Consider the following 72,089-nt stretch of genomic DNA (forward strand, 5'->3'; position numbering starts at 1 on the left):
ATAAGTGGCCCACACAATGATAACCCTAATTCGATTTCGTTATCTTCCCCGGCAAGCACAGTGGCACACAGCTCCTTTGATTTGTGAGATGAGAATCTACTACGATCGAATGGACAGAAGCATCCATAATTTAGACAATCGTCCTCTCGTGATTTATAATTTGTGAGAATGAATGATTTACTTCGCACTTGGATATTGTGATTGAAGCTCCATTATAGATAGCATGAATGGGGGTCAAAGGCCGTCGGAGTATAATTCCCCTAACTTACTTGCAAATTGAGGCAGGAAGTGGAGAGGGTTGGTATTTTTATTGAATTACTCCCACGTTCTTACACTTGATGAAGATGAGATGACGGGGAAGGAAGTGTGTGTGTGTTTCTGTGAAATCAGGGAGGGAGGAGAGGCGGGGTTGTGGCAGGAAAGGGGAGGGGAAGGGGAAGGAGAAGAAAGAAGGGTATGGGGGGAGGAGAAAGAGTGAGGGAAAAGTGGGAGAAGGAGGGAAAGGGTAGTGGGTAGTGGGTAGTGGTGGTGATAGATGAAAAAAGAAGATGGAGTGGATTTTACTTTTTTAATTTTTTTGTATATTTGGAGTTATTTTTAATATATTGTATGAATGTGGTATTTTTGAATTTTTTTTGTATTACTGTAGTATTGCATATAAAAAACTTGTTAAAAAATGGAGAATCCAAACAGAGTCGATTCCAACATTTCAACTCAAAAGGAGTGGTAAAAAGGGGGAAAAAGAAGGCAAACATCTAAATAAAACTTTCATGAATGTTATGATTTAAAGAAGACAAAATCGAGAAAAGGGAGAACTAACCATTCTTTTGGAAAAGAAAGTGGAGATAGTTCTTCATGTAATCTGAAATTAGAACAAATGCAATGATGAGAGTCAAGAAGGAAAAGAAGGGAAGGAAAAGAGAAGGAGATGGGAAGAAGGAGAGTTGCCCTACGTATTCTCCAACAATAGCAAAGATTGGGTATGTCAGGAAGAAAGCTAGATAGAGATCCAATGGTTGAGAATTGGAGGAACTTTAATATCTACAATCTAATGGTTTTAATTTAGCCAGCAAAAAAGATCATTGTCCTTTTAAGTAATTGACGGGTATTTTACATACGTACTAGTTAAAAAACCGAATTACACCCGTTCACTGCAAGTATACAGATCAACTAGTAGTTTAGGGTATATATCGGGTCGATCCCACAGGGAAGAGTGAACAATTACCGGTATTACTAAAGCTTCTCTATTATTTAGACTATCAATGAATTATAAGAAATTTAACCTACTGAAATTATACAAAATAACAAATAAATGCTCCTTAGGTTGTGGTATCCCTAACTACTCATGCAAGTGCTATATTTGGATCATTGAATACTACATCTAGGCTAGTTATGGTGTAATTTCCTTATGCATTTGAATCCTACTTTCGTAGTGAATCAATTATACTAATAACCAATCCATACCTATTCTCATGGTTATGAAATTAGCTACAAGTTCATTTCTTCAATGAAATTACATGAAATTAATCACCAAAACCCCATAGGTGCACCTCTACTCTCGTGAGTGTACTCCCCATGTTTAGCACTTATTGAACTAATGTTAAATCTCAATTTTCATTGTAGAAATAACACCTTAGATAATCACAATTAATGGTACCAGATTAATCATGATTTAAAGAACTAAAATGCTAAATAACTTGCTCAAATACTAGCAATCAAATAGCCAAATAATAAATACTAACAATCATAGGAAGTTCAACCAAACCCAAGGCATAAACTTTAGAGACACATAAATAACACAAAATCCAGAACTTGCATATTAACTAAATTTGGAATCAAGTACAAAAGATAAAGAGTTGGAAAGGAATGTAACCCATGTCACTTGAGCTCATCACCGTGCCTTCTTCATCTCCATCTTAATCCTAGTCTAGCAATATACAAGAATAGATGAACTACACTAGCTAAACTATCCTACACTAAGGAAATGAAAGAACTACATTTCTGCACTTCAAGTTCTCTCTCGTCTGTCCTTGTATCCCAGACCACCCAAAATGTCTCTGCATATAAACTGCTCAAGAGCTCCATTTTTCCAAGTCAAATTCCACATTTTGATTCCCAAATCTCAACTTTGTTAGGATAGTCAATAACAAATGTTTTTGACTTGAAAATAAGCCACCTTGTCTGCCATTTTGTCTTCTAAAGCATGTGCACCGAATTCCCTTGCATCTTATAGCTGGAAAGTGGTATGAACACAAGGGAAATGGCTGAGTCAAATTGCAGAATTTCGGCCAGAAAACGCTCCTACACAAAACGCGGTTACAAGTCACGTTTTGTGTACTCGCGTATTCACTTTGGCCTTACTTAATCTGCGATTTTCTCTATCATAAAGGCCGAACTGGCTTTTGTGTAAAACACAAAAGTTGTAGCCCTTTGAGTTATATTTCCAATGCTTCAAGAATCATCCAAATCTGAGCTTTGTAGCCTGAGATATAATCGAAATACTAAACACTGGTCGGAACTCTGTTTTCCACTTTGGACAGCTGAGTTGAATTTCGGTATTTCAACTTTTGGACTATGAAAACGGCTGAATTGGACTTTTATGTCTTCATACCAAATGTAGATCTCTTTCTTAGCTTTAAATTGGTGTAAAGATCACCTTAATCCGATCAGTGTAGCTCCAGATATAGTCAAAATACCAAAACGTGTCAGAGTTGTCAAACCTGACTTTTCTTGATTCAAATTGCATTTTTCCTTTTACACTTCATGTTTTATTTTCATCACTTTAATCCATCTTCAATCATCCAAATATCTTCCCAATGCACTTCATTTGATGATTGAATCATTAAACCTACAAAATATGAAGTTTTTACCATAAAAATCCATAAAATGCAATGTTTAGCCATTTTAACATAAAATGTAGTTTTTTACCAAAATCTTAGTTAATTATTTATAAAACTAAATAAAACACACCAAAACTAATTAATAAAACACACTAAAAATACGTAAAATAAACCCTTGTCAAATACCCCCACACTTGAATCATTGCTTGTCCTCAAGCAATAAAAAATACAAACCAACAATGATTCAAAAGTTGAAAATAAACATATGTAGCATTTCAACTTCATTTCCTCAAAACAAAGTAAATAACCATTATGCAATTATTCAATTAAGTTCAAGTACTCATAATATCAAGTAAAAGAGAGCCAATTATACCGTTATTATAACAAGTTTAATTCAATTTCTCATTCTTACTTAATTTCATACGCAAGTAACTCATATGGTCAATAATATACTTCCTAAACTCATGATCTTTTTTTATTCAAATTTAAAAAGGGATTTATTTATATAATATAGCTAAATATTACTTAAGTTGTGAAAGTATCTTTTTACGCGAGAATCGACATTTTTATATGAAGATCACCGGTTACTCAATGCTTCACATACTCAAGTTGTTTTGCATACTCTTAATTCAAATACCGTTTTACGCGAAAGTCGACATTTGTAGATGAAGACTCCCGGTTACTAAGTATGAGAATCATTGGAGTAGAATAAACCTTATTCAATTTTTTTTTTCTTTTTTCATTTTTTCTTTTCATTATTTTTCATTTTTCTCTCTTTTTTTTTTTTTTTAGTAAAAATAATAAACATTCCCTCAATTGATTAATCATGAGAGGAGTGTTGCAATTACTGACCATATTTATCACTTAACTTATAAAATCAAATGAAACGAAGAAATTTCATCAAATATGCAAAAAAATTTAAGCATAATTTTCTCCACTTTAAAAGATATACTTTCCTACAAATGCAAAAATTATAATCACATAATAGTCATTTCCAAGTTAAATGATAAAAGAAGTTTCCAAATCACATATATTTATCTCAAATGTAGAAGAAATTTGAACTACTAATGGTATGAAACTTGTTACCCCTTGGATAAAATTGAAAAAATTTGAAACTTTTTTTTTTTTGGGGCAAGTTTGCAATTTTGGACAAGATTTTAGAAAATTTTTGAATTCTAACACAAGTCCAATATTTGCAACTAATAAGTCAATCACATACAATGTATATAATCTCAATTCTCCCCCCACACTTAACATACACATTGTCCTCAATGTGTAAAAAGGAAAATCAAGATAAAGAAAAGTAATACTCCCCTATTGTTGCGATTGAATATGAAGCTTCAAAATCCATTGTCCGTGTATCTCCAACGCTTCATGAGTTCCATTGGATAACCATTAGTGATGTAATCCTAAAAATGAAAAATGAGAAACAAAAGTGATAACAAAGGTTTAATAAACAAAATAGTGATCCGTAACTTCAATCCTTTGTTTTCGTGATGTATCTATAAAAAAAATACATAATCAACTCAAGGTACAAGAAAATATATGAGGAAAAGAAGAAAAAAGAGAATCAAGGAAACTGCATTTTTTTGTTTAAAAAAAAATGCTCAGAAAATGTGGCTGAACAAAACGCGCCACTAAGCTGCGTTTTTGAAGTCGCGTTTCCTTCACCAATCTTGCAGGATTGAAAATGCGGTTCTTTGAGAAAACGCGACTTGGATGCGCGTTTTCTAAGCCGCGTTTTTTAGTTTGATCCAGGCTTGAAAACGCGACTGCCATCAAAACGCGACTTTAAGTCGCGTTTCAAGGCGCGTTTTCTGTTCTGCGGGTGCAGAATTGAAAACACGATTCTGTGAACACGCGACTCAGAGGCGCGTTTTCTTGAGAAACGCGTTTTTCTGCTGCGATTTTTAGCAGAAATTCAACTTTTAAAAATTTACAACTAATACCCCAATCTCTCAAAATGCATCATAAATCATTTGTTTGCTAAAATACTCAATGCATGCACATGTAAAATGATCAAAATATGCATTTTAACCCCTTCTAACAAATCAAAAACAACAATTACTCAAATTGATGGGTTGAGTTCCTTGATCAAATTTCGCCTTTTTCACCTCATTTGGTCACTTTTGCTTCCATTTCCAATACCTACAAATGAAAAATAACAAAATAACTCAAACACATACTTTAAACATAAAATCACCCCAAAATAATATAAACTTAAACAAACATTGGGTTGCCTCCCAATAAGCGCTTCTTTAAAGTCAATAGCTTGACTATTTCACCTTATTATTCAAGGAGGCTTAGTTAACGAATGATCCACCATTTTAGGCCGTGGTAGATAATTAAAAGGTGGCTTTATCGCGAAAGCCACATAATCTAATGATGTGAGAAATGAAAGTGACTTACATATTTCAAGTGTTTCATAAATATTACCTTGAATATGCACCACTTGAGAATTTACCAACGGGAATGCCATGTGAGTATCTTGGGTAGCAATACCCTTAGAACCTATACTTTCAATGCACTCCTCAAGAGGGATGAAAAATGGGTCATTAAAACTCACCTCTTGAGGTTCAAAATTAGTTCCAAAGATATTATCATGTGGAATGGACATTTGCTCATTGAAACACAATTGAGATTCATCATTTTCATCAAAATGCAATCCATTTTTACATACAACATTCCTACCATTCATGCTAGGATCATTTTGCAATTTATTAGACGAAATAACTTCACACAATGCACTCAATTGCTCATGTATTCTACCAAAGTGAGAAGCTAATTCATCTATTCTTTCCTCAATCCTATCAAAACGGTCGGAAGTTGCATTAGCTAATTTCTCTAAAGCTAACTCCCAAGATGGTTTAAAATCATTAGCTACTCTTTCTATTGCTAACTCCCAAGATGGTTTTGATTCATATTGGACACATTCAGGTTGGTAATCATAAAAATATGAATAATCACTATAAGTATATTGATTATCCCAACCATAAGCAGGAGAATTGCTCCAATTAGCACTATATTGATCACAACAGGGGTTGTAATGCTCTAATTCATCATAATAATCCACATTTTGTGCTTGCATACATGTATTAGTAGCATGATAACTTCCACACAAGTCACAAATCTCATGATAAGAATTAAAAGCATTAACATTCCTCCCTTGCTCAATTTCATGCATAATTGTGTCCATTTGAACTTGTAGCATCATAACATCAAATTTAGCCTTTAAGCACCTTAAACCATCTTCAAAATACATACATTCGGTAAATTCTTGGTTACCTCTGTTGAAGGAGCTTTGCACTTGGTAACCATTCATTTCCAAACTTCCACTTCTCAAGCATTGTCCTCCAAATTGACCTACCCTCCTCATTACCTAAAATTACTTTTAAACAATCTCAAAAGTAAGATTAGTTAAGAAGGATAGATTCCAAGACACAAACTAAAACAGAAAAAAAAATAAAAGTTGACTCAAAAAAATGACATAAAACACATAAGATACAGCAAAAACAACAAAAATAATAAAAATTGTCTAAATTAATAAAGTTGCTCTTCACACCGATATTGCCAAATCTTCCCCGGCAACGGCGCCAAAAACTTGACGGGTATTTTACATACGTACAAGTTAAAAAACCGAATTACACCCGTTCACTGCAAGTATACAGATCAACTAGTAGTTTAGGGTATATATCGGGTCGATCCCACAGGGAAGAGTGAACAATTACCGGTATTACTAAAGCTTCTCTATTATTTAGACTATCAATGAATTATAAGAAATTTAACCTACTGAAATTATACAAAATAACAAATAAATGCTCCTTAGGTTGTGGTATCCCTAACTACTCATGCGAGTGCTATATTTGGATCATTGAATACTACATCTAGGCTAGTTATGGTGTAATTTCCTTATGCATTTGAATCCTACTTTCGTAGTGAATCAATTATACTAATAACCAATCCATACCTATTCTCATGGTTATGAAATTAGCTACAAGTTCATTTCTTCAATGAAATTACATGAAATTAATCACCAAAACCCCATAGGTGCACCTCTACTCTCGTGAGTGTACTCCCCATGTTTAGCACTTATTGAACTAATGTTAAATCTCAATTTTCATTGTAGAAATAACACCTTAGATAATCACAATTAATGGTACCAGATTAATCATGATTTAAAGAACTAAAATGCTAAATAACTTGCTCAAATACTAGCAATCAAATAGCCAAATAATAAATACTAACAATCATAGGAAGTTCAACCAAACCCAAGGCATAAACTTTAGAGACACATAAATAACACAAAATCCAGAACTTGCATATTAACTAAATTTGGAATCAAGTACAAAAGATAAAGAGTTGGAAAGGAATGTAACCCATGTCACTTGAGCTCATCACCGTGCCTTCTTCATCTCCATCTTAATCCTAGTCTAGCAATATACAAGAATAGATGAACTACACTAGCTAAACTATCCTACACTAAGGAAATGAAAGAACTACATTTCTGCACTTCAAGTTCTCTCTCGTCTGTCCTTGTATCCCAGACCACCCAAAATGTCTCTGCATATAAACTGCTCAAGAGCTCCATTTTCCAAGTCAAATTCCACATTTTGATTCCCAAATCTCAACTTTGTTAGGATAGTCAATAACAAATGTTTTTGACTTGAAAATAAGCCACCTTGTCTGCCATTTTGTCTTCTGAAGCATGTGCACCGAATTCCCTTGCATCTTATAGCTGGAAATTGGTATGAACACAAGGGAAATGGCTGAGTCAAATTGCAGAATTTCGGCCAGAAAACGCGCCTACACAAAACGCGGTTACAAGTCACGTTTTGTGTACTCGCATATTCACTTTGGCCTTACTTAATCTGCGATTTTCTCTATCATAAAGGCCGAACTGGCTTTTGTGTAAAACACAAAAGTTGTAGCCCTTTGAGTTAGATTTCCAATGCTTCAAGAATCATCCAAATCTGAGCTTTGTAGCCTGAGATATAATCGAAATACTAAACACTGGTCGGAACTCTGTTTTCCACTTTGGACAGCTGAGTTGAATTTCGGTATTTCAACTTTTGGACTATGAAAACGGCTGAATTGGACTTTTATGTCTTCATACCAAATGTAGATCTCTTTCTTAGCTTTAAATTGGTGTAAAGATCACCTTAATCCGATCAGTGTAGCTCCAGATATAGTCAAAATACCAAAACGTGTCAGAGTTGTCAAACCTGACTTTTCTTGATTCAAATTGCATTTTTCCTTTTACACTTCATGTTTTATTTTCATCACTTTAATCCATCTTCAATCATCCAAATATCTTCCCAATGCACTTCATTTGATGATTGAATCATTAAACCTACAAAATATGAAGTTTTTACCATAAAAATCCATAAAATGCAATGTTTAGCCATTTTAACATAAAATGTAGTTTTTTACCAAAATCTTAGTTAATTATTTATAAAACTAAATAAAACACACCAAAACTAATTAATAAAACACACTAAAAATACGTAAAATAAACCCTTGTCAGTAATAATTTAGGCTTTTGAAATTTTTTTTGAAAAATAAAATGTGACCAAATGAATGTTTGTGAACTGTTAGTTTACCTTGATAGTAAGTTGCGTCAGCGTCTCTCCGAGGAAAAGATGGCTAAAATGGTCTCTAGATTGATTTTAAGAGTTAAAGTAAAAGATTCTGGAGGATTCGGATGAGGAAATGAACAGTGTAAAATTAGTCAAAATTTTCAAATTAATAAATTCACCACAAATTTCCTTCACCTGAAAACAATCGTACTACTTGTATTTCGTAACACTATTGCTATTAATTAAGAAAGATCTAATGGTCAGGAATGGGTAGATTAAACCTAAATAGTTATCTAACGGCTGAAAATTCGGGAAAAAAGTCATAGAAAAAGATACTTGTAGCAATATTGTGTGTCTAATTTACTCGTTGTTCATTACTTTTTAGTTGCTTTTAAATTCTCATTCATTTAAATTAAATTAAATAGAGCAAATGGAAGAAAATGTCACCAAACTATTATCGGTTATGTGTTTTTGTTATTAAACTTTTTTATTTAATTAAAAATGTCACTGAATTCTTCTTTTTTCTATCATTCTATCTAATTTTCAAGTTAAGATAGACGGAATGCTTAGTAGCTAATCTGGACTTCTAATTGTTTAGGGACAAATTGGTCTCCTCACCTCTAACACAATATGAAAAGGAAGGAAAGTAAATTGCAGCTACTCCACTTGAGTTCTCTGTAGACAAAGAAATTTTATTTAATTTATTTAGTCGAGATTTATTAAATTGATCTTGACTAAGTTAAATTAAATTATAGAAGTCCATTATGTTTTGGACCGTCGAATTGGGCCAATATTATTTGGGCTATTAAATCGAATTAAATCCATAATGTCCACTTAAGTTGGAGTGAATTAATTGATTTATTAATTCATAATGGACTATCTGGGTTGGCCCATTATTTAAGCCCAAGTTAAATGGGTTTCTTGGGTAACAAGTGATCCAAAAAGCAGGAAGATTCTAAGGGTTTTCTTCAAGACCTAGCCTACATATTTTGGCTATAAATAGAGGTCTTCCCCCAAGGCAATGACATAGAAAAATCCCTAACATTCGGAGAAACTCTGTCAAATTCCCTCAAGAGCTTTTTTCCTCAAATCCAAGTCCAAGTCAAGTCAAACAAATCCTCCTGCTGTCGGTGTTGAAGACTCGAAGTTCCAAGTGTTTGACGCCATCATTAAATCAATCGTTTTCTACGCCGAAATTGTAGGAAGCACCCTTTCGATTGGAGAACAAGTCTTTTCGGCCCTTCAATTGAAGCTATTCGAAGAAAAGAATCAGGGGATTAATTTCTTTGATTCAAGAATTTTCAGAGATTGTAACCCGCTTATTATTTGATTTGATAAATTTGATATTTGTGCAAGTTTTCTTGTCTTTTATTTCAGGCAACAAAATTTGTGCTTACAAATTTCTGGCACGCCCGGTGGGACTATCTCTGCCTCTCATCTCTTTTCTTCCAACAATTTACCAGTCTCAAAATTCAATGGAGTTCAAGAAGGTGGACTTTTCTCTCGAAGGTTTAGTTGCTGATGTCTCAACCACTCAAGAGACGCAGTATACTGCACCTCTGACAAGGAGTAAGGCCAAGAAGTTAGCAGAGAAGGCCAAGGCGAACGTTGTGACTGAAGAAGCAAACCTCAAGATGCTTCCCAATAAGAAAGGAGCCCATGATGAATCTATTGATAGCCCAAGTGATTCGGCTGCCTCTGTGGTGATGCCCGTCATGATGACTAACACCACTACTGTGGAAGATCAGATCTCGAATCTAGTCAAAATTGTCGAAGGGCTAGTAGTGCATGCTCAAAGTCAAGATGCTAAAATAGTCAAACTAATGGCTATGGTGGAAAATATAGGTGAAAGTAGCCTTAGTATGTCCAAACAGAAATCCAAAGTGTCAGATGAAGGTGACTCATCATCAAGGGAGAAGGGGAAAGAGGATGCGAAGTCACAAGCCACGAAGGAATTTTCAATCTCCCCTGATGGCACTATTCATGTTGATAATCTGAAGGAGTTTATCGAGGGTACAATCAAGGACAAGATTGGTGGAGGTACCAAGTCATATAATGGTTACACCAAACCTTACACCGCTAGAGTGGAAAGTTTGAAAATGCCTGTGGGGTATCAACCTCCAAAATTTCAACAATTTGATGGCAAGGGCAACCCTAAACAACATATAGCACACTTCGTGGAAACTTGTAACAATGCGGGCACTGATGGTGACTTGCTCGTTAAGCAGTTTGTTCGCTCGCTGAAGGGTAATGCCTTTGATTGGTACACGGATCTGGAGTCTGGAACCATTGACAGTTGGGAACAGCTAGAGCATGAATTCCTTAGTCGCTTCTATAGCACAAAGAGAACTGTCAGCATGACTGAACTCTCTAATACACGTCAATGGAAGAGTGAACCTGTCATTGATTTTATCGACCGTTGGAGGAATCTAAGCTTAAATTGCAAAGATCGTATTTCTGAATCTTCTGCGATCGAGATGTGCATTCAAGGTATGCACTGGGGACTTAGATACATCTTACAAGGTGTACAACCAGAAATATTTGATGAATTGTCCACAAAAGCCCATAAGTTGGAGATTAATCTTGATGGACAAGAACCGCCAGTTCCTGACCCTCACAAGGCCAAAGAGAGACAAGAAGCGAGGAAAGGGGGCAAGCCACCATTTAAGAATGAAAAGAAGGAGGCTATGGCTACAAGTGTAACGCCCTTTAAGGTTGTTCCCAAAACTGCCAGGAGAGAAGACAACAAGATCAATGCACATCAAGAACAAGGAAAGAGGAAACCAACTCTCAAGGAGATGCAGGATAAGGAGTACCCTTTTCTTGATTCTGATATCCCTGGTATGTTTGATGATCTGTTAAGTATAAACTTGATCACGCTTCCTGAGATGAAGCGACCCGATGAGGCTAGGAATACTGACGATCCAAATTACTGTAAGTATCACCGATTGGTTGGGCATCCCATTCAAAAATGCTTTGTCTTCAAAGACAAAGTAATGGAGTTGGCAAGACAAGGAAAAATTCTCCTTGAAGAAGACAAGGCGAGTGTGAATCAAACGTCCATTGGTTCCCTGCAGTCCATGGAGGATAAAAGGGTCATGGTGCCTGTATTGCCAATAATTCAATTTGGATCACTTGATCCTATAGAAATCAAACAAGAAGGTGCTCATTCAACTCTTCAGGAACATGTATATAAAGATGAAAAGGCGCTACAGCCTGATGTGGATGATGAAGGGTGGACTCTAGTCACGCGAAGAAGGAGGCGAAAGTCTTATCCATCCAATAAGGCGAGCAAGGTCTTAACAAGAAGTATGGTGACCTGGAAGGAAAAAGAGAAGGACGGGAAGAAAACTAATGACTGTCATAATCTTCAAGGAGGTCGAATCTTCAAGCAAAAGTCGCGAACTCCTATCACTTTAAAAGAATTTTTGCCAAAAGAATTCTTTGATGTTGATGTGGTCGCAAGTCACACAACGCGAGTAGATCATATCGAGAAACAAAAAGATAATGCTCGCGAATCTCTCTGTGAGATGGCCCGTGCGTCCATTGGCAATGAAGAAGGTCGTGTGCTTACCAGCAATGAAGAGGTGAATGTCACAAGTATCACTTTTACTAGTGAAGACTTGTTGCTTGGGTCAACACCGCATAACCGTCCTTTGTTTGTGACTGGTTATGCAAAGGAGCAAAAAGTGAATAGAATGTTGATAGATGGAGGTTCCGCAGTCAATATTCTCCCTTTAAAAACTCTGAAGGAGCTTGGTATCCCGGTTGATGAACTCTCCAATAGCCGACTGATGATTCAAGGCTTCAATCAAGGAGGGCAAAGAGCTCTTGGGTCACTAAATTTGGAAATAGTCATTGATGACATGACGTCCAGAGCACTGTTGTATGTGATAGATGCTAAAACAACATACAATGTATTGTTGGGAAGGCCCTGGATTCATGAAAATGGAGTTGTACCTTCAACTCTTCATCAATGCTTCAAGTACTGTCAAAACGGGGTGGCAAGAAGTGTGAAAGCTGATGATAATCCTTTCACTGAGGCGGAAGCATATATCGCAGATGCCAAATTTTACATCAAAAGGCACATTGCGAAGGATAAAACTGAACAACCTCTATCTGGGGATAAAATCCAGAACCCCGAATCTCCAAATGCAAAAGGGGAGAAAGTGATGACTTCGAAATCAAAAGAGGAAGTTCATGAAGAAACTGATGTTTCATTGCCAAACAATGAATCAGTTGTCTTTCGCTGCCCTCCCAAATCAAGAGTGGAACATGGACAGTCACCTGCAATTCAGCATGAAACTCTAAAAGATTTGACTCTTCCGATAGCTCATCTTGATACAAAAAGGGCGTCATCTTCTCAACTTAAAATGTCTAACTTTTTAAGCAAAAAATCTGAAGTTGAACAAGACGCCATACCAAAGTCAAGAACTAAAGAAGGTTTTGATCCTATCGCTTATAAGCTTCTCGCTAAGGCTGGATACGATCTCAAAGAATCTGCGGTGTTAAATGTTTTATCCCGTCAATCTACCAGTGACATGATTCATGGGTTGAATCCTACCCAAAAGATGTTGAAGGAAAAGGGATACGCCGTTGAAAATCCCAAATTTGGCCTTGGCTACTCCTCTCCTACACCAATCCGCATCAAGATCAATAGAGTTAGTAGCCAATATATTGCTGTAGAGGATGAGTCTTCTCAAATAGTTGGTAAATCTCAAGCTTTTCATGAAAAGGAGAATAAAATTCCACGGGTATCAGTTTTTAAGAGATTAGGACCACAAAAAAGACAAAAATCTCAAAACTCTCATAAGAGTAAAGGAAAAATGGCAAAGTCATTGCAAAATCTTGAAGAACCTTCTGATTGTTCTCATAAATTTGGTAGCATCATTCCTTCGAGAATGAGAAGATGCACAGACCTTGTAATAAAGTGTGGGACTGAATTGAGGGTCAGGGAGCATACCGTGGTGTACACAAGACCAAAAGAGGATGATGAAGAGAGTGTTGCTTCATGCAATCATATAACCATAATTGACGGTGACTCGCCTGAAGAAGAAGATGATGCTGAAGACGCTCCACCTGAATTGGAGGAAGGTGTTAAGGCTACGGTGGATGATCTAAAGGAGATCAATCTTGGTACTTCAGAGGACCCGCGTCCAATATACATAAGTGCTTCATTGAGTCCTGACGAAGAGAAGGCATATATTGAACTCTTGCGGGAATATCAAGATGTTTTTGCATGGACTTATAAAGAAATGCCGGGTTTAGATCCAAAAGTGGCCGTCCACCATTTGGCTGTTAAAAAGGGAGTTCGACCTGTGAAACAAGCACAACGGCGATTTAGACCTGATTTGATTCCGTTGATCGAAATGGAAGTCAATAAACTCATTGAAGCCGGGTTTATTCGTGAAGTTAAATATCCCACATGGATTTCGAGTATCGTGCCTGTGCGAAAGAAAAATGGACAAATCCGCATCTGCGTCGATTTCAGGGATGTTAACAATGCTTGTCCCAAAGATGACTTTCCTTTACCGATCACTGAACTCATGATTGATGCAACTACTGGGCATGAAGTTCTGTCATTTATGGATGGCTCTTCTGGATATAATCAAATTCGATTGGCACCGGAGGATGAGGAGCTCACTGCATTTCGTACTCCTAAGGGTATTTATTGTTATAAAGTGATGCCCTTTGGTCTCAAAAATGCTGGTGCCACATATCAAAGAGCAATGCAAAGTATCTTTGACGACATGCTTCATAAGAATATCGAGTGCTATGTGGATGATTTAGTTGTGAAATCAAAGAAAAGGAGTAATCACTTGGAGGATTTGAGACAAGTTTTCAATCGGTTGAGAAGGTATCAACTCAAAATGAACCCTCTCAAGTGTGCATTTGGAGTCATGTCGGGGAAATTTCTTGGTTTTGTGGTTCGCCATCGAGGCATTGAAATTGATCAGGCCAAAATTGATGCTATATTGAGGATGCCTGAACCTCGTGACATTCATGAATTGAAAAGTCTTCAAGGGCGATTAGCTTATCTGAGGAGATTTATCTCAAATTTAGCAGGAAGGTGTCAACCATTTAGTCGCTTGATGAAAAAAGATGTGCCATTTCAATGGGATGAGACATGTAGTAATGCATTCAATAGCATTAAGTCTTATCTTATGAAAGCACCCGTGTTGGCTGCACCTATTCATGGAAAGCCATTACTCCTTTATATTGCTGCCCAAGAACGTTCGGTGGGGGCATTGCTCGCTCAAGAAAATAATGAAGGAAAGGAGGTTGCACTTTATTATTTAAGCAGAATGATGACCCCCAACGAACTGAATTACTCGCCAATTGAAAAGTTGTGTTTAGCCCTTATTTTTGCAATACAGAAGTTAAAGCACTACTTTCAAGCGCATAGTGTGAGGCTCATTTCCAAGGCGAATCCTATAAAATATGTGATGAGCAGGCCAGTGCTGTCTGACCGTCTAGCTAGATGGTATCTTCAGCTACAACAGTTTGAGATTATTTATGTGCCTCAGAAAGCTGTGAAAGGACAAGTTCTGGCAGATTTTCTTGCTGATCACCCTATACCTGCTGAATGGGAACTAAGTGATGACCTACCAGATGAGGATGTACTCCTTATTGAGATTCGTCCACCATGGAAGATGTATTTTGATGGTGCGGCTCATCGTCATGGAGCTGGAGCAGGGATTGTATTCATAACTCCTGATGGAGGGATATTGCTATACTCCTTTACTCTAAGTCAACATTGTTCAAACAATGTCGCTGAGTACCAAGCGCTCATACTCGGACTTGAAATAGCTGTCGACATGGAACAGTTGGACATTCAAATCTATGGTGATTCTCTATTGGTGGTCAACCAACTCTTGGGGAGTTATGAAGTCAAAAAGTCCGAGTTAATTCCGTATCACAAATATGCAACGCGACTTATGAAGCGGCTTGGAGGTGCAAGTATTAAGCATGTTCCTAGAAGAGAAAATAAGCAAGCTGATGCATTAGCTGTGCTAGCCTCTTCACTTGCCATGCCGGATCATGAGATACAAGTTCGTGTATGCCAAAAGTGGGTAGTCCCATCATTAATTGATGATGAAGGTATTGAAGGAGGCGACGCTCTTGTGGTCTCAACCTATGAAATTGACAAAGAAGATTGGAGACAACCCCTCGTTGATTATCTCAAGTATCAAAAATTACCTGAGGAGCAACGTAGGAGAACTGACATCCGTCGCCGTGCCCCTCGTTTTATCTTGTACAAGGACACACTGTACCGAAGATCATTTGAAGGTGTACTGTTGCGCTGTTTGAGCGAAGACGAGGCATATCGGGCGATACACGAGGCACATTCTGGAATATGTGGAGCTCACCAGTCTGGTCCCAAGTTGCATTTTCGGATTAAAAGGATGGGCTACTATTGGCCTACTATGGTCAAAGATTGCATAGAATATGCTCAAAGATGTCAAGCTTGCCAGTTTCATGCAAATTACATTCATCAACCACCTGAGCCGTTACACCCGACCGTTGCTTCTTGGCCTTTCGATGCTTGGGGTCTTGATGTTGTGGGGCCATTACCAAAGTCGTCCGGTCAACATTTATATATATTGGCTGCGACCGACTACTTTTCTAAATGGGCTGAAGCCATACCGCTCAAACAAGTTAGAAAAGAAGATGTGGTGAACTTTATTCGTGTGAATATTATTTACCGTTATGGAGTTCCCCGATACATTATAACTGATAACGGGAAATCCTTCTCCAATAGCTTGATGGATAAGTTGTGTGAGAAGTTTCATCTCAAACAACGCAAGTCATCCATGTATAATGCCCCCGCCAATGGTCTCGCCGAGGCATTCAACAAAACTTTGTGCAACTTGTTGAAGAAAGTGGTGGCCAAATCAAAGAAAGATTGGCACGAAAAGATAGGCGAATCTCTTTGGGCTTACCGCACCACATATCGAACTCCAACGCAAGCCACACCATATGCCTTAGTCTATGGCGTAGAAGCTGTTCTGCCCCTTGAGCAACAAATTCCTTCTTTGAGAATTGCTATCCAAGAAGGGCTCACGGAGGAAGAAAATGTTCGCCTGCGCCTTGAAGAATTGGAAGCCTTGGATGAAAAGAGATTGGAGGCCCAACAAAATTTGGAATGCTATCAAGCCCGTCTCTCTAGAGCTTTCAATAAGAAAGTCCGGCGTCGCTCCTTTCAAGTCGGGGACATGGTACTTGCTGTTCGAAGGCCAATAGTTATGACTCATCGCACTAAAGACAAATTCGTCTCTAAATGGGATGGGCCGTACATCGTCCGAGAAGTCTACACGAATGGCGGGTACAAATTGGTGGACAAAGATGGCGTAAAAGTTGGTCCTATAAATGGAAAATTCGTAAAGCTATACATGCCATAAAAAAAAAAAAGTGAAGTACTCCGCGACGCATGAGTCTAAACTGCCTGTTGCTCCAGACCCGCATGAGCTAAAACTGTGGATAACAACCACCAATAGTGTAGCACGTGGTTAAACTGCTGAAACACTCCACCAAATCTAAGGTGGTAAACAAAAAGATACTCCTGACCCGCAAGAGTTTAAACTGTGAACGGTAGGAACTACGTGTGACTTGATTCCCTTTTGGGATACGTAGGCAGCTTAGAGGACAACTTCTAAATTCAGTTACAACCCTATAAAACTAAAGTATTTGTCCGGATGATTCTTTTGACAAAAAAAAAAAAGAGAACGTTCATCTTTAAGACAATTCGAATTATTTTGTGACATATACTTGAAAGTGTATTATTCAGATTACCAAATTATTTGGATAATTATCTTTTCAAGTATGATCAAAATTATGCAAAGATAGAATTGTTCATACTATGGTTGATAGCCTAAAATGGTGACTATCGAAAGAGCAAGTAAAGACGAGGACGTCTGCAAGAATGTGATGAAAAGAAAAAAGTTTCATTATGAAGTGCTTGTACTCATAGCTGCACGCTTTGAGTAATTAACAAGAGATGAAATTTGAAACAAAATAAAAGATGACAACTATTCCTAGAATTCAAATGACGACAGCTCCTTTCGGTTGTTTTCAAGTAATGCTTGCATCTTGTCCAAAGTTTGACTCTCCTCAGCAAGTAGGGGCGGGAAATTCTCAATCTTTCGAACTTCGCTTTGTAAGTCGACCATCACGCCTTGCACTCGGGTAAGATCATCTTGTTCTTCTCGTAACAGTGAAAGCGTCTCCTTCCTGTGAGTGTCCAAGAACTCAAGTCGCTTCCTCAACTCTACTTCCTCGCGATCGATCTCCTTAAGCTTCAACATGTGTGTTGAGATCTTCTCCGCCTGTTGTCTCTCCTTACTCTGAGCGTCTCTAAGATGTTGGGTGGCCGTAGAAAGCAACTCATCATATGATTCAGTTGGAATTTTATTTGAAAGAGAAGATTTCACTGCAACGTAACGAACTGCATTTGCAAAGAAAGCCTTTAAAAGGCCTTGCAAATTTGAGATATCTGTGGCATTGAAGCTTTGCATTTCCTCCATGATCTCGTTGGCTTTCATTTCAAGAGCTGGCATGCGCTCCAAGGCTGTTTGAGATATCATCACCCTCAAATTATTCCACAACATTTGGATGTAGTCTCGGCGGCATGTTGAGATCACATTTTGGGGGCAAAATTCAGATACTCGAGGTGCCCTTGGCCACGATGGTGGATCAAAAACTTTGAGTTTCCTTTTGGCCGGTGGAGTCATATGCTCCGCCTTCTGTGCCATGATTTGCTGAGTCATATTTTCATCATCTACTGCCTTTTTGGAATTCTCACTAGCACCCTTTTGTTGGGTAGAACTGACTACTTGTTTGGCCAAAAGTTCAAATGCAGTAGGTCCTTCAACTGATACTTGACTTGGTTTTCCATCATCAATGAAAATCAAGTCTTGATCATCCAACTGTAGGAAAAAACGTTGTGAGACAAAGCATGAATATGAAATTAACAAGCAAATTTCGAATGCTAGATTAAAGAAGGCAAGGAGGGTCCTTACAATATTGGCACGGCTTATACCGGGCACGGATATATCTGGAATGTCTTTAAAAAGTTCTTTAGGATCTAAACCAATGTCATCCAAGGGGAGAGTCATTACCTTGGACTTCTTGCGCTTCCAATGCTGGTCCGTACTGGTGGATTGCTCATCATCCTCATTAAAAGGTTCGTTCCTCTTCTTCTCATGTGAATCGCAAGAATCATGATCAACAGCTTCCACAATGTTTGAAGGAAGATGAAATGAAGTACCCTTCGAAAATCCTTCATTAGGAGTAAGGTCCTCAGGGGAAGTAGTCTTGTTGTTTGAATTCGTCAAAATCTCCTTCTCGCTTCTCATAGTCTTTTGCTTCATCTCAAGACTATTGCCAACCTTGGAAGCATTGTTCAGATTTGCAAGTTCCTTCTCTTTCGACTTCTTCTGCTCCCCATTTGATTGGACACTCTTAATCAAAACATTACGCCCTTTGAGGAGATGATCATCATGCACCATAGCCCACCATGTTTGAAAGCCTGAAGATGTGTGTTTGCTAGCATTCAAGGGATAGCTAGAAAAAAGTACCTTTGACTCTGTTTTACTATGAATGGCAGTGCGCCAGAGTATTCTGCTCAAGTCATGACTTGTGGAACGAACATCTGCTCCGAGTTCCTGTGGAGGAACTTGATAAAATCCGAATTGTCGCGCAAATCTGATGGACTGTATGGCTCAACAAGGAAATCCCCTTCAGCATGCGAAACTAAGTAATTTGAGCAGGCGCTTACAAAATAACTTAGTTCGAGATTCGCTAATTTGCCATTGTCAATAAAAAGTTCATTGCGATTCTTCACAAGAGAAGTGATTCCCCAAGTTGCTTTGTCTCCCTGATGAATGAGGTCGCGAGCACTATTTTCATCAAAGTATCGTGCGCCACCCTCTCCAGAATAGTTGGCCATGGTAGGTCCAGGCATGGTATTTGGAGTCGAATAATGGGTAGAGAAATAACTCGCTAACCAAGCATATACGTAGTGCACCGGAAAAGCCGCACGTGCACACCCTGGGGTAGCTGAGTTTGAAATCTTGCCAAGCCCACGGTATGTATTTAGCAGGACAGGAACAGCAAGGCAAGTCTTACGACCGGCAGCCATCATACTAGCCATTTTGAAAGTAGATGGTCTAATATAATGGAGGTCCTCATCTGGTAAAGCAAAGACACAGAGCCAGCAAGATATAAATGCTGCAAGATAAGTCTCTTCCCGCAAGTGAAGTTTAACTCCGATGGTGTCAAATACGCCATTGTCTTGACTTGAAAATTTGCGTGGTTGTCCAATTTCGCCATCCGGATTTTGGGTCGCTTGAGCACGAGATGCCCTCTTTATCCTTCTCTGCTTTGGCTTTGAGTACCTGCTTTTGCCTTTAAACCAGAACTTAATCCATTGGGCAGCAGAAACTCCAGCCTTGTTGGATTCTCCATGTTGAAGATGATGTAAGGCTGCGAACAAATACTCACAACTTTGTGGAATATGCCTTAATTTCTTTCCATTTACTCCAGTCAACTCCTCCGCGCATGGAATTACCTCTTCATAGATACCCCCGATGATTGGAAGTCCTCCTAACTTGTGCAAGTCCCAAAGTGAGAGAAACAATTCCCCGACAGATGTATGCAAGGTATTGGTATCCGAACACCACGCCTCGCAGAATGCCCTAAGTACATGGGGATTCCTGTCATATGTGAAAAGTGAAGCATATAAGGCGTCAAACAAATAATTTTCACGGAGCACTTGTTTGCTTCTGCCGAGGACATCCTCCAACCACTCCCAGTAATTCTCGATGTAACCAAATGCACCATTGAGTCTCAAGGAAGGACCCCAGTGTGCATCTCCGTCTATGATCCGCCTGCCAAGGGTCTGAAAGGGAGTTGTCCTTGGCTCCTTACTGTGAATAAGGGATCTCAAGGAGTGGACTTTCGTGCCGTTATCCTGAGAAAGTTCAAGTGACCAGTCCTTCAATTCTGGGTACTGGTGAGAAGGCCACTTACCAGAGTAAGATCCTTGTATAGGGGGATGCACTAATAATTTCGTTCCTTTATCACCAGAGTCACCATCGCTGTCGGCGATAAGGAGATACTTTTCGTCTGAAGACGTGACTTCCTTGAAAATCACCATCGTATCAAGATCAACCTGCAGCGAAAGCAAGAAAAGGAAAATTTGGTTAAAATAGCAGGAGTGAAAGTAGTAAAAAGGCTTCTTGAATTTTGGGGAGTTTTCATTGAATTAGGTAATCGTGTCTCCTTCATGTACTCCTCAAGCCATAATAGGCTTTCGTGGGAGTTTGCGGTTGCACCTTCTTCAAATTTTGGCTGCGCCATCTCCTTTATGTACCCCTCAAGCCATAATAGGCTTTCGTGGGAGTTTGCGGTTGCACCTTCTTCAAATTTTGGCTGCGCCATCTCCTTCATGTACTCCTCAAGCCATAATAGGCTTTCGTGGGAGTTTGCGGTTGCGCCTTCTTCAAATTTTGGCTGCGCCATCTCCTTTATGTACTCCTCAAGCCATAATATGGCTCTCGTGGGAGTTTGCGGTTGCGCCTTCTTCAAATTTTGGTCGCGCCATCTCCTTCACGTACTCCTCAAGCCATAATATGGCTCTCGTGTGAGTTTGCGGTTGCGCCTTCTTCAAATTGTGTGTCCACCGTGCATGTTGTAACGAGGGATCCTTCCTTCGTGGCAAAAAAAAAAAAAAAAAAGTGGCATTGACAAGAAATAAAAGCCATAAGGTATGTGAATTACCTTAGCTTTTTGAACTCCAAGAGCTATGGTCCTAAAATTGTGGACACAATTGGAACGTCAATTTGCTTCAAACAAGCTATGCCAACGTCAGCTGAAAAAAAAAATTTCAGCCATAACTTTGTTTAAAAAAAAAAAAAAAAAAGAAGCGACGTGTGGCATGCAATGGCGGGACAAGTTCTTATGGTGGGCCATGCTTATCTTTAATATCAAGTACGGCATTATTTAGTCACCATGGTGGGTGATGTCCCTTCTTATCACACGAAGTAAAAAAAAAAAAATGGGAGGGAGAAAAATCATCAACGACAAATCTTGCCTTGCTTCGCAAGAACAAACATTCAAGAAAAAGACGTGGCGCGGGCATGCGTTGCTCTAGTCAGCTACCATCAACAAAATTGCATGCAAACTACTTGAATTGCAATTTGAATAAAGAAGCAGTATGGACCTGGCCGTGAATCAAGAAGGCCATGGTATGCAGCAATGGAAAGAAAACACGTGCACTTTGCATGCAAGAGAGTAATCAGATGCTTAAAGTTTCTTGGCCCCGAATTCAATTGTTAATCTATGCCCATTAAATTTCAAAAGAGCATTCAGATGTCAACGATTCGGGGACACTAATAAACCCGAGTTTGAAAATTTCAATCCTACAAGCATAGCAATCACTGATTATTTCATGAAAGTTTGCCCGTTCAATTTGAGATAACAAACCATCATCCAGTTTCACTGGGAGGCAAATTTTCAGTTTGGTTCATGACTTAATCCAGTGAGTTTTGATTCGATAAAGTGGGTTATCAATCCAGTCAGCAGCGACAAGTGCAAGAAAAAATTAAAATCCCAGCAATGACAAACGTGAGAAAATTGAATCTCTTAGCAAGAAAGTTTCCAGATGAGATTGTCAATTACCTGGTGTGAAGCTGACGGCTTGTAGTTCTTCAAGAAAGCTGGAAAATTTCGGTCTAAACGAAAGCTGGAAAACGGCACGAGCTAGAAGACTTCGCAAATTGTAATTCTCCAAGCAAGCTGAAAAAAAAAACCTCGCAAGTTGTGTTGTGCAGGTTGTGTCTCTTCATATAGAAGAAAGGAAATCAATATCTTATACAAGGTTGCTTGGAAAACTTTGGCAGTATTCAAATTAGGAAGCTATTAAGATTTGGAGGGTGCGCGTTGGCCGAGAAGCTCGTGCCTGCCACAAGTTCGTTTTAAGCGCTTTCTGGTTTTAATGCTTTGCCGGGTACGTGAGAAGCTTGGAAAGTGAGGCAATACATGCTTACTTGAGCAAATTGTCCAAAAGCTTTGTTGCCTAAAGATTCGTGACTAGCCTTTTGGAACATTTGGTATTCTAAGAGTCAACAAGGCTACCATCCGGGCAACAAATTTGTCTTTGGAAACTAACAAGGCGCTGCAATGATACAACTCCAATAGCTTGGATTTGATTTCCAAAAAGGGCTACGCTTAAAATATGAGGAAGTCCGTGCATGTGGTTGTTTATAGTAATTGGGATGTTAAACTTACTACTGATGCTTCATTCAAGATTTGGCAAGTTCTAGCTATTTTAGAAATCATGCGACTTGGAAATATAGGTCCAATAGCTAATTTAGAAGTTACATATTCACTTCAAAGGATTTATATTGGAGTTGGAAGGCTATTGGAATCTGCGAACCTACATTGTCTAATTGGTTTGGGCAATTCCCAAGTTGATGAACACTGATTGCGCGGCAAAGGCAATTGCCTAGCATTGTTTTTAGCAATTACCTTTTCTTAGCAACATTCGGATTGGATGTCTAATGGTTTGCCGTATCATGGAATATGGAAATGATTGAGAGTGGTACATTTCTAATTCTCTAGGAATCAATTGCAAATAAAAGGGAAAGTGGGCTCGTGATTCTTTAAAGCATTGAAGCCACGGCAGTATGATTCTATACATGAATCAATTGAAAGCTACAAGTTTCGGCAATGGTACCTCTTTAAATCAAGCTTAAGAAATCAATTCCAATTTGGAAGCTACAAGTTTCGGCAATGGTACCTCTTTAAATCAAGTTTAAGAAATCAATTCCAATTTGGAAGCTACAGGTTTCGGCAATGGCATTTCTTTAAATCAAGTTTTAGAAATCAATTCCAATTTGCTTGTGAATAGGATTCGACAGCCATCGATTTTGCTTCCTGGTTTGAAACCTCATGTAAGGTACCAATGGCCGGCTGGAATTTGCAAAGGCTGATTATAACAAGATCATGAACTTGGAAAGCTGCCAAATTCGAGTAACTTCCAATTAGCTGAGATGCGAATTGGAAATTATCTAGCAAGTCTGCCGCATCTAATTTTGAGTGCTGAAGTGTGAAGACATTTCCTAATCCTTGCACCACGTCTCGGCTCTCTAAGGTGGAAGTTTCATGATAAGTATTCCACCGAACAAAGTGATAGCCATGCTTTGATTATTAGATGTTGGGCGGTGCAATAGTCATAGAAGTTTCACGAGACTAATTGCAAGCAACAGATTCATTGTAATCACTTGGGTAATGATCCTACGCATTGCATTTTGGCGTAGACCACACGTGGTTCTTATTGCTCGTTACCAAATTGGCAAAGAAATCAGCTTCCTTTTATTAAAAAAAAAAAAAGAAAAAAAAGAAATGAAGTACTTCAAATCTCAATTTCAATCCTTGACAAGCAAGTCTCAATTGAGTCTTGAAGTGGGGGCATTTGTAGATAAAGAAATTTTATTTAATTTATTTAGTCGAGATTTATTAAATTGATCTTGACTAAGTTAAATTAAATTATAGAAGTCCATTATGTTTTGGACCGTCGAATTGGGCCAATATTATTTGGGCTATTAAATCAAATTAAATCCATAATGTCCACTTAAGTTGGAGTGAATTAATTGATTTATTAATTCATAATGGACTATCTGGGTTGGCCCATTATTTAAGCCCAAGTTAAATGGGTTTCTTGGGTAACAAGTGATCCAAAAAGCAGGAAGATTCTAAGGGTTTTCTTGAAGACCTAGCTTACATATTTTGGCTATAAATAGAGGTCTTCCCCCAAGGCAAAGACATAGAAAATCCCTAACATTCGGAGAAACTCTGTCAAATTCCCTCAAGAGCTTTTTTCCTCAAATCCAAGTCCAAGTCAAGTCAAACAAATCCTCCTGCTGTCGGTGTTGAAGACTCGAAGTTCCAAGTGTTTGACGCCATCATCAAATCAATCGTTTTCTACGCCGAAATTGTAGGAAGCACCCTTTCGATTGGAGAACAAGTCTTTTCGGCCCTTCAATTGAAGCTATTCGAAGAAAAGAATCAGGGGATTAATTTCTTTGATTCAAGAATTTTCAGAGATTGTAACCCGCTTATTATTTGATTTGATAAATTTGATATTTGTGCAAGTTTTCTTGTCTTTTATTTCAGGCAACAAAATTTGTGCTTACATTCTCAATCTCACATTCCCGGATAAATCTTCACTGCACAAGCAGAGTTGAGTTTCTCTACTTTTGGTGTGCATCTTTTTCCTTATCATCTACAAGTACATTTTTCTATCTGTATGCATGCATATATTTTAGCCTCAGGCATTAGTAAATATTGTGGGGTTTTCTTGATTTTAGCTAGTATGCTAAAAACAAATCGAGCTTTCGAGATCTGAAACTTGGCCTATGGCCAATTTTGGCATAAAGGTAGTAAAAGCTAATATGAATTTTTCTTGAATTGGATTTTTCAGTTGTCGAATGTTTTGAATTTAAACGTGCATGTTGAGAAGACTCTTCTATTTTGCATTTTTTCTAGTATTTGGCTGTTTTCTTGGTTTTTCTCCTCCTTTCTCCACACGCTCTCTTTTTCCCATCTCTCTCTCTTATTGAAAATTGGAGTCTTTTATGGTTGGAGGGTTGGTTAAAATTGGAGATGAAATTTGAGATAGGTATGGGGGGATTGATTTGGAATGATGAAGATAAAACTGTGGTCATTCCTGTTCTGCTTAATTCATTCGATCGCCATCAAATAATCATCGATTTGTTTGCTTGCTCACTCAACTTCGTTTTCGATCTTGCATCCTAAACCCAACAATTTGGCAATTCGATAGTACTAGAAAAAGGAGAAATTTTTTGCAGAGTTTGTGAACTTAGAAGTCCAAGATTCACCATCATTCTGTTATTGAGGAGTTATAAACTTGTTTAGACAAATTTGCCCCGGGAACCCTACGTGTGCATGTTGCATGATAGACTTTCCATCTACCTTAACTTCAAATTAGACCGAATGATAGAAAAGAAAAGAACTTAAGAGTTCAGTGACATTTTTTGCCAAAAAAAGTTTAATGGCAAAAACACATAACTAATAATAGTTTGGTGACATTTTCTTCCATTTGCTCTATCATTTATTTGTGGAATTTATTAGGTAAAAGTTTGTGCTTTAGTTTCCTTATTTTGTAGTTCCCTAAATACTAACCAACCTTCAGCTATCAGTGATGTCAATATAGTAGCCAAATTAATTATCGTTATCAATATAGGACCATTTGGCGGAAACTAACAAGTTTGTGAGCTGATATAAATAGCTTGTGTGCAAGTATGCAGCACTCCAACAGTTTACTGTCCTAAGTTTTCTGTTAGGAGGAGAAAATGTGGAGACTAAAGATCGCAAAAGGTTATAACAACCCTTATTTGTATAGCACCAATAATTTCGTCGAGATATGGGAATTCAACCCAAACGGTGGAAGTCCTGAAGAAAGAGAAGAATTTGAGAATGCACGTACCTAGTTTTGGAACAACCGCTGCCAAGTCAAGCCCTGTAGTGACCTTCTCTGGCGCATGTAGGTTTCCATCTCATCGCTCAAGAGCGTTCTATTTCCTCCTTGATTTTTAAAAAATTTTTCTAACAAATTTAGTACTCCATAAGTTTTTGTTTTGTCCTTTTAGGGTTTTTACCCTGCAGAGAAAAAGTGAAATTTAAAAAACGAGGAAAAGAAATGACTATTTGAGTCCAAAACCTATCATTCCTTGGATCTCAACCTTACATTAAATCAAGGCGACTCTGGCATTTTGTACTCTACTGAAGTCCTTGTACCAAGAGTTTAAGTATAGAGAAATTATATGTTTCGCCACTATTTCTTTCACCAATATATCACCTTAAATTCAACGTCAAGTGCATACGAGACACATGATATGTCATATTTTCAGTTGGTTTTATTATTTTAATAATTGGAGTTGTTACTGCAGTGATGAATGGTATTGTTTCACGGTGTACTTTAATGGATTCCAACTATTTGAAAGTTATAGGTCATGTCTATCATTATTTTGTATCCTTATCTCAGTATTTTCCATTTGTGGAAACTTTAACGAAATTTTTAAAATTCAGAGCTATACAAAATAAGGATTGAAAGACTTTGGCTACTTAGTTTTCTTATATTTATCATTATTGCAATATTTGAGGTATTTCCTCCCCCTGATTTGTAGATGCTTTGACAAAAATTTTAAATTTCAAGCCATACAAATTAAGGATTGAGAGAATTTATTATGTTTATAATTTCTATAATTACAGTGTCTATGATTCTACTAAAATCCTTTTAGTGTGATGTGTATGATTATCTCAACTCTTATGGAGGTTAGTTTGATATGCTAGAGAGCAAACTATGATTGTGCCTTAAATTCCTAATATCTCTTAACAAAGAAAAGAAGTAAGTATTTTGAGCTTGACTTGAACTACCGCCAACTTCAACATCGAATTTTTATTTGACTTGGCTTTGACATGTGTTAGATGTTATTCAATCTCTCATTTTAAAAACCAGCAGAATGGGTGAGGATTTTCCTCACTAATATAATCTAATACCCTATCATTTTACAATAAATTTGCGATAAACCCAACAATTTTCTTTTCACACATCAGGCTTTAATATCATTTTCTAAAAATTTTTAATAGTTTTTCAAAGAGAAGGGTTTGCCTTTTGATGTTATAATTTGTCATATTAAGTTTAACTAAATTTGGAAGTAACTACAGTGATGTTTCATCTTTACGCTTAATATCTCTATGTGGTTGTAACTAAATTTGGAAGTAATTATAGTGATGTTTCATTTTTGTAATGCGTTTCATTTTAGAAGTGAGGGCCAAAAAAATTTTTTTGCCAAAATATATGAGACAAAATAGGCCATTTTCCATAATTAATATTATATAGTACAATAATTTGGTTCTCTCTTTTCGACTTGACCTTCTGTGCTGCCATAAGACCACGATTAATTAGAATTAGAGAAGCTATCATTATAAAATAGAGTTCAAGCTTTGTTAATTGCTGGTGATTGTTCTCCTTTTATGGCAGTTTTTGCGCGAGAAGAATTTTAAGCAAAGCGTCCCTCAAGTGACTGTAGAGATGGCAAAGAAATTACCCACGAGATGGCAACTATTGCTGTACGCAGGGTTGTTCTCTTCTTCGCTGCCTTGCAGGCTAGTAATGGCCATTGGCCTGTAGAGAATGCTGGCCCTTTGTTCTTTGTTCCGCCTTTGGTGAGCCCTCTTGATCAAAGTCATTCCTAGAATGCTCTAAATCCAAACTAAATAAATTTTCATATTTTTTCTAACATTTTACTTGAACACAAAATGCAGGTGATGTGTTTATATATAACAGGCCATCTTAATTCAATTTTCCCAATAGAGTACTGGAAAGAAATTCTCTGGTATATCTATTGTCATCGGGTACATAGCTTTTTTTTTGGGTGGGGAGGGAGGAGGGAGGGGTTGGGAAGGGAAGGGCGGAGGTGTTGGGGAACAATGGACTAATTTTCGGTTCTAGTAATTACCAAAAATGCAAGAATGAAGATGGTGGCTGGGGATTGCATATTGAGGGTCACAACACAATGTTCTGCACAGCTCTGAGTTACATATGCATGAGGATTCTTGGTGAAGGACCTGATGGTGGCAGTCTAAACAATGCTTGCTCTAGAGCCAGGAAATTGATCCTTGACCTTGGCAGTGTGACCCTAATACCTTCCTGGGGAAAGACTTGGCTTTCTGTATGAGCTAGATGATCAATAATCTTACTGAATCACCAATAAGTATTTTCTAGTACATTTTCATGAAAAAAATGCTTGTTTTGAAACTAAAAAGCTTTGTGTACACCGTTTTATTGGTCGTAGATTCTTGGATTATTTGATTGGTATGGGACCAACCTGGCGCCTCCAGAATTTTGGATTCTTTGTGACAACCCCACCTTCCCTTAGGGTGTACCCCAAAGGTTAGCGGATTACCTACCCAACTCTCGTCAGAATTAACTAATCCAAAATTCATAGAAAGTACTAACACACGAATTGTATACAATAGTGTCACTTACGATTCAAACTTAAAGTACAAACCAAAATATTCAATCTTATACTAATACCGAGGAGCTTAAACAAAATGTCTAAAAGCTATAACTAGGTCAACTCTTCCCAAAAATCACGCTCCTAAAACTTCGCCTCCTGTAAGGAAAACAAAGGTGACAGAGTGAGTTTTCGCCCAATGAGGTGCCACAGGTCATGCAGTCGAAAATCACATAGTTAGAACTTTAATCTATCAAATATAAGCATCAAGTAAAGAAATCAGTAAATACCACAACCAATAAAGAGCGGTTCAAGTAAAAGGATACTGATGGCTCTCAAGAGCCAAATTCTCCGATCGTACTAGCTTGATCCAACCTCGTTGACATTCCGTCAACGTTTAAAGATGCAAAAACATTGATCGTAGATCTCCACTTTACACTAGTTTCCATCCACCAAACATACCTCTTACAGGGCCCGAACACCAAATAGAAACAGTGGTGGTAATACTCGAGCATACCAAATATCAGAAGAATCTAGTATTCAGTGAATCAGTGAAAGTTTCCTCATGGTTCATCAATCTACCTCGACCAAGCCCTTGTTAGCTCGATTCAATTAACTACCAATGATGTTTGAATTCAAATTCACAGTAAAGTCATCGAATATCGGGCACCAAACGACATCCAAGTCATGCACAAGTAATAGATTTCAAAGGAACAATAGACCTATCAAACAGTCAAGTAAAATCGAGTGTGAAAAAGTACACACTCGTCCAGTCCAGATTAAACCAAATCATAGTCATACAACTCATAAATTTCAATCACAAGCAGTTCATTTTAAGCAACAAGTCATGCAAGTGGTACACTCACCAGTTCAAGTAAAGCAGCGTCAAAAGTTCATCCCCGGGTTATGCCCTTGATCACCAACAAACCCTAAGAACAATCAAGATAAAAATATTATGGTTCAACCATCCAAAACTTAGGTGAACCAAGAAAAATCCAAGTAACTACTAAGGCAAAGATTTAAATATGGTTTTGGAGTGAAAAGAGGGCATTTGAACCCAAGGGACATAAGTAACCAAGGAGTTCCTCTTTCCAATTCATGGCTGGAAATTTCCAGCAGCAAAACAGTGAAGAAAAACAACCAATCTCGAGTTTAAAGTGGAAGAAATGCAACTAGGAAACATGCTAGAAGAAACCATTACTTTTCCTCTTGTTTTACACATGGTTTTGTCAAAATTTCAGCTTATACACCCCATCCAAGTGAACTCAAGCAATCATATGTAACCTAAGTCCAAACCAACCCAAAATCACCCCTCTAACATCGCTCATATCACAAGAAAGGAGGTAACAAAAATTTCAGCAGCACCTCCCCTTATTTTCCTTAACTTTTCCTTGCAAACTCAACACCTATATTCATAGCAATCCAACCTCAATCACAACCACAAGTTATAGGCTATAAAGGATACTTGTTTAAGACCACAAAACCACCCAAATTAGCCAATTACCTAGCTGAAACACAACTATAATAAAGCTGGAAAAATGGAAACCCTAAGCTGAAATTTACTACTACAAGCTGAAATTTCCTATAATGAAGCGAAAATAACATATAAAAGCTAGAAAATTCACATGGCAAAGCTACTAGATCATAACCAAGCTCAAATCAACATACCAAAGCTGAAATTTCTCACTCAAAGCTGGAATTTTCTAATCACCACACAAACCGTGAAATTTTCCATGAAATCTACCAAAATCAAGCCTTATATCCACTCATATGCAAGTAATAAAAGAAAAGATGGTTTCTTGATATAGTTACCTTGAAACCCTAGGAAGAAATGGAAACCAAGAGTTTCTTTCTCTCAAATCTCTCCACCAAAGTCCTTAATCCTTTCTAGATGTCACCTTTTATGGAGTAGTTTGCAAGGTTAAGATGAAAACTCAAGGATTCAAGCAAGATTGGAAGGTTGAAAATGAAGTTTTTCCTCTCTTTTCTCCCTCAAGAATCTCGGCTAGGAAGAGAAAGAATGAAGGGTTGTTTTGGTCAAATTTTTTTTATTAAAGGTTAAGAATTTGTCTTAGTCAAAGTCAAAGCTTCATGGCTTGGTTGACAAGTGGCACTCCTAGGTTAATCCTCATCCATTGTCTTTGTAACGACCCCACCTCCCCCTAAGGCGTACCAGAGGGTTCGGCGGGCCGCCTGCCCAGCTCTCGCCGGGACTCAGTCGTTCGCTACAGTCCTCAATTAAAAATTGAAATAAATCACTAGAATAAATAGGGCATTGATCCAAACTTAAAGCGGAACTTATATACATTGCCAACCCAAAAGAGAATATAAACATCAAATATACAAGGGTTCTCAATCCTTCATACGTCCAGCCCGTGCCAAGCACTAGGCGAGAACCACTACAAAAGAAACAAAAGAAACAAAACTAGATTGGCTAGTCTATCTCAAACTCACGTCCTCGCTCGCCTTCCCCTGTAAGGAAAACAAAACTAAAGGAATGAGCTAAAAGCCCAGTGAGGTTCCGAACACATAATCAGATAATCAATCCAATACATTAAACATGGAGTATCAATAATTCAAGAAACATTTACAATGGAAAGCGATAGTAACACATTCATTAAAAGGATACGGCTTACAAGGAGCAATTCGTTATTTCGTTCATTCGATCTCTTGACATTTCCCCTTATTCCTCCAATCATTTGAAAATGCATTTTTCGTTTATCAATAAACCCTCGTTCGTTCGTTCGTTCATTCATTCATTCATTCACCCCCGTCCTGGCTGTTGGCCAGTCTCCACCAACCTACAGGGTAATACTCGAGTATACCAAACGTTCACCCAAGTCCCTAATCGCCCGACCGAGTCCGCTTCTGGCTCGAGACGACCGGTAACAAGGGGCAATGGCCAATTCAACCCAAAAGGCTTACATTCATGCGCAAGTAACATTTCAATCATTAAATCCTTGAAAATTACACAGTTATTTAGGTCGAGTGCGATAAAGTACACACTCGCCTAGAAAACTCATTTTGGAAATCATTAAAAACAATTAACACATTAGCAAATGATAACAACAAGTCATAAAGTCAAATAAGGAACACTCACCTAGATATATAAAATAACGTGCAAAATATCCTTCCGGATATTACCCTTAATCACCAATGAAACCTAAGGTTGAACAAAAGAACATTATTATAGTTTATCGAGCAAAACATTTAAGGGAAACAAAGAAACCCGACTAATTAAGAGTAAAACGTGTAAAGATGACTTTCAGGTAAGAAGAGGGTTGTTTGAACCCAAGGATGAAAAATCATGTTTTATAATGGAAAACCGGTCATGGTATTGGCCAAACAAAAGTATACAAGTTCCAATAGAAACCTAGCCCTCGAGCGAAAATTTGGGCAGCATGCCCTTTGTGTTTACCTAATTTTCCAGCCATTTTGGCTTCATTATTTTTCCTCAACCACAACCCAACATCACACATAAGCAATTCAAGTCAAGAGCCGTTCCATAGGCTCACAATATCATAAGAATAAGAATTACAACAATCACAAGTGCAGAAATTCAACTTAGCACAAGACAGATTTGACGTACGTATGCGGAAATAACATATCTGAAGCTACGCTTATCGGATTGAGACAAAACCTATGCCGTTTCGAAACTAAGACACAGAGCTACAACATTCATGAAGGTCACTTAGTCCAGTCCCTAATGTAACTTAGTCAAATTCTCAAATTACTAAACCTGAAACCAATTCATCGGCTGTTTAAACGCAGAACACTGTAATGGACATATCTCAGAGTACACAAGTCCGAATCAGGTATTCTTAGAGGTATTTGAAAGCTAATTCAGAATAATACAACTTTCATGTTTTGGTAAAAAGCTAAATCAGAATGGATCCTAGTCGAAAAACGTGATAAACTGGACTTAACTGATCACACGGACTGCTTGGGAAATACTTAAAACAGTAAGGGTATTTTGGACTTTTCATGTCCTACGTTGCTCCGATTGAGCTGAACTTTTGTAGGAACCTATAAAATACCATTATATACAACTTTCCTTCTTTGACCTAAGGCCAATTCGGCCTCTAACATAGGGCTACAAAACCGGACAGAATAGAAGAATAATTTTCCAGAATTCTGAAATTTTCAGTTTCTAGTGGAATTTTCTCAAATTTCTGGTTCTAATCACCACCAAACAACCTTATATAACCTTAATTACAACATTTACAATCATACAACAAGTTTAGGCAGAGAGCTATGAAACCCTAGCTTGCTTATTCATCCCAAAATTCATAACAACCACTTGCATAATCATGAAATTAAGCCAAAACTTAAGCTAAAAATCATCTTAAACCCAAAATTTAAGCAACAAGGATCATGACCAGATTTGTACCTCTAAAGCAAGACTTGGATGAGTGATAGTTCACTCCCTTTGAAATTTCTTGGTTCCTCAAGCTTCCCAACTCACAACCTCCACTTTAATCGGTTTGGAATTGGAATTCCTCACTTAGTTGTAGCAAATCAAGAAGATGGAATGTTTTTTTTTTTCTTGCTCTCACTTTCTCACACTCTTTGGTTCGGCCAGCAGCAGAAATATGGAGAGGAAAGGTGAAAAAATTGGTTAAGTAAGAAGCCAAAGTGTCTTGGTCAAGATGCTCTTAGGTGGCGACACTTGTCGCCACCACCACCTTTCTTTTTTTCTCTTTCTTTTCCTTCTTTTCTAGCCACTAGTTTTGGTCAGCCTTAGCTGTAATATAAGAAGATATTTTGCTCAAGTATCAATGAACTTGTAGGGTAAGAAAGTGGTGGTCAAGTGGTGCGTTCAATCGGTAGTGCGCGGGACCCGCCGGTTCGCGCCGTTTTTCTTAAAAACTCACGTACTAGGGTTTTTACTTCCCATTCACTAACCTTATATCATTGCTACCAATCACATATTATTTCTCACTTAAAAGTCACTTTTAATCCTCAAATTTAATCCTTACTCTGTACCGAAAATTCATTAGGCGAAAAATCGCGAAAACCCTAATTTTGCTCCAAACTTGAAACCGAAGCGTAAAACCCTATTCTCTAGGTTTACTTACACTTATTGTGAAATAATTGGGTAGTGGGCTTTGACAAATAATAATTTTCAAATAAAAGGGTATTTTTGAGAAAAATACAAGAAATTTGCGAGTCCTCACATTCCAAATGCTAAAATATCTAACCAATCTCTAATTATCCCCTAACACCTTATAAAATAATATCCCTTTGTACAAAACTCCTCTTAATTTTCAAAAATTTAGTGCACACACCTCGCTAGTGGGTCTTACTTCCATAATGCACTATGAACTTTACATGAACTAACTTACAGAAGGAACATGATTAAAAAACTTGTCTCACTTATAAAAATATCTAGGAAATTAAGGCAATAAAATAAAGTAAAGAAAATATATTCAAAAAAATAAAATAAAATAAATTTTTTAGGGTCCTCACACTCTCTCCCCCTTAAAAGAATTTCGTCCTTGAAATTCTCACCTTGATTAACAAATAGTTCAGGGTATTTTTTTTGCATTTCCTCCTTCACTTCCTAGGTTGCCACTTCTACATCGTGATTTCTCCACAAGATCCTCACCAAGGGAATTTGCTTATTTCTTAATTCCTTAACTTTTCGGTCAAGCAGTTGCACAGGTTTTTCCTCATAGGTGAGAGACTCATCTATTTCAATTTCTTTTGGTTGTAAGATGTGAGTCGGATCAGGATGGTACTTCTTTAGCATCGAGATATGGAAGACATCATGAATCCTGGACAAACTCGATAGTAGTTCAGGTCGATATGCCGCATTTCCGACTCATTGAAGAATTTTGAAGGGTCCCACAAATCTTGGTTGAAGTTTCTTTCCTTTACCCGTCATGACACTTCGCAATGGAGTGACCTTAAGAAACATGAGATCTCCAATTTCGAATTCCAAATCCTTTTTTCGATTGTCTGCGTAACTCTTTTACCGACTTTAGGATGTTTGGAGTTTCTGACATATTAATTTGACCTTTTCATGTGCATCCTCTATCCATGGCACTGTCGTCGAGTCTAAAATCTTTCTTTCCCCTATTTCATCCCAGTAAACCGATGATCGGCACTTTCTTCCAAAGAGAGCTTCATATGGTGCCATTTGAATAAATGAATGATAGCTGTTATCATTGGCAAACTCCACCAACGTCATGTGCTGACCCCAACTACCTCCAAAATAAAAAATACACGTCCTTAACATATCTTCGAGGGTTTGAATGGTTTCTTTGGATTATCTATCTGTCTGAGGATGGTATGTGGTACTGAAGTTTAATTTGGTCCCTAAGGTTTCTTGCAACTTTTGCCAAAATCGAGACATGAATCGGGGATCCCTGTCTGAGACTATGCTTATTAGTACTCCATACAACCTCACAATCTCATCCATGTATAGCTAAGCCAACTTTTCCATGGAATATTTCATGTTCACTGGTAAGAAATGAGCCGATTTGGTCAACCAGTCAACGATTACCTAAACGGCATCATGGTCTCACTGCGTTCGTGGCAAACTTGAGACAAAGTCTATCGTAATGTATTCCCACTTCCATTTAGGTATCTCAAGAGGTTGTAACAAGGTTGAGGGTTTTTGATGTTCGACTTTAACTTGTTGATAGGTGAGACAGATTTGAACATACTGAGCAATTTCCTTCTCCATGTTATCCCACCAATATAACCCTCTTAAATCCTGATACATTTTACTACTACCCGGATGGACCGTATACTTAGACCGATGAGTTTCTTCCAAAATTTTTCTTTTCAACATTTCATCCTTCGGCACAACCACTCGGTTCTGATATTTCAAAATCTCCTCATGATTCAAATTGAAATCAGGCAATTCCCTTTATTGCACCTTTTCTGTTCACTTCTATACCGCATAATCTTTTTTCTGAGCTTCATTAATTCGATCTAGTAGGTGGATCTCACCGTAATATTTTCGAAAATCACCTTCTGGCATTCAAGGCGAGGATTCCACTCACTAACCTTTCTAACATATTCCATTTCTTAATCATTAATCCAGCCACTTGAGCCTTTCGACTTAGGGCATCCGCCACTACATTGGCTTTCCCAAGATGATAGTTAATAGTATAGTCATAATCTTTCAAAAATTTCATCCATCGACACTGCCTCATGTTTAGTTTTTTTTGAGAAAATAAATACTTAATACTCTTATAATCCATTTAGATCTCAAAAGTTACCCCATACAAATAATGTCTCCACTTTTTCATGGTAAAGACAACGGCTGGTAATTCCAAATTATGAGTTGGATAATTTTACTCGTGAGGTTTCAACTTCTGAGAGGTAAAGGCAATCACATTTCCATTTTACATCAATACACATCCCAATCCTTCTCTCGAGACATCAGTATATACAGTGAAACTGTCTTTTCCATTAGGTAGAGTTAAAACTGGTGCCATGGTTAATCTTTTTTTCAATTCTTAGAAACTAGTTTCACATCTAGCATCCCAAACAATGCTTCCATACTTTTTTGCCAGATCAGTTAAAGGATCGGCAAGTTTCAAAAAATTCTTAATGAATCGACGATAATATCCTGCCAGACCTAGGAAGCTACGAATCTCAATAGGATTTTTTGGCCGTTTCTAGGTAGCAACAGCTTCTACTTTGGTTGGATCTACTGCAATGCCATCTTTTGAAATCACATGCCCTAGAAAAGATATTTTCTCCAACTAAAACTCACATTTATTAAACTTAGCATATAATTGGTATTCTCTCGAGTTTGCAATACAATTCTCAAATGCTGCTCATGCTCCTCCTAAGTTTTAGAGTAAACGAGGATATCATCAATAAACACAACTATAAATCGATTCAAGTAGGGTTTGAAAATCCGATGCATCAAATCCATGAATGCTACAGGAGCATTGGTTAATGCAAAGGGCATTACTGCAAACTCAAAATGCCCATATTTAGAATTGAATGCAGTTTTTGGTATATCCTCTTTCCAATTCGCAATTGATAATACCCCTATCGGAGGTCTAGCTTAGAAAATGCCACCGTTCCTTGCAAATGGTCAAATAATTCATCAATATGTGGTAGAGGGTACTTATTCTTAATTGTCACACCATTCAAATCCCGGTAGTCTATACACAGCCTTAAACTTCTATTTTTCTTCTTAACAAAGAGTACCGGAGCTCCCCATGGAGATACACTTTCTCGAATAAACCCTCGCTCCAATAAATCTTGCAATTGTAACTTCAATTCTTTAAGTTCAGCGGATACCATCCAATATGGAGTTTTAGAGATAGGTGCTGTCCTGGGTAATAAATCTATCTTAAATTCTATCTCTCTCTTCGGAGGTAAGGTTATTAATTCATCAGGGAACACATTTGGATACTCTTTTACTATTAGTACATCTTCTACCTTCAACTTATCTGTTGGAGTGTTTATTCGAAAAGTTAGGTAACTCTGCGCTCCTTTACTTAACAATTTCCTAGTTCAAATGCCTGAAATAAGTGTAGATGAGGCTAACCTACCTCTCACATGTAGCATTAAGGTTGCCTCTTGCAATCTAGTTGAGCATCATATTGAGTTAACCAATCCATACCTAAGATGACGTCATACCTCTTAATGGCTAAGTTTATTAGATCCCCCAATAATTTCCGTTCTCCAACCCAAATTTCGCAATTCTTATAAACCATACTAGTGATCAAACGTTGGTCACCCGTAGATGTCCTAACTTCCAAATCATATGGTAATCTAGCAGGTTTCACATCAATTTCACATATAAAATTAGGGTTGACAAAGGAATGAGTAGCACCAGAATTTATTAAAATCTTATCTAAACGGTGGAACACAGAGATCGTATTTTCTATAACTTCAAATGAGTCAGGGACTTGATGTTGCTCTATTGCATACATCCAAACCGGCACTTTCAAACTGTTTCCTTCCACCTTTGCTTGTCCAGGGTTTGCCTTATTCGGCTACTAGGTCCTACTCCCTTCTCAAGGTGGAATTGGATAGTTGGCGATTTGATACTCGGCACTTCCACAGCGCAAATAATTTATCTCTTTCTGCCAACAACTTTCCTCCGTATGGTTCAGCTTCCTACAATAATCGTAGAAGACACAGGAAGCTGATATCGAACCTCCTTGTGAGACACCTCTTTGTTGTCCTCTCCCACCTTGACCTTCTCTTGACGGGGCTCCTCTTTGCGTCCCCAGAAGTCTTATTCCGCTATTTCCCCTTCCAAACTTAGGATGTATATTTTTATCAGCTTACCCAAGGTCGCTACTTGGCACATCTCGCTTCTTTGGTTGAAAAGTTCTAACTTGTAGCCTCACACTTTCAATCCATTGGGCGGCTTTCTCTACAGTGTCACTAAACGTATTGATTTGGACTACAGCTAAATCCTTCCGAATCTTGACATTTAGCCCTTGTACGAAGCACCTTATTCGCCTTTGCTCTGTTACTAGTAGCTCAGGGGCAAACTTAGATAGCCGGGTGAATTGACTTTCATACTCAACAATAGTTTGGGTTCCCTAGCGAAGTCTAATAAACTCGTCCTCCTTTTTCTCCTGAATCAAAGGTCGAAAATATTTTGTATTAAACCCCCTCATGGAATTTACAGAAGTCCTCAGGGTTTGGTCTCTTTCCCATTTCATTCATATCACATTCCACCAAGAACGAGTTGCTCCCTCTGTGACGGCCCCACCTTCCCCTAAGGCGTACCAAAGGGTTCGGCGGGTCGCCTGCCCAGCTCTCGCCGGGATTCAGTCGTTCCTTAATCAAATTCGGAATACAACCAAAGGAATAACATACAACAATCCAAAACTTAAGTGAAACTTATATATACATTACTATCTCAAAAGGAAGTACAACCATCAAAGGTACAAAGGTTCTCATTTCACCATACAACCAGCCCGTGCCAAACACTAGGGCGAGAACCATTACAAAAACAGAGAGTTAGACCAAGCTAGTCCATACTAAGCTCTCATCCTTGCGTGCCTTCCCCTGTTAAGGAAAACAAAACTAAAGGGATGAGCTAAGAGCTCAGTGAGGTTCCGAACACATAATCAAATAATCATTTCAATACATGAAACATGGAGTATCAATAATTCAAGAAACATTTACAATGGAAAGCGATAGTAACACATTCATTAAAAGGATACGGCTCACAAGGAGCAATTTGTTTGTTTGTTCGTTCTCCTGACATTTCCCCTTATTCCTCCAAATCGTTTAAAAATGCATTTTTGTAAGTAAAATCCCTCGTTTGTTCTTTCGTTCGTTCATTCACCCCCTTCCCAACCGTTGGCCAGGCTCCACCCATCCGGACGTTGTCGGACTACAAGGTAATACTTGAGTATACCGACGTTCACACCCAGGGTCACCATATCGCCCGACCAAATTCGCTTCTGGCTCGAGTCGATCGGTAACGAAGGGCAGGGTCCAGTTCAGCCAAAAAGGCTTACATTCATGCGCAACTAGTATTTCAACATTTAATCACCAAAAATTTCATGTTTATTTAGGTCGAGTGCGATAAAGTACACACTTACCTAGCAAAAGTTCATTTGAGAAATAATAGAAAACAATTAACATTTAATCAAATATTCACAAATAATCACATAGTCACAACAATCCACATAGTTATAGAAACAAAACGTATATAGAATACTCACCTATGTACGCAAAACAACTTGCAAAATATCCTTCCGGATATTATCCTTAGTCACCGAGAAAACCTAAAGTTAACGAGACAGAATATTACAGCTCATCCAGCACAAACAATTAGGTATTTAAAGTGAAACGAGGACATTTAGACCCGTAGACAAAATAATTAGGATTTCGTAGACCAAATGTAAAACCAAACTCAAAAGGATTATAAAATTTTCCAATGAAAACACTTGAACCAAAGACAAATCGAAATCCAACTAGATAGGCTAAGAAATACTATTTTCGGAAATCGCTTATATGGTTCAAAATCATCTCATATTCAAGTAGATTTTATAAACTAAAGGTCTTAATGAAATTCATGTAAAAAGAAGAACAAAGTACCCAAGAAAACCCTAAACCACTTCTCTTTATTTGGTAAGAGTAAGCAAACATTTGGAGTTTCCAATTGAAGAAGGACCATGTTTTAAGATGGAAAAATGGTCATAGTATTTGCCAAACGAAAATATACAAGTTCAAATAGAAAATTAGTCCTCGAACGAAAATTTGGGCAGCATGCCTTTTGTATTTACCCATTTTCCAGCCATTTATGGCTTCATTGTTTTCCTCAATCAATCCCAACATTACACACAACATAAACAGCCACTCAATATGCTCAAGACAATACAAGGACAAAAATTTAAGCTAACAACAAGTGTGGAAACGAAGTTTATAAAAGACAGTTTTGACGGATTTTTACGGAATGGGCACATCCGAGGCTACGCTTATCGGATTGAGGTACAACTTATACCATTTTGAAGCTAAGACAGGGGGCTACAAGGTTGAAGAAGGCCACTCAGTCCGGTTTGCAATGTATCTAGGTCAAATTTACCACAACAACTCCAGATTTTTCAATTCGAAGTTTACTATGGCAGTCCTGACTCATTCAGTTATATCTCAGAATATACAACTCCAATTCAAGTGATTTGAAAGCCATTTGAAAGCTAAGATACAAGGCTATAAGTCTTAAGAAGACATCAACAGCCAAATAAGTAGTATTCCTGGTCAAAACAACCAATTACAGAAGCTGATTAGTATGTTTGGATAGAAAAAGGGCAGCAGGGGTATTTCGGTCTTTTCATAGGCTACATTGCTCCGATTGAGTTGAAATTTTGCAAGATACTATAAAATATCATTCTCTACAACTTTCATGTTTTGTGTCAAGCCTAATTCGGCCTCTAACATAGGGCACTGAAACCGGACAGAACTGAAGCATAAGAAACCGATATATTGGAAATTTGCTCCATTCAAGGTATAACTCTCATTTTAAGCTTGAAACCAGCACTACAACCTCATATACAAGCTTATATATATCATATATCATCCATACAGCAAGTATAAGAAGAAAATCATTCAAACCCAAAGCTGAAATTTTACACTACAAAGCTGGAATTGACCAAATCTACTACTAAACCATGAGATCTACCCAACAAACCATAACATTCACTTGTAAACCATAAAGTAGTACAACCATGAACTAATACCTTCCTTACCTAGTATTGGAGAAGCACAACAGCCTCTAGTAAGCTTGAACCACCAAAACTCTCCACTCCAAGATGGCAATCCACCTTCCTAAGCAACTTCCATGGATTATTTGGTGAATCTATCGGTTAGTTTGCAAGATTGAGCAAGAAATCAAGATGGAATGAAGTGTTTCTTTCTCTCCTTTTCTCTCCTCACTCTCACGGCTAAATGTGCAGAAAATGAAGAAGAAATGCAGCCCAAGAAAAGATAAGAAAGCAAGAAAAAGGCTTGGTCAAAGTTTAACACATGTCACAATTTGATTGGTGGTCAAAATTTTCTTTTCTCTCTCTTGTTTTTTTGTCCAACTTTTTGGCTGCTTTATCAGATATTTTGGGGCTGATTTAACTCAATTAATAGCAAGGGTATTAAGGTAATAAAATGGTGTTCACATGGTGCACTCACTCGGTAACAAACGATGCACGTCGGTTCTACCCGTTTTTCCTTAACTCGCACGTACTAGGCTTTTTACTTATAATTTACTAACTTATTAATCTCACTTCTAATCTCATATTATTTCTCATCTAAAACTCACTCTTAATTACAAAATTTAGTACACAACCCTCCACACTTAATCACATTACCAAAATACATGAAAACTCTAATTTACCCGAACTATAAAACTAAGGGTAAAACTCTTAATTCTATTCTTTATTCCAACCCTTGAGGATGTAAATAAGTAGTGTAGCTATAATAAGGTAACGTATTTCAAATAAAAGGGAATTTTAAGAAAAAATGTGATGAATTTTACAATTCCATAGAATAAAATTAGGGTTTTGAGTCAAATATGAGGGATTTAAACACAACCTGTTAGTCACAAGTAAACTAGGGTTTTAAAGTACAAGTAGGGTTTCTAGTCTTTAAAATAAAACAATGTTTTAAAATAAAAATAAAATAAAGAAACCGTAATCTTTTCTTTGAGATTAAACAAAAATAGTATCCTAAAATCTAGGGTATCACACCCTCTAACTGGAAAATAGCAAAGGTCACCTGCCTATCCTCAGTATAATGCAATGCTACAAAAATATCAATCATTTTCTCTAGCCACCTTTCAGCCACATCAGGGTCAGATCCTCTAAGAAATTTTGTTGGGGAGAATTTTTGGAATCGTTCAAGGGATCTATCTTCCCCTTCCACATGATTCCTAGGGTTTTCAGGTTGGTTAACAGGGTTTTTGCCCTTGTCGCGCCCCATTTTTTGATAAGAAAAATAAATGGTTTAAAAAATGGATTTTGTTTTGTGGTTGGAAAATGAATTGTGATTTAAAAGAAAAATGGGTCTAAACGGGGTTTTGAGAATGCGACGATTTGACCCAAAATGTAGCTTAAAAAGGGTTTTTGAAATTAAAATCGGAGTCGCCACTTGGTAATGAGTTAAGGTGTACCAAGTCACCTAAAAAATGAATTTTTTAAGAAAAATGAGGAAAAAAATTAGTAAGAAACCCCTTTTAAACGACTCCTAGTCCACGTAAACCAAGGAAAAAGGTTCGGGAGTCACATTTGACAAAGGGGAAGGCAAGGATACAATCCAAGGCACCCCTTTGACCTAGCCAAGGCTAGTTGCGTGATTTAATCAAAGATTTTCTTGTTTTAACCAAAGAATTTATTACATTTGGATGTGCTACATGAAATGCAAAACCCTAGATTCTAGGATGTCTCTTGTAAGGTTTTTGGTTCCAACCACATGAATTGTGGCGGCCAATGAAAGAAAACCTTATAGAGGTCGATTAATGCAAATGATGATTCAAGTGCAAGTGTGCAAGTGTATAAAAAGGTGCATGTGTGAAATTGTACAAAATTCAAGTGTTTTTGTGTGCAAGTGTGTAAAAAAAGAATAATAGATATATAAGGTAAAGGGGAATTCCATTTGTGAGGTGAAAATGAGCACGTGATAGGAAAAATGTAGTGAGAAAGTATGGTTTGAGAAAAGTGAAAAAATGTGGTTAAAAGAGTATGTAGATGATAAAAATGAAAGTATGACCCTAGAGGAATGCAACAAGTCGGGTACGGGGGTTGACTCCTAACTTTTCGACTTCTATTTTCCCTTTGATATTAGAAGGCAAAACTAGCGTGCTAAGGCTATCGAGTAGCCACACTCGCTCGTTTTCCTTATCGGAAGGGGACTCTTCAAGCAAATGTACCCTAACTAGCATGAGATGCAAGTCCTAAAGTGAAGGGGAAGGGGTTTAAGGAACATACCAAATGATAAACTAAGGAAAAATGCGTGATATGTGGTGATCATGCACTTTATGAAAAAGGAAAAAAAACCTATTGGGTCTAGCATTGGACTAGCCCCTCCTATGAATTCCGACTAGCGTTGGACTAGTGGAAACGATAAAAGAAGCCACAACTAGCGTTGGACTAGTGTGGTGACGTACATTCATCCATTTCATTCATCCACACTATAAAAAGCGAGTAGACATGCGAATCACTTATAAACACGTAGCACATAACACTTAGCATGCTTGACTAGATGCAAGGACCTAATAAAGCGATTAAACACGTAACACGTAGGCATGCAACTAAGCTAATGAACCTATTACATTCACTAACTAAAACAAAAGGGGAAAGGGAAAATGGACCAAATTGCTTGCCACAGCCCTATCTATTACAAGCCAAGAGGTGTACACATACCCCATTAAAAGAATAACTTAATGAAAATAAAAAGTAAATGACATAAGTAAAAGGAAATAAAGAAAAGCTAGGAAAGCAAAGTAGACATGCAATTCACTTAGCACGTTGAGTCACATAGAAGAGACACAAAAGATAAAAAAGAAATTATACCTCCCTTGAAATGAAGCTCTAATGGAGTGAAATCAACTTATTTATCCTCCAAAATGAAAGAAATGGTCAAGGTACCAATTTATTAAGAAAAATTAAAGAAATGTGCAAAACAAAGCTCACTTGATCGTAAATCCCCTAAAGTTATGACTTAAGTGCAATTGATAAAGCATGGTAGTTAATTGAAGCAAAGCAAGCAATGAAGTTGTAAAATTAAAAGCTACCAAGGATCAAATTGAGAAAATCATTCAATTAATTGGGTCATAGTAGAACAAGGGGGGACTTGGGGGGTTGGAATGTAATTTTTCTGGAAAATATTCATGCAAGCTACGAAAACTGAAACAGCTTTTCTTACTTCTGCAAAACTCTCGGCAGTTGCTAAGAATTTTCTGCAACAAACTAGCTACCGGCTTCCATTTTTCAAGCAAGGATTTTAGCCTCAAAACACAACTTCGAAAAGAAATAAATTCAACCCAACATCACAACTTTGATCTAAGCAAAGAACCTACTAGAGCTTAGCACCTAAACATGCAAGCAAGAGCTCAGCATTGCGGGCTGCCTTGAGGAAGACAAAGGCGAAGAGAATCATCAAAGGACAAAACATGATCAAACTGTGGAACAAGTTCAGCAAACCAGCGGTGAAAAGGTTCATGAGTTCATGCCAAGTAATATGAAACAAACTTCTGCAACTATTTCCTATTAAGCTTTAATCAACCCAGAATGAAATTGCTGCACTTTGCTTGCAAGCTAACCCAGGTTTTCTGGTTCAAATACACAGCTTCGACTAGGATTAAGCAACTAACAACTTTAGATTAAGCAACCATGATCCAAGCGAACAAGCAACTCAGAAAAATATCATACTCAGTTCTAAAAAAAAACATGCATGCAATCCAAACAAGGGATAAGAAAACGGTTATTGCAGCTACGGTAGCGATTACCTGGGATCCAGACAATGAAACACGAGTCATACCCTCAGAATCTGAAGCTTATTCGAGAAGGCGATGGCAACCCAATCAGGCTGGGAAGAGGACCACTGTGGCTGCTCAATTTCGGCACCGGCAGTATAAGCGAGAATGGGGTCCAATCCGCCCTCAATAGGCTGGCCCATGGAAGAGAGATCCCAAATGATGGCCTGGGAGTCATCGTTAGCAGTGCAGATGTGGCACGAGCTGTGGGGAGTCCAAGCGATGGCGTTGACACTGGCCTGGTGCCGTTGCAGCTCCACGACCGGAAACGTGGGGAAGCGGATGTCCAGGACGACTACCTTAGCGCTGTCCATATCGATAGTAACCATGTACCGGGGGTCCTGTTCGTTCCAACCAAAGCGGACGAGCGGCGTATCAGGCTCGGAGCTCTCGTAGATAATGATGGAGTGCTCCTTGTCGCGGAGGTCGAAAACCCAAACGGAGCCGTCAGCGGAAATGGAGGCAAAGACGCCGACGCCGCCCCAAGCGATGTCATAGACCTCCTTGTCGTGGGCGATGAGCTGGGTGTCGACGGTCTCGCGGTCGATGTCCCAGATGGTGCAGGTGGTGTCGTTGCTAGAGGCGCCGATGCGCTTGGGCTTGGCCTCGTTCCAGTCGAAGGAGGTGAGGGGGTCGAAGAGCTCGCTGTTGCGGTTGTTGTTGAGCTGGAAGATTTCCAGACGGTCGGGATACCGCTCCATGAGACTGGCGAGGGCTAACCGGTATTTTTTTTTCTGCGGACGCTCCAGTTCATGGCGTATATATGCCACGGCGCCTCGTAGTTGCAGATCTCCGACCTTCGCTGCTGTTCGTCAGACCCACCTTGGGGAAATCGCTGTTAGCCCCCCAAACTCTCCCTGCACTCTCAGTTTTTTAGCCGTTCTCTCCTCTCAGTTTTTTTTTTTTTGCCGTCCCAGAAACCCTCCTTTTGATTTTTCAGCCGCCATTCTCTACATCCCCCAAAAATCTCTATTGCGGCTACCTTTTCTTTCTCTTTTTATACCAGACTTTCAACCCTAAAACCCCCAGCCACTTCCTCTGAAATTGCAGCTAAGGAGCTGCCCGAAGCCCCTTTCTGGCAAGCTGCAAAATATGCAGCTTGCATGCGCGACACACACTTTTTTTTTTTTTAAAACAAAATTGATAATAATAAAAATAAATAAATGACAAAAACAATTTAATTGACATTGGATGAAAAATAAACTAAAAACACTAAAGTGCAAATTTTCATTTTTCCATTTTTTTTATTATTTTTCAATTTTTTTATTATTTTTTCTTTTCATTTTTTTAAATAATGAAACTAAATCCAAAACAACTAAAACATATTTTTTTGAACACTTTTCTTTTTCCTTTGAGAAATTCTACTCTAAAATGGCGAAAATAACTAAAACTAAAAGTAAATAAAACTAATTGTGACAAATAAAAATAGAACAAATAAAAAACGAATAGTAAATAAATAAATAATAAAACATCAAAAATTTGGTGTCTACAGCCCTGACGGTACAATATTTGGGCTAAAAGATCTGTCATACATTGTATGGTTGTGACTACTTGTGTGTTGGGATCGGCCCCTAGCTTGCGATTCTATTCGGCTGCTGGTTCGCGATTACCCCCATCATTCAAGAGTTGTCTGGATCCACACCCACGGCCTTATCCACTACGTCTACCCTTCATCAATTTTTAACAAGTTTAGGATCGTAATACATATGTAAAAATTAAAATTTCATAGATACATGAGTAAAAAGTTCAAATATAAATAAGCCAAAAGTCAAGTATGTGACAGCCCCGCCTTACCCTAAGGCGAACCAAAGGGTTCGGCGGACCGCCTGCCCAGCTCTCGCCAGGACTAACGGAACAGATTAGAGCTAACTGTTTCATTCCGGAACTTACAAACGCGCGTAAACAAATCAAAATAATAAAATAACCCAAAATAAAATAAAATGAAATCCGGAGTCGGCCATGAATAGTAACCGACCCGTCAGAACCCAACCAAATACCAAGCAAACATTCACATCTTGAAACTTAGCATTTACATGCCCAAAGTGGCATACAAAAGTATTCAAAAGTGGATACATGTCTAGTTTGCCAAATCAAAAGGAAACAGTCCCCAAAAGTACATTTAGGATTTTAATACATGAGTTATACAAAAGATATGTTCAACTAGCTCAATTTGGCAGCCATTTGTCAAATCCAGACCAAAAGTGTTTATTTTCCTGTAAGGAAAACAAAAGGAACAGAAAGGGGTGAGCTTGCGCTCAATGAGGTACCAAACAGATAGCAATAAAATCATGGCATTTCACGTTTAGCAACTCAAGTACACATGCCAGATGTAAAGCAAAGGAACCAATGATTCAAATCAGAAGGATACGGGTGGCTCTCAGGAGCCAAATTTCCAGCGCAGTACTTGATCCAAACCGGTTGACTCTCCGTCAACGTATATAGAACCAACGCGTCCGTAGACCCCTCTTTACACCGAATTCCGTCCACCAAACACCCCTTTACTGGGCCCGCTCACCGTAACCGAACAGAAATGGTAATACTCGAATATACCGGAATCAAGGGTCTCAATATCCAGAGATCCCAAAACAGACTACCGTGGTTCGTTATCTAATCGTCCAGGCCCTTGCCGGCCCGACTCGAATAACTTAGCCATAGGATTTGAGCTCATAGGTCACAGAAAGGTCGTTGGTTACAAGTTTCCAAACGACGTCCGAACAGATACAGATTCAGATTGACACCAAAATTGGCATATGAACATACAAGAGAACGAGTGTGATAAAGTACACTCTCGTCTCAAACAAATTAAACAGATTGCAAAGCAGAAATCAAGTTAAACAACAATGGAGGGGAGTGGTACACTCACCGGCTCAACTTCAAAAGTTTTTACTTCAGATTGGCCTTAATTGCCAAGAAACCCTAAAATAACCAAAATAAACCAATTGAAGGTTTCACATCCATAATCGAGTAAACAAAATGCACATGAGGCTCGACTACTAGTCGTATGCCTCGCCAAATAATCACTAATGCAAGGGTACAAAACATGATTTTTGGGAACAAAAGATAGCATAAAGACCTAGGTTCAACAACCCAAAAGCCCTTTTTATTTCTACCAAAAGACAAATCCAACTTAAAAGAACCAAACGGCCTAGAAAATCGGGCAGCACTTCCCCTAAATTTCTTACTTTTCCAGCCATTAAGGCCTCATTATTTCCTCGAATCAGTCCCAACATCTCACACAAAATTCACCTCATTTCCAAAAGCCATTCACTAGGCTCAAAGTAAAAGTTAACTAGGAAATGACCGGAATAAAAGTAAGCCTTAAAACATACAAACAAGTACAATGAGACTCGATAACTAATCATAAATCAATGCCAAATATGACCCTAATAGGGTTCCATAAGCATATACAATCATTAGAGAAAACCAGAAAATTCGGAAATGCAATTAGCTTTGGCCCTGAAAAAACAGTTTTTGACTTCTTTTTGCGGTAATGGCACCAAATGCCTTATGATTATCGGATGAAGGTGTAAGACCCACCATTTCGAAGCTAAAAGACAGGGCTACAACATCACAGAAGGTCACTCAACCCATTTTTGAGTGAAAATAGGTCAAAAATGCAAGATACTACATCAAAACGTAAAACAGATTCACCAAAACGCATTCTAGGGGAAATATCATAACTCAGGCTCTACAAGTCCAAATCCAGAAATTCCAAAACCATTTGAAAGCTAAGAAACAGGGATAAATTTCATCAGCAGGCCTCAACAACTTATTCGGAAGCAATCCAGACCAAAACAACCAATTACAGAAGCAAATCCCAATTTCGGGTAAAACCAGAACAGCAATAGTAATTTCGACTTATCTCATTCTACACTACTCCAATTGACCTGAAATTTTGTAGGCACCTATAAAATATCATTCCCTACAACTTTCATGTTTTAAGCTAAGGTCAATTCGGCCTCTATCTATGACCTAAAATTTCAGACAGAATGAAGAACCAAGGAACCCTAATTTTCCAGATTTCTTCCAAAACAGAAATTACTTGCAATCTTCCACTTTTTCCACCTTCTAGAATCATTATATACCATTTCCAATCATCATATATAGCCACACAATCATGTTCATATTAAAACAGAAAAATCCCAAAAAATTACAAAAGTTCATCAATTCAACCAAAAATCACAATATAATCCATAAAGTGGCACCTTATACCACAACTAAGCATCAATTAAGCATCATTAGAGGGAGGAGAGTGGTACTTCATGACTTACCTTTAAAACAAGAGAGAGAGAGCTATGGGTCACCTTAACCTTCCAAATAACTTCACCAATCACCTCAAAATCACTAAGTGGAGAGGTTTTATGGAGTGATTTGAAATTGTATCGGTTTAATTTGAAGATTGGAGCAAGATTATGAGGTAGGAAGTTGGAGGATTTTGTTCTTCTCTTGAGCAAGAGGTTCGGCCACAAGCTTGTAAGAAATGGAAGATATTTGGTCAATTTTTGGTTTTATTTAGTAATTGGTAAAAGGTTGAATAGTAAGTCAAAACAAGATTTAATCATATGGTGACACATGTCACCTTCATTAATTGTATACCTAACTTTTTGTCTCTCTCACACCTATCCACTTGGCAACCTCTAAATATCTCATAACACCCGGTAAATTAAATCCAGTATCCAAAACTCAACCGAACTGGCCGAATTTTTCCGAACTTTTCGCACTAGTGGGTCCCACGTCCGGTATACGCTCTTAATTTCTCAAAAACTATTCGATACTAGAAAAATCATCTAAAAACTCTATTTACTCATAAAAATTATTTTCACAATTTTTCAAATCAATAAAAGGTGGAAAAACGTGCAATTAAAAGAAAAATAAAACTTAGTACTTTAAACAAAATTACGGGCTCTCACAAAGTACATTCAGCACAACCCTTTCATACATATTACACAGTAAAGGTCAGGCACAAGCAAAAACAATCCCAATAACACAAGTAGCAGCATCATATGAGAAGGAAGATGGAATGAGGACATACTGCAACAAGTTTTCAACCAAAATGATAGGGAGCTCATAGATAGCATGCCTCTCAGTGTGTTTAAAAGACAAGATAGATTTTTTTGGTGTTTTGCGAAATCTGGAATCTACACAGTCAAAACAGGTTATGCAAAGGCTGTGCAGGTAAGCAGTAAAGTAAAAAGAAGACAGAAGTAGGAGGAGGAAACAAGCTGGAAAATTAGGAAACATAGCATCTGGAAACAACTTTGGAACCTGAATTTAAAGCACAAACTTAAACACTTCATCTGGAAGTGCTTGCAGGATGAAATAGCTGTTAAAGAGGCTCTCTATAAAAGAACCGGTAAAGGGGACAATATCTGTACAATTTGCGGGGAAGAAATAGAAACAGTAGAACACATGTTTTTCAAATGCCCAAGAGCCCAAATAGTGTGGAAACTAGCATCGGTTAGATGGGAGGAGCTGAGAGATTTACAAAGCAATATGTGGAGATGGTGGGAGGCTGTAGCTTAGACAGGATCCAAGGAAAATGGGAGGGAGCATATCAACTTGACAGCAAACATCCTATGGCAGCTTTGGAAAGCAAGGAACAGGGTGGTGTTTGAACAGCAAAGAGGTGAAGCAAGAGATATAGTTCTGAGAGCACAACAAGAATGGCTCGAATTCGAAGAGGCGATGCAGCAGGAAGGAGCTACCAAACAGAAAGGAATGGCGTCAAGTCAGAAGGAACAGGTAAAAGTACTAGCATTAGAAGGAGTCGTACGAATCAACACAGATGCAGCTATCAATGCAAGGATGATCAGAACAGGAAAAGGAATAGTTGCAAGGCACTGGACAGGCAAGATTATAAGAGCAAAGGGAGTGGTAGAAAGAAAGAAAGGTGAAGCTCTAATGGAGGAAACATTAACCATTAGATTAGCTCTCCAAATGGCACATGAAGTAGGTTGGAGGAAGATAACTGTCCTATCAGATTGCAAGACTGCCACAAATTACATCAGATGCAACAATGTTCAGCATAGGATTCTAGCAACCATCCTAGAAGACATTGAGGATCTAACACTAGATTTTGATTACTGCACAATATCTTGGGTGCCTAGAACATCTAATATAGCGAGTCATAGGCTAGCACTTTTTGCATCAAAGCTAGTTAATGACATAGATTGGGTAAGTGACTTCCCAAATTGGCTGATAGAAGCAAATAGGATAGATGAAAGGGCTATAGCCCCCTTTTGTAATTAATCCTTGTATTATCAAGTGTTAATATATATAAAGATATTGTCGTTTGTTGAAAAAAAAATACCCCTCACATAGGGTCAAAACATGGCTCATACGAGCTCTAACCCAGTTCCCAATAGAGCTAGTAGATGTTTCATTTCTAGGACCATGGCTTACGTCAGCCAAATTTGCATCTACTACCTCTCCAAGTAGAGCCCTACATTCCTGCAAAAATACCCTCAGTTCGGTCTCCTACTTCTCTTAGTACCCTAGTGAGGCGTTCATTCACCACTTGCACCTGCTAGTGCATAGCATCCGTATGTTCTTGATCTTGACCAACGACCTCCTGCAACTCCTAGATCCTATCCCTTTGCATCTCCATAATCCCTCTCATTTTTTTCATCTCAATTTGGTCCCTAAAACTGGCACGCCTAAGTCTTCTCCTCTCATCTAGCGCTGCTAAGACCACATGATCGGAATAAGAGTAGTTCTGGCAACGATTACATCTCCTAGTCCGACTTACGATACTCCAACGTTGGATTGGTCCACCTGGCCTCTCCTCATAATCAATAATTCGAAGATGCCTCCGAGACGGCTCACTTCCACCCTCTCCACTAGTTCCATCCATGACCAACAAGGATAAGCACAGTTTATAACTTAGGTAAGTTTAATCATACTTAATTACACCCTAACACATCACACTAAAGTTTCTTAGAATCAAATTCTTATTTTACCCAGGTCATTTCTAACCTAGACTCTGATATCAACAGTGACAGCCGCACCTTCCCTTAGGGTGTACCCCAAAGGTTAGCGGACTACCTGCCCAACTCTCGCCAGGACTAACTAATCCAAAATTCATAGAAAGTACTAACACGTCCAGTTAACTTCCAATTATCAACCCAGAACTATATACAATGGTGTCACTAATAATTCAAACTTAAAGTACAAACCAAAGTATTTAATTTTATACAAATATATGTAAGGTTTACTAATACGGAGGATCTTAAACAAAATGTCTAAAAGCTATAACTAGGTCAACTCTTCCCAAAAATCACGCTCCTAAAACTTCGCCTCCTGTAAGGAAAACAAAGGTGACAGAGTGAGTTTTCGCCCAATGAGGTGCCACAGGTCATGCAGTCGAAAATCACATAGTTAGAACTTTAATCTATCAAATATAAGCATCAAGTAAAGAAATAAGTAAACACCACAACCAATACAGAGCGGTTCAAGTAAAAGGATACAGATGGCTCTCAATAGCCAAATTCCCTAGTTGCACTAGCTTGATCCAACCTCGTTGACACTCCATCAACGTTTACAGACGCACAAACATTGACCGTAAATCTCCACTTTAAACTGGTTTTCATCCACCAAACATACCCCTTACTGGGTCCGAACGCCAAACAAAATAGTAGTGGTAATACTCGAGCATACCAAATATCAGAAGAATCCAGTATTCAGTGAATCAGTGACAGTTTCCTCATGGTTCATCAATCTACCTCGACCATGCCCTTGCTAGCTCGATTCAATTAACTACCAATGAGGTTTGAGGTCACAGTAAAGTCATCAAATATCAGGCTCCAAACGACATCCAAGTCATGCACAAGTAATAGATTTCAAAGGAACAGTAGACCTATCAAACAGTCAAGTGAAATCGAGTGTGAAAAAGTACACATCCGTCCAATCCAGATTAAACCAAATCACAGTCATACAACTCATAAATTTCAGTCACAAGTAGTTCACTTTAAGCAACAAGTCATGCAAGTGGTACACTCACCAATTCAAGTAAAGCAACGTCAAAAGTCCATCCCCGGGTTATGCCCTTGATCACCATCAAACCCTAAGAACAACCAAGATAAAAATATTATAGTTCAACCATCCAAATCTTAGGTGAACCAAGAAAAATCCAAGTAACTACTAAGGCAAAGATTCAAATATGGTTTTCGAGTGAAAAGAGGGCATTTGAACCCAAGGGACATGAGTAACCAAGGAGTTCCTCTTTCCAATTCATGGCTAGAAATTTCCAGCAGCAAAACAGTGAAGAAAAACAACCAACCTCGAGTTTAAAGTGGAAGAAATGCAACTAGAAAACATGCTAGGAGAAACCATTACTTTTCCTCTTGTTTTACACATGGTTTTGTCAAATTTCAGCTTATACACCATCACCCAAGTGAACTCAAGAAATCATACGTAACTTAATTCCAAACCAACCCAAAATCACCCCTCTAACATCGCTCATATCACAAGAAAGTAGGTAACAAAAATTTCAGCAGCACCTCCCCTTATTTTCCTTAACTTTTCCTTCTAAACTCAACACCTATATTCATAGCAATCCAACCTCAATCATAACCACAAGTTATAGGCTAAAAAGGACACTTGTTTAAGACCACAAAACCACCCAAATTAGCCAATTACCTAGCTGAAACACGACTATAATAAAGCTGGAAAAATGGAAACCCTAAGCTGAAATTTACTACTACAAGCTGAAATTTCCTATAATGAAGCTAAAATAACATATAAAAGCTAGAAAATTCACATGGCAAAGCTACTAGATCATAGCCAAGCTTAAATCAACATACCAAAGCTGAGATTTCTCACTCAAAGCTGGAATTTTCCAATCACCACACAAACCATGAAATTTTCCATGAAATCTACCGAAATCAGGCCTTAAATCCACTCAGATGCAAGTAATAAAAGAAAAGATGGTTTCTTGATATGGTTACCTTGAAACCCTAAAAGAAATGGAAACCAAGAGCTTCTTTCTCCCAAATCTCTCCACCAAAGTTCTTAATCCTTCCTAGATGTCACCTTTTATGGAGTAGTTTGCAAGGTTAAGATGAAAACTCAAGGATTCAAGCAAGATTGGAAGATTGAAGGAGAAGTTTTTCCTCTCTTTTCTCCCTCAAGAATCTCGGTCAAGAAGAGAAAGAATGAAGGGTTGTTTTGGTCAAATTTTGTTTTTATTGAAGGCTAAGAATGGTTTTTGTCCAAGTCAAAGCTCCATGGCTTGGTTGACAAGTGGCACTCCAAGGTTAATCCTCATCTATTGGTCTTCCAAATGCTAAAATATCTAGCCAACCTCTAATATCCCTTAACACCTTATAAAATAATATCTCTTTGCACAAAACTCCTCTTAATCTTCAAAAAATTATCGCACACACCTCAATAGTGGGTCCTACTTCCATAATGCACTACGAACTTAACATATACTAACTTACAGAAGGAAAATAATTTAAAAACTTGACTCACTTAAAAAAATATCTAGGACATTAAGGCAATAAAGTAAAGTAAAGAAAATGTATTCAAAAAATAAAATAAAATAAAATAATTTTTTTCGGATCCTCACATTCTTCCATCTTTTCTTCCTGTGCATCCAGGTAAGCTAATTCTTGATGACTTCTTTCCATGCATTGTGGTTTGATTAAGAGGTGCAGTGGACATGGGAAATGAGGAGTTATGAATTCTGGTATAACAGCTTTTTTTCTTGTACTACTACATTCAGGGACGGAGCCAGAAATTTATTTTTGGGGGGGCTGAAGTGTATTAAAAATTTTTTTTTGTGACGAAATAAATATATTTAATAAGTAAAATTTAGAATCAATAATTATAAAAATAATAAAAACATATAATTATACATACCCAAAAATTTGTTATTGATTAACATTTGAAGTATTGGTAGTTGTTGCACTCGAATAACGAAGAGGAGGCAATTGCATTCTGCGAGTCTTCATCCGTTGAAAACGCTGCAATATTTGCTCATTTTCAATTGTTGCAAAAATATCCTTCTCGATGTATACAACCAGACAGTCATTCATCCACTCGTCTCCCATTTTGTTGCGCAAATCAGTCTTGACAATATTCATTGCAGAAAATACTCTTTCAACAGAAGCAGTCGCAACTGGTAGAACTAATGCCAACTGGATCAGACGATAAACCAATGGAAAAACTGTATTTTTACCAGTTTTAACCATTTGTTGAGCAAGACTTCCCAAATCTCCAACTTCTGAAAATTGAGGATCGCGTTGCACATTATAAATATAATTTCGAAGTTGAGACTCAAGATATAAATAATCGTTACTTGAGAAGTCTTCAGGATATAAATCAGCAAGACGGAGTAGTTTCTGCACATTGAATTGAGAGAAAGAACTTTTTGGATCAAGACATGCTATGCAAATAAGGGGGAAAAAAACATCGATGGCTGCTGTAAGATAATTTTTTCCCCCACAATAAATCTCCATGTAAAATATTTTATCTTGTTCTCCTGCTCCAGCTTAGCCTATTATTTAGCAAGCAGTAATAAATGACGTTGAAGAATTGAAGATTATTCATCTACCACTATGTAAAACAACAAATACCACTACATATGCAACCTGGAAATCTTACACAAAGACAAAGATAGACCCAATCTCAACAACCTCTGAGAAAGAAAGGGAGGAGCGAGGGAAAGTGGGATCGGGAAGAAGGAAGGGGAAGTCAGATTAAATACATAGAAACATGTTGTTAGAGGGAATACTGTTGGCTTAGAAAACATTCTTGTACATGCTGGCCGCCGGAATCCCCTATATATAGGGGGTTTTCCGGCGGCTTGGGGGGGGGGCTTAAGCCCCCACCAGCCCCCCCTTAAATCCGTGGCTGACTACATTACTACTTAATAAAACATGAGATCAAGAAATACAAAGTGAACATTAAACTCAAATTAGCACGGTTGGTAGAAGATTCAGATGTTCAAATAGTCAGCCCTCGACCCATGTTACAAGCAGCTCTACGAATCTAAATCTAGAATCGTGTCAATTGTCAGATTCACTTTAACACTAGTTACACTGAACAAATCGATAAACCTGATGACTTGATGATATCTTACATTTGGCATCCTAAAATTTCAATTATTATCTGTAACTTCTGTTCCTGAAACCACTTGTACTATAGTTTGGTTCAGTAATCATTCATATTCTACTTCTATTCTGTCTTGTGTGCAGCAAAAGTGTAGTGTTATTGCCGACTGATTTACATGCCAATGTCATATTTATATGGAAAAAGATTCGTAGGGCCAATCACACCCTTAATTTGGCAGTTGAGAGAAGAGTTGTATGCTGAACCGTATGATCAAATTAATTGGAGGAAAGTAAGACATATTTGTGCCAAAGTATAACTATAAGAGCAATAGTAAATTCTTTTCTTCTATTCCCTTTTTTTGAAATACTGTCAATGCTTCCATTTTAGCATACAAGTGATCTCTTAAATCTGTTTGTGCTAGAGGACCTCTATTACCCTCATCCCTGATCCAAGATTTGATATGGGACAGTCTCTACATTTTTGCAGAGCCTCTTCTGACTCGTTGGCCTTTTAATAAGCTGAGAGAGAGGGCTTTGCAAACTACCATGAAACATATACATTACGAAGATGAGAATAGTCGGTACATCACGATTGGATGTGTTGAGAAGGTGAGGAAGCAAATACTATAAAGAAATAGCTCCCAGATTATTATAACGCTGTCTCACCTTTCAGTTCCAGGTTAATGATTGCCTCGATATGCTTACACATGATTAAATTTCCTAGGTTTTATGCATGCTTGCATGTTGGGTTGAGGACCCCAATGGGGATTACTTCAAAAAACATCTTGCTAGGATTCCTGACTACATGTGGGTGGCACAAGACGGAATGAATATGCAGGTTGGCAACAAACTTGAATTATCCATTGGTTATTGTATATGTATTCTGTTGGTGCTTTTGCGTGCCCTGTGACGGGTTTTGCACTGCATCGATGTTATAATGACTTTGTTTCTTCCAGCATTAACCATTTCATTTGCAGAGGATCTAAATGCAGAGTTTTGGCGGTCAAGTGTGGGATACTTCCTTCGCCCTACAAGCATTACTTGCTGGTGGTCTAACAGAAGAAATAGGAGAAACTCTTCGAAAAGGACATGATTTTCTCAAGAAGTCTCAGGTTTCTGTTTTAAATAACGCAGACTTACTCAGAGTTGACTTGTATCCTGCGTTTAAAAATTTAATTTCTCATGTGGCCCTTAACTTGTTATAGGTGACGGATAATCCTTCCGGTAACTTTAGAAGAATGTATCGCCATATCTCTAAGGGTGCATGGACTTTTTCAGACCAAGATCATGGATGGCAAGTTTCTGATTGTACAGCTGAAGCATTAAAGGTATTTAGCTAAATCAAAAACCTCTTTGCAGTTGGAACCATTTAAATGAAATAAAGCTACTGCAGATTCTCGTCAAGCAGTCTTGACTTTTATTTGAATTATCAGTGTTGCCTCCTGTTTTCTACGTTGCCTCCTGAAATTGTTGGTGAAAAACTGGAGCCTGAAAGACTCTATGATGCTGTCAATATATTACTCTCCTTGCAGGTGACCACAATGCTATTTACTACTTTCCAGTAAATCCCTGGGTAAAATTGGATCTATTGCTTTGACTTCTATCAATTTGACAAGTTTTTTGCAAGTAAAAGTTATTTTGTTAAAAGCTGACATCTGAAAGGAGATATCTAGGGAATTTTTTTTTACTGGTTTTACCGATCCATTTGTTGCTGTCAATGATTCAATCTTGTAACGCACAATTGCAGAGTAAAAATGGTGGTTTACCAGCGTGGGAGCCTGTACGTGCAGATAACTGGCTACAGGTAGCTTCTCAATAAAAACAAAAAACACAATAGTGGTTTAAATAAGCATTTTAGGAGTGAATTGATTTCTTCTTTCTGTGTTTAGCTACACAGCTGCTCAATCCAACTGAAATCTTAGCCAACTGTGCTGTTGAGCATGAGTAAGATTCATCTGTTTCTCCAATTTTTTCCCTGCATATTCTGCATGTTTATTTTCGAACTCATGCATTCAGGATCTATAACTATGGATGCAGGTACGCTGTGTGCACTTCATCAGCCATCAATGCACTTGTTATGTTCCAACAATTATTCCCTGGACATCGTGAAAAAGAGAGAGAAAGTTTCATTGTCAGTGCTTCTAAATATCTTGAAAATGTACAGATGCCTGATGGTTCATGGTAAATGACTCTTCCAGGCTGGTAAACTGGAAATATTGCTTCATACCATTCCATTTATCCAACACACGAAGCATATTTACAGGTTTGGAGATTGGGGTGTGTGCTTCACATATGGCACCTGGTTTGCACTTGGAGGACTTGTAGCAGCAGGAAAGACCTATGACACATTGTAGCAGAGGAATGATGGTGGATGGGGAGAAAGCTATCGTTCATGCTCTGAAATGGTAATGCGTGTGACACTGTTAGCATGACACTAATAACAGAAAATTCATACTTGGCAAGTCTTTTAACTATATTTTCTCTCTGTCAAAAAAAAAAAAAAAAGAAATACATTCCTCTCGAAGGAGAACGATCAAATCTGGTTCACGCAGCCTGGGCATTGATGGGGCTTATTTACGACGGACAAGTAGGCTTCTTATCTAAGTTGGTTGAAGTTCCAACTAAAACTAGGGTCATCTTTCCATGATTACTTGTTATTTTTTCATTTTGCAGGCGGATAGAGACCCTAGGCCTCTCCACCATGCAGCGAAACTATTGTGAATTGTCAGATGGAAAATGGAGATTCCCACAACAGGTAAGGCTGAAAAGCACTACCATGTTTAGCATTCCATGAATTTTCCAAGCTTAGTTAGATACGCCACCAATATTGAGCACAAGAAAGAAAAATAACACATTGAGAACGGAGAATGTCATGGATAAATTTATGAGGAAATTGTGCAGGAGTACTTATGTATTGTTCATTTAACTTTAATCTTGCAGGAAATCACTGGAGCTTTCAAGAACAACTGCATGTTACACTATGCAACATACAGGAATATATTGCCATTGCGGGCTTTAGCAGAATACCGGAAAAGGGTTCCATTGCTTACCAATTGAGATTTATTCAAGTCATCATATCCTATATTGTTATTTCCATTCTGTAATCAGGGCAATGATATGTTCCCAAAAAATACGTTGCTGTATTGTTTGTTCTATTGACTCTTGAGGTATGACAATCTGCATTTATACCAACCTTATCAATAGAATTATCCTGTGTTACCATTTCAGTCTCAATTGGGCCTATAGAACCGACAAAACCTTCAGTTTAACAAATATTGAACACTTGACCTTCGAGCTCCTCGCTCAAAGTTCTCTAAGAACGAAAATAAATCCGATTAGTAAGTGATCTTAAGCTGATGGTTGTTAAAAATTCGCAACCAAAAAGGAACAAACGGAGCTAAATGCCTCAAAACATTGCACAATACATCTTTTGTGTAAGAAATCATACATGTAAGCACAAAGAAAATTTAAAAAAATTTTATTTCTTATTGTAGATCATCTCTGTTTAATTCCATGTGATTATGAAGTTAGTTTAAGAAAATTATCTTGAAATTTATAGAAAATCTCCTTAAACAACAAAGCTACTCATTCATGAAAAATAGTCGAAATATCTAATGCGGATTAAATCTAGTGATCACTTACATTCCTGTTACTTAGAGAACAATCTTTTGACACTTAGAAGGATTTTTGTATGCGGATTAATCTAATGGAACTTGATTTTTTTATCGAACACTCATATACTAATTTAAATGTCACATACTATAGTAGATGAAATCTACTACTTCTTATATAAAGAAGAAACATAGTATATGTTAGTCTATCGATATTAATAATGTCCTATTCGTTAATATTATGACTAGAGATATTTAAAAATAAGCCTTATTAATCATTGATTGAACCTCATATGTCATAACCTTTATAATTTAATTGATTAGGTTGAGGACTTTATCATTCAAATGTAAAATATATGCAATCGAAATTATAAAATTGTCATTCATTAATACATAAATATAAAAGTATATAAGAAATCCCTAAAGTCGATTAGTTTTAGGGTATACATTACAATTTGGTTATTAAACATTCTTTTTGGGTAAAAAGGCCACTCAATTCTTAAAAACGTAATTTATCCATCATCATTCTATTTGCTTTGAACATAATTAAAATTATATGTATATATTTTTTAAGGGTATAAAACAAAAAAAAAACCTCTTGTGGTAAGCCTAATATACACAAAAGCCCCTCCCCCATAGTTTAAAAACATACAACATAACACCTCATACTTTAAACTAAATTGTAAAGTTGATGGAATCTAGTAAAATTAACAGGGACGAACGAAATGACAAAAATATCCTAATATAATTAAGCAAAAGGTGGCTCGACAAAATCATTTGTTTTATTCTTTAGAGAGAGAGAATTGGGGGTTAAGGGGTAGAATAGGTATATTTGTTAAAATTTAGGTATAAAAGATTTGTTTTGAGGTTCCAGTACGTCATTTCTATTAATTTTAATAAATTTTGTCACTTTTACAATTTAGTTCAAAGTATGAGGTGTCGTTTTGTAAATTTTGAAATCATGGAGGGTTTTTCTTTATATTAGGTTTACCACAAGGGTTTTTTTGTTTTTTACCCATTTTTAATTGGCAAACCCTATTCTCAAGGGAGAATGCCACTCCTAAATTTTATTACTAAAAATATGCCATTTTATCTTCTAAAGGATTCTTGTATCATTTTGTTCTTATTTTATTTTAACCATTTGGATCGATCTTCTGAAGCGATAATTTTTTCCTAAGTTATATGTGGTAGAATCGTTATACCATAGATTTAGCCTATGTTTTTTTCTCTAATGTAATGAAATCATCTTGATGTGCTAAGTTTGTAATTTAACAGATTTTGTTTCAAGATTTGTTGATATTTTGGTTTTGTGAACAATTTGACAAGTTTAAGTAGTAAAGAGAGGGTATTTGAGGGTTAATCCTTATTAATGATTATTTTGCATGTGTTTTAATGTGTGTTTGAGATTGTCTAGGTACGTTTTTAATTATTTTTGAGTCAGTCAATCTACTAGGTTTTTAGTTGAGTTTTGCATTATGTGATTAAAGTAAAAAATTTGTATTTATATGGACTAAATTGTGTGGACTTCGTCAAGAGGGCCCTTTGTCCCTAAGCCTTTTTATTATTGGCGTGAAGCTTTTGTTGCAGCATAGGGCGAATGTACAGCTCATTGCGGGTTTTGCTCATAAAGCTTTTCCTGTCCGATATTTGGGGTGTTCGTTATTTCATGGGAGAAGTAAGAGGATTTATTTCATGGAAATGGTACAGGCGGTGATTAATAAAGTGGCATCATGAAGAAATCGTTTCCTCTCTATTGGGGGTAGGATTACTTTGATCAAACATGCTTTGGCAGGTATTCCTATCCATCTGCTGGCTGCGGCATGTCCCTTAAAGGGAGTTTTTTCAATGGTTGAGCGTGTAATGGCGAATTTTCTCTGGGGGGAGAGAGGGAAGATGGCCTTAAACATCATTGGATAAAGTGGCAGGATTTATGTTCTATGACAGCACAAGGGAGAATATGGGTTCAGTCAATGGCAGAGATTTTTACAGCATTTTCAATAGAATATGGTGGAGATTTCGGACAAGTGAGTGTTTATGGTCCGAATTCATGAAAGCCAAGTATTGTTGGTCGAACCATCCATGCATGGTAGGAGTAACTTGAACTAGCTCGCCTACCTAGCGACGATTGGTGCAAGTTAGGGATCTTGCAGAAATTCATATTTGTTGGTTGTAGCATTCAGGACAGTGTATTTTTTGGTTTGATAATTGGCTAAAGTCTGGCCCTCTATGTCAATGGTTAGATAGTAATTCGGATCACTTGGTCAAAGACTTTGTTATGAATGGACTATAGCCCTTGAGATTTCCGGTGGAATCGTCAAATGCTAGCCCAGTGGGTTCCGGACTATATAGCCTTTGAGATTTCGAGCAAGTCGACACCTTCCTCTGAGGGGACTGATTTTGTTATTTCGTGCTTAACAGAGTCTGGGAGGTTTTTGGTTGCATCTTCATATCAGGTGCTTCAGGCTGAGGAGCCGTCTTCGTTTATGTTCTTTAAGGTTTGGGATAGTGTGACAGCCTCACCTTCCCCTAAGGCAAACCAAAGGGTTCGGCGGACCGCCTGCCCAATTCTCGCTAGGACTCAGTCATACCTCAAATGAAACCGGAATAAAACCACAAGAACAAGCATAATAATAATCCAAAACTTAGAGCAAAACTTATATACATTTTTATCTCAAAAGGGAGTACAAACTCAAATACAAAGGTTTTCAATTCTTCATACATCTAGCCCGGGCCAAACGCTAGGGCGAGAATCATTACAAAATTCAAAGAACTAGACTAAGCTAGTCTATACAAGGCTCTCGTCCTTGCTCGCCTTCCCCTGTTAAGGAAAACAAAACTAAAGGTATGAGCTAAAAGTTTAGTGAGGTTCTGAACACATAATCAAACAATAAGGCCAATGCATTAACCATAGATAACCAATAATTCAAGAAACATTTACAATATAAAGCGATAAGAACATATTCATTAAAAGGATACGTGCTCATATGGAGCCATTCATTCATTCATTCTCCTTTCATTTCCTTATTCCTCCAATCATTTGAAAATGCATTTTTGTAAGTAAACCCTTCATTTACATTACCAATTGTTCATTCATTTCATTTCACCCTCTTCCAGACATTGGCCGGACTCCATCCGAAAACAAGGTAATACTCGAGTATACCAAACATTCACCCAGGGTCACCAAATCGCCCGACCGAGTCCGCTTCTAACTCGAGCCGATCGGTAATGAAGGGCAGAGCTCAGTTCAGCCAAAAGGCATACATTCATGCACAATTAACATGTAATCACTTAAACATCGAAAATTTCACATTTCATTTAGGTCGAGTGCGATAAAATACACACTCGCCAAGCAAAATTCATTTTTAACAAACATTTATCATTTAATCAAATATCCACAACAAATCATATAGTTAATGAAACATAACAAACAAAGAACACTCACCTATTTAAGCAAAATAACGTCCAAAATATTCTTCTGGATAACACCCTCAATCACCAAGGAAGCCTAATATAATCAAAAGAACACATTATGCTTCAACCATCAAAGGTTTAAGTGATTCAAAGAAAATCCGAAAACTTACTAGTACAATATATACATATGAATTTTAAAGTGAAAAGAGTACATTTAGATCAAAGAATATGAGTAACTAAGGATTTTCCAAACCAAACATAAAACTATACTCAAAAAGGTTTTTTAGAAAATTTCATCGGAAACGAATGAACAGTACCATGTCAGAATACGGCCGGATATGAAAAGACAGTTGTTCAAATTTTCGTAAAGCTCTTCGTTTGGTCCGAAACTAACTCATATGCAAAGAAATAACGTATAACAAGTGTTTTGAGTAAAATCATGTGAAAAGAAAAATAAACAAACCCTAAATTCACACCTAAAGCCTCACTTGATAAAATAGGTTTTGCGGGCGAGAAACCCTATGCAACTCTTCTTTGTTTCGAAAAGAAAATGAATAAATATTTGAAGTTCAAAACTTTACATTTGTAACTAAGTATCATGCTTAAAACGGTTGTCACATTCACCATGCGGAAAAATTCAAGTTCAAATGAAACCAAGCTCAAATAACACCATTAAGGTGGACCAAGTTATGTCCAAGCAAAGTAAGTCCAACGCATCACCAAATCACATTTCAAATCTCCCTTTTACTCACTCAAACTTCAAGCAAATAAACGAACAGCATTTTCCCTTAATTTCTTCACTTTCCATCCTACAATCAAACACCGAATCACATAACAATCAACCACAATTTCACATAGGCGATAAAATACACCTTTCGGCGTAACAACTACAACTGAAGTTACACTTATCGGATTGAAACAAATCTTATGGCGTTTCCAAGCCAAGACATATACCTACATTCCTTATGAAGACCTCCAAAGCCAAATCATGCATTTTCAAGGTCAAAAATGGAAATCTCCACGAAAATAGAAAACTGTCTGTGAAACAGGGCTTATGGGCAGTCAAGGGTATTTTGGTTATTTCACAGGCTACAGTGCTCTGTTTGAGTTAAAATTTTACAGGAAGTTATAAAATATTATTTCCTACAACTTTCATGTTTTGAGCTAAGTCTAATTTGGCCTCCATCATGGCCGAATAATACTGGTCAAAATAGGGCAGAATTGAAATCTTCAAACTGAAATTTAACATAACTCTAGCTCAACCCATGAAATCTTCCACAAAACAACATCTATAACAACTATAAGCCACTAATTAACAATTAATTGAAGTAAAGAGGAAGTTCTTGGCAAAATACCTTGGAAACTTAAGAAAAATGGTAGCTTGGCTTTCCTCCTCCAAAACAACTCCACCAAAACCTTTAAACTTCCTAGTTGAGCACTTTATGGTGTAGTTTGTGATTTGGGTGGTTGAAACTCAGGATTTGAGCAAAAATTGAGGCAAGAAATGAAGAACTTTCCTCTCTTGTTTTGCTGCTCAAATGGGTCGGCCAAGGCCAAGAAAATGGAAGAAAATTGGGTCAAAAATTGGTTTTTAGTAAAGGTGAAAGTTAGGTCAAAGTCCACCTTACAATGGGTTTGTAACACTTGGCACTTTAAATGTTTAATGCTTATCTTCTCACTCCCAATTTTTAGTCTATTTAGTTAACCTATAATCATCTCCTAAGACCATATAAAATAATAACTTAGCACAAAAATTACTTAATCACCAAAATTTTATCGCACTAGCGGATCCCACGTCTATAATGCGTTTCAAATTTAACGTCCACTAACTTATACTAGGAAAATAATTTAAACTGTACTTGCTTATAAAAATACATAGAAACTTTAATATTTTAAAGGCAGTATAAAAATATAGGCAAAAATAAAATAATGCCAAGAAAATGTGAAAATTTTCGGGTTCTGACACACTTTCCCCCTTAAGAAATTTCATCCTTGAAATTTTTACCTTCCGTTGCCTCATATGACCTCAAAGCTTGTTGCTGGTCTACGGCATATACTTGTGCGGGTACTTTTGTTCGGTTTCTTCTTTCATTAGTTTGTTTCGATTTGGTTCCATTCAGTTGTTGAGTACTACACTCTCGTGACTGTTTCCTTGGGCAATTACTAACTTGATGGTCACCACTTCCACAGATCAAACACTTCCGCCCTTTCCTCCAACAATCGCTTTCGGTGTGATTTGCCTTTCCACAATATCTACAGACCAAGTGAGAAGCCACCCTTTGGCTTTCTTGAGAAATCTCCCCATGTCCGATTCGACTTCCTTTTGTAGACCTTTCATCTAACGCCCTAATGTTCATGGTGGGCGGGGTACAGGGTTCACTTTTTACACTTTAGAAGGTGCTATCGTTTCACTAAATTCCTCCAATACACTACTCGATGCACCCCTTTTTCGGGTTTGGGAGGCTTTTACCTGTGCCTTTGCATCCTCAATTCTTTGAGCTTTCTCAAGAGCCTCAGTAAAAGTATTCACTTGCACCGCCGCTAATGCCTCCTGGATTTCCAAATTTAATCCATGTATGAACCGTCTTACCCTTCGCCGTTCCGTGGCAACCAATTCAGAAGCAAACTTGGATAGTTTCATGAATTTTTTTTTCATATTTGGCCACACTTTGAGTTCCCTGGCGTAGCCCAATAAACTTCTCCTCTCTCTTCTCTTGGACTAAAGGGGGGAGGTACTTCTCGTTAAATTCTCTTATGAAATTCGCCCAGGTCCATGCAGTTTGTTCTCTTTCCCACTTTGCTTTAATAACATTCCACCACGCTCGGGCCAGTCCTTCAAAGTGGAACACCGCAAAGTTCACTTGTCTTTGCTCAATATAGTTCAAATCTGTGAAAATATTAATCATGGCCTCTAACCACTATTCAGCTGTGTCCGGATCAAGCCCTCCAACAAATTTCGGAGGTACAAATTTTTGAAACCTCTCAAGAGCTCTATCCTCACCTATCTCAGGATTCTAGGGTTGATTCACTGGCATTTGGTCTTGTTGATCTACCAGTCGTGCCAAGATATTTGTCATTTGTTGTATCGCTATTGCCATTTGGTCTCCAGCTTCGACCCTTGGTCCATGTTCTTGCACAAACTCAAATACAAAGGTTCTCAATTCTTCAAACATCCAGCTCGTGCCAAACGCTAGGGCGAGAACCATTACAAAATTCACAGAACTAGAATAAGCTAGTCTATACAAAGCTCTCGTCCTTGCTCGCCTTCCCCCGTTAAGGAAAACAAAACTAAAGGTATGAGCAAAAAACTCAGTGAGGTTCTGAACACATAATCAAACAATAAGGCCAATGCATTAACCATAGATAACCAATAATTTAAAAAACATTTACAATATAAAGCGATAAGAACACATTCATTAAAAGAATACGTGCTCACATGGAGCCATTCATTCATTCATTCTCCTTTCATTTCCTTATTTCTCCAATCATTTAAAAATGCATTTTTGCAAGTAAACCCTTCATTTACATTATCAATCGTTCATTCATTTCATTTCACCCCCTTCCAGAAGTTGGCTGGACTCCACCCGACAACAAGGTAATACTCGAGTATACCAAACATTCACCTAGAGTCACCAAATCGCCCGACCAAATCCACTTCTAGCTTGAGTCGATCGGTAACGAAGGGTAGGGTCCAGTTCAGCTAAAAGGCTTACAATCATGCACAACTAACATGTAATCACTTAAACATCGAAAATGTCACATTTCATTTTGGTCGAGTGCGATAAAATACACACTCGCCAAGCAAAATTCATTTTTAACAAACATTTATCATTTAATCAAATATCCACAACAAATCATATAGTTAATGAAACATAACAAACAAAGAACACTCACCTATTTACGCAAAATAACGTCCAAAATATCCTTCTGGATAATACCCTCAATCACCAAGGAAGCCTAATATAATCAAAAGAACACATTATGTTTCAACCATCAAAGGTTTAAGTGATTGAAAGAAAATCCGAATACTTACTAGTACAATATATACATATGAGTTTTAAAGTGAAAAGAGTACATTTAGATCAAAGGATATGAGTAACTAAGGATTTTCCAAACCAAACATAAAACTATACTCAAAAAGATTTTTTAGAAAATTTCATCGGAAACGAATAAACAGTGCCATGTCAGAAAACGGCCGGATATGAAAAGACAGTTGTTCAAAGTTTTGTAAAGCTCTTCGTTTGGTCCGAAACTAACTCATATGCAAAGAAATAACATATAACACGTGTTTTGAGTAAAATCATATGAAAAGTAAAATAAACAAACCCTAAATTCATACCTAAAGTCTCGCTTGATAAAATAGGTTTGTGGTCGAGAAACCCTATGCAACTCTTCTTTGTTTCAAAAAGAAAATATATAAATATTTGAAGTTCAAAACTTGACATTTGTAACTAAGTATCATGCTTAAAACGGTTGTCACATTCACCATGCGGAAAAGTACAAGTTCAAATGAAACCTAGCTCAAATCGCACCATTAAGGTGGACCTAGTTATGTCCAAGTAAAGTAAGTCCAATGCATCACCAAGTCACATTTCAAATCTCACTTTTACTCACTCAAACTTCAAGCAAATAAACGGACATCATTTCCCCTTAATTTCTTCACATTCCATCCTACAATCAAATACCAAATCACATAACAATCAACCACAATTTCACATAGGCGATAAAATACACCTTTCGGCATAACAACTACAACTGAAGTTACACTTATCGGATTGAAATGAATCTTATGGAGTTTCGAAACCAAGACATATACCTACATTCTTTATGAAGACCTCCAAAGCCAAATCATACATTTTCATGGTCAAAAATGGAAATCTCCACGAAAACAGAAAGCTGTCTGCGAAACAGGGCTTATGGGCAGTCAAGGGTATTTTGGTTATTTCATAGGATACAGTGCTCCGATTGAGTTAAAATTTTACAGGAAGCTATAAAATATTATTTCCTACAACTTTCATGTTTTGAGCTAAGTCTAATTTGGCCTCCATCATGGCCGAATAATACTGGTCAGAACAGGGCAGAATTGAAATCTTAAAACTGAAATTTAACATAACTCTAGCTCAACCCATGAAATCTTCCACAAAACAACATCTATAACAACTATAAGCCACTAATTAATAATTAATTGAAGTAAAGAGGAAGTTCTTGGCAAAATACCTTGGAAACTCAAGAAAAATGGTAACTTAGACTTTCCTCCCCCAAAACAACTCCACCAAAACCTTTAAGCCTCCTAGTTGAGCACTTGTATGGTGTAGTTTGTGATTTGAGTGGTTGAAACTCAAGATTTGAGCAAAAATTGAGGCTAGAAAATGAAGAACTTTCCTCTCTTTCTTTGTTCCTCAAATGGCTCGGCCAAGGCCAAGAAAAATGGAAGAAAATTGGGTCAAAATTTGGTTTTTAGTAAAGGTGAAAGTTAGGTCAAAGTTCACCTTCCAATGGGTTTGTAACACTTGGCACTTTGAATGTTTAATGCTTATCTTCTCACTCCCAATGGTTAGTCTATTTAGCTAACCTCCAATCATCTCCTAACACCATATAAAATAATAACACTTAGCACAAAAATCACTTAATCACCAAACTTTTATCGCACTAGCGGGTCCCACGTCTATAATGTGTTTCAAATTTAACGTCCACTAACTTATACTAGAAAAATGATTTAAAACTGTACTTGCTTATAACAATATATAGAAACTTTAATATTTTAAAGGCAAGTATAAAAATATAGGTAAAAATAAAATAATGCCCAGAAAATGTGAAAATTTTTGGGTTCTCACACTCTCTCCCCCTTAAGAAATTTCGTCCTCGAAATTTTTACCTTCCGTTGCCTCAGATGACCTCAAAGCTTGTTGCTGGTCTACGGCATATACTTGTGCGGGTACTTTTGTTCAGTTTTTTCTTTCATTAGTTTGTTTCAATTTGCTTCCATCTAGTTGTTGAGTACTACTCTCTCGTGACTGTTTCCTTGGGCAATTACTAACTTGATAGTCACCACTTCTACTGACCAAACACTTCCGCCCTTTCCTCCAACAATCGCTTTCGGTTTGTTTTGTCTTTCCACAGTATCTACAGACCAAGTGAGAAGCCACCCTTTGGCTTTCTTGAGAAATCTCCCCTTGTCCGATTCGACTTTCTTTTGTAGACCTTTCATCTAACGCCCCTAATATCCATGGTGGGCGGGGTACAGGATTCACTTTTTGCACTTTAGAAGGTGCTATCGTTTCAATAAATTCCTTCAATACACTACTCGATGCACCCTTTTTCTGGGTTTGGGAGGCTTTTACCTGTGCCTTTGCATCCTCAATTCTTTGAATTTTCTCAAGAGCCTCCGTAAAAGTTTCACTTGTACCTTCACTAATGCCTCCTGAATTTTCAAATTCAATCCCTGTATGAACCGTCTTACCCTTCGCCGTTCCGTGGCTACCAATTCAGAAGCAAACTTGGATAGTTTCGTGAATTTTGTTTCATATTCGGCCACACTTTGAGTTCCCTGTCCTAGCCCAATAAACTCCTCCTGTGACGCCCCCGCTTCTCCCAAGGGCGAACCCTAGGGTATCGGCGGAACGCCTGCCTAGCTCGCGCCAGGACTCGAAACACAAAACTAATAAAACTATATTAAACCAAAAGAGAACTGTTTATAATATATACAAGCACCAAAAGTTCTATTTACACCTTCAAAAGTATCGAGTCAAACCACTCTAATATACTATAACCACAACCAGCAAAAGATAGACCCTAAGGAGGGTCCTTATACAAACCACCAAAACAAAAACAAACATACTATATGTCCAACTATTACAATCAAACCTAACTATACTAGTGTACGAGCCAAAAGTCCCCGCGTCGGCCCCTGCTAAGGAAAACAAAAGGAAAGGGGTAAGCTATATGCTTAGTAAGTAAACAGGGGCGAAAGCATAAATTTCACGTAACAACAGTTACACAGTAAGAGTAAAGCAAAAGCAGAAAAATAACATCACATAATAAGGATACAGGTGGCTCCAAAGCCAATTCATGTGCCACGTATGATCTCCTGCCGACACTCCGTCGACTACAATTAATGGTCCGTAGAACTTCACTTGTACTCCCACCGTACACCTTATCACCATCTCTGGCCAGGCACCTCACAAACTTGCTCGAGCGAATGAAATTGAACTTGGTTCACAAGCTCGGGTCACAAACTTGGTCCACATAATCGGTGAACCGGATTAACAAACTTGGTGACCTCAAACCAGGTTGGACTGACTTCGACCAAGCCCTAACCGGCTCGAATAGTCCATCTAGGTCATGAGATCGGGCCCCAAACTCACAAACTTCACAAAATTTATTCAAAAGTCACCCCGAACCACAAGCTCAAGGGGTTTAGTTCCAAAATGATTCATATACATATGTCATGTACAAATATGTGCGCAAACTAGGGTTTAGGTCGAGTGCGATAAAGTACACCCTCGCCTAGGTACACTTTTCATACATATCGAAACACATAAGCAACTAACACGTAAGAGCGGCCTGAATACTTACTCAAAATACAAAAGTGGTACAAGAGCAAAATCACTTCGCGCGTGTTCGCTAGTAGTGGGCCCCACCGGCTCCACCTAGCTCACCACTGTCTGAAATAGAAGATTGCATCACATAATATCATAAACGGCTACTAATATGTCTAAAACAAGCAAAACGGCAAAATCGGCACATACGAGTGCGGAAACGGCACAGGGAAACGGGAATGGCGGCCTAGCCATTTTGCCGTCAAAATTGTTTTGAGCCTAATCGAAGTTATGAGTGTCAGATCAAGGTAAATGAGGTACCGTTGCGAAGCTAAGAGAAAATTATATAACTTTCATGAAGACCCCTAACTCCGGATCTGAACAGAGATGGGTCGAAAGTGCAGAAAACCGTTCCAGGAATTCACACTCCAATGTAACGGACAGGGTATGTTTGCTGGACTATAACTCCCAGCTCACAAATCCAAATCAGGAAATTACAAAGGTATTAGAAAGCTGAGACATAAGGCTAAAACTTTGATGTTTTGGCCAAGACCTGAATCCACTCAGAACAGAACGAAATTTGAGTGTCAAAGTACCCGTCAGAACTGTCCAGATTCAAAGGCAGTTCTGACGATTGATCTTGTTTGGATCATAACGGAAGTTACGGAACTCGGATTTCGACGTACTTTATACCGTTTCGAAGCCAAAACCAAGATCTATATTTCTTATGAAGGAGTCACCACCCAGATCGTACGGTATCAAAACCGAAAAAAGTCACGGACAGAAGCTAAACTAAAAACGCACAGAACCTGATGTTCAAAACAGGCTTGAGTATTTCATCTATAACTCATGATACCCTAATCCATTTGACCTGAAATTTTACAGAAATATTCAGGACTTAAGGGGCTACAATGTTGAAGAAGGCTACTTAGTCCAATTTCAAGTGTAACTACGTCAAAAATGTAACATACTACACCAGAATCGCAAAACAGGTTCACAAACCGTATTCTAGTACAAACATCATAAAACAGCCTACATAAGTCCAAATCCAGAAATTTCAAAGCCATACAAAATCTTAGAAACAGGGGTACATTTCATTAGAAGACCAGAACAACCAATTCTGAAGCAATTCCTGCCAAAACAACCAATTACAGGCGCAATTCTTACATTCGGGTAAAACCAGGATAGCAAGGGTAATTTCGACTTTTCTCATTCTAAGCTACTCCGATTGACCTGAAATTTTGTAGGTACCTCTAAAATGTCATTCCCTACAACTTTCATGTTTTAAGCTAAGGCCAATTCAGACTCTAACTAGGAGATACAAAACCGGACAGAATTGAAGGGTATGAAACCCTAGTCTTCCAAATTTCCCTCCAAACCAAAAAGTGCTTGCAATTAACAATCATTTACACCTACTAGCCTCATTTTAGGCCATTGCCAATCATCATACAAGGCCACACCATCAAATTCATAAATAAACAGAAAAATCACCAATAAATGGAAAACTTCACCACTTCATCCAAAATCAAGAAATAAACCACAAAATTCAACATTTTAACTACCACTAAGCACAAATTAAGCTTCATTAGGTGAAGGAGAAGGTTCATTCACTACTCACCTAGTAAAACAAGAGAGGGAGAGTTGCTTGTCACCTTAGCTTCCCCAAACACTTCACTAACACCTAATGAAGAGGTTTTATGGAGTAGAAACAAGTTTAAGTGATTGTTTTGGAGGATTTGAGCTAGATGGAAGCCAAAACTTTAAAGAGTTTTCTTTCTTCCTTTGCTAGAGAAGGCCAGCCAAGATGGAAAAGAAAAGAGTGAATTCTTGGTAATTTTTGAGATATTTTAACCAAATGGTAAGACAAGGAATAGTAGTCTTACTTAAGGACTAATCCAAGGATGACACTTGTCACCTTCATTAATGCAAGTCTATCACTTTGTTCCCTCTCACTCTAATCTATAAAGTATCCTCTAATTATCTCTTAGCACCCGATAAATTAAACCCAGTATCCGAAACTTAACCTAATCGGCCGAATTTTTCCGAACTTACC

The 72,089-nt window shown here is 37.8% G+C and overlaps 1 protein-coding gene and 1 pseudogene across 1 annotated transcript; one reads left to right on the forward strand and one right to left on the reverse strand.

The window, feature by feature from the left end:
- Window positions 1–27,541: 27,541 nt before the first annotated feature.
- On the forward strand, window positions 27,542–58,537 carry LOC113714090 (beta-amyrin synthase 1-like; annotated as a pseudogene).
- On the reverse strand, window positions 44,371–45,323 carry LOC113714936 (WD repeat-containing protein LWD1-like). Its single transcript, XM_072068296.1, has one exon. The coding sequence runs from the start codon at window positions 45,121–45,123 to the stop codon at window positions 44,422–44,424; it is 702 nt and encodes a 233-aa protein (XP_071924397.1). The 5' UTR covers window positions 45,124–45,323; the 3' UTR covers window positions 44,371–44,421.
- Window positions 58,538–72,089: the final 13,552 nt, after the last annotated feature.

Source organism: Coffea arabica, chromosome 10c (assembly GCF_036785885.1).
Source record: "Coffea arabica cultivar ET-39 chromosome 10c, Coffea Arabica ET-39 HiFi, whole genome shotgun sequence".
NCBI classification, from domain to species: Eukaryota; Viridiplantae; Streptophyta; class Magnoliopsida; order Gentianales; family Rubiaceae; genus Coffea; species Coffea arabica.

Bases quoted from the DNA above. Each gene is read 5' to 3' on its own strand.
- LOC113714936 (XM_072068296.1), bottom strand. From the start codon at position 45,123: ATGGAGCGGTATCCCGACCGTCTGGAAATCTTCCAGCTCAACAACAAC.